Here is a 71,736-nt window from a genome sequence, read left to right as displayed (position 1 = left end):
AGCGTGTGGAAGTCCCAGGTTCAATTCCTGGCCAGGGCACACAGGAGAAGCGCCCATCTGCTTCTCCACCCTTCCCCCTCTCCTTTCTCTCTATTTCTCTCTTCCCCTCCCACAACCAAGGCTCCATTGGAGCAAAGTTGGCCTGGGCGCTGAGGATAGCTCCGTGGCCTCCACCTCAGGTGCTAAAATGACTCGGGTTGCAATGGAGCAATGCCCCAGATGGGCAGAGCATCACCCCCCTGGTGGGCATGCCGGGTGGATCCCGGTTAGGCACATTTGGGAGTCTGTCTCTCTGCTTTCCTGCTTCTCACTTCAGAAAAAAAAAAAAAGTCATCTCATTTCTACAGTCATGCCTAGCTTAAAATGCTGTTTACTATTCTCTTGGACTCTAGTTTCTCCCCATCCCAACTCACTCTATATACTGTTGCCCAGTTAATCTTCTTAGCTGTGTGACCTTGGACAGGCCGCATAAATTCTCAGGGTCTCAGTTTCTGCAACTATGCTAGATTACTGCTTTTTAAGAGCCTTTCAGTCCCCCAGAAAACCTGCTTTGTGGAACGGGGGCCGCTAAGCTGGTTAGGGAAAAGATGGGCTGAGTTGGCAGGCTTCTGTTGAAACACAGCAGCACTTTTAGAAATCATGGCATGTCTAAAACCTGGTTTGGAAAATATACAAAGAACTCATAAAACTCAACAACAAACAAACAAACAATCCAATTAAAAAATGGGAAGAGGATATGAACAGACACTTCTCCCAGGAAGAAATACGAATGGCCAACAGATATATGAAAAGATGCTCATCTTCTTTAGTTATTAGAGAAATGCAAATCAAAACTGCAATGAGATACCACCTCACACCTGTTAGACTAGCTATTATTAACAAGACAGGTAATAGCAAATGTTGGAGAGGTTGTGGAGAAAAAGGAACCCTCATCCACTGTTGGTGGGAATGTAAAGTAGTACAACCATTATGGAAGAAAGTATGGTGGTTCCTCAAAAAACTGAAAATAGAACTACCTTATGACCCAGCAATCCCTCTACTGGGTATATACCCCCAAAACTCGGAAACATTGACTCGTAAAGACACATGCAGCCCCATGTTCATTGCAGCATGGTTCACAGTGGCCAGGACATGGAAACAACCAAAAAGCCCATCAATAGATGACTGGATAAAGAAGATGTGGCACATATACACTATGGAATACTACTCAGCCATAAGAAATGATGACATCGGATCATTTATAGCAAAATGGTGGGATCTTGACAACATTATACGGAGTGAAATAAGTAAATCAGAAAAAACCAGGAACTGCATTATTCCATACGTAGATGGGATATAAAAGTGAGACCAAGAGACATTGATAAGAGTGTGGTGGTTACAGGGGGAGGGGGGAGAGGGAGAGGGAAGGGGGAGGGGGAGGGGCACAAAGAGAACTAGATATAGGGTGACAGGACAATCTGACTTTGGGTGATGGGTATGCAACATAATTGAACGATAAGATAACCTGGACATGTTATCTTTGAATATATGTATCTTGATTTACTGATGTCACCCCATTAAAAATAAATACAATAAAATAAAATAAAATAAAATAAAATAAAATAAAATAAAATAAAATAAAACCTGGTTTGGAAAAAGAGTTTTGCTACTACAAAAAGTTTAAGTACCATTATACTTACATGATTTGTAAGGGCCCTTCTAGTTCGTCTAAACTAAGATTTTATTTAAAAAAATCTTCCATACACGACAGAGATGTAATGTGATACAGGGTTTATACACAGGAACACAATAAATAATTTTGATAACATTTTAACCACTTTTTAACCTTGGTATCATCTCAAAATAAGATGCAATGCAATATTTATGACAACTTGAATATATAAATGCACTTTGAAAGTAATTGGCAACTCCCATAAAGACTGTCATTTTGGAAGCCATTGAAAAAATGGCTTACAAAGTTTAGAACCAGATTAAAATTCTGCATTTTTTCCCTCTTAGACAACAGTAAAGTTATGTCTTTTAAAAATTTATTTTATTTTATTTTTTTGAGAAAGAGAGGGAGAGGGAGAGAGAGAGAGGAGAGCGAAACATCAATTTGTTGTTCCACTTATTTATGCACTCATTGATTTACTCTTGTATGTGCCCTGATGGGGAATCAAGCCCACAGCCTTGACCTATTGGGACAACAGTCTAACCAACTGACCTTCCCAGCCAGGGCAAAGCTACGTCTTAATACAATCAAATGCACAGGAACAAATTTTCTTTAGTCTCCCAATTACTCAGTTTCCAAGTCTCTTGCTCATGTATTATAGGTATTTCTTCCTTGAATTGGTGGCCAAGGTTGACTGTAAAACTTCAGTTGACTAGAGTCATTAGAGATGCCAGACAAATCAAACACTAGGTACTTTGCCAGAGCCTCCATTCCTCCCCAGCTTCTAAAGTGGGGGATTGCAAGGGAAAATTTATTAGAATCATCTAGGCAGCGTTTTCAGCCTACACTTAACGTCTCACTCTCCTCTCTCTCGCGCGGACCATCATTTTAGATAAGGGCTTCATTCTGCCCCGTGTAAAAGGCCCTTTCCATTTTTTATTATTATTATTTTTTTTTGTATTTTTCTGAAGCTGGAAATGGGGAGAGACAGACCGGGATCCACCCGGCACGCCCACCAGGGGCGATGCTCTGCCCACCAGGGGGCGATGCTCTGCCCCTCCGGGGCGTCGCTCTGCCGTGACTAGAGCCACTCTAGCGCCTGGGGCAGAGGCCAAGGAGCCATCCCCAGCGCCTGGGCCATCTTTGCTCCAATGGAGCCTTAGCTGCGGGAGGGAAAGAGAGAGAGAGGAAGGAGGGGGGGGGTGGAGAAGCAAATGGGCGCTTCTCCTATGTGCCCTGGCCTGGAATCAAACCCGGGTCCCCCGCATGCCAGGCCGACGTTCTACCGCTGAGCCAACCGGCCAGGGCCAGGCCCTTTCCATTTTTAAAAATCCAGTTCAACCTGAGATTGATGGTGTAAAAACATTTGAATTTAGAAGACACTGGCTTTGTCACAACTGGTTGGGCAAGTCACTTAACCTTTCTGATGTCGATTTTTTCCCCGTTTTTTGAGGTCCTCTTCCAAATTTGAAATTCTATGACAGCGTAGTATGTCTAAGAAGCTTTCTGAGTTCCTAGCATAGAATGACTTGTCATTTTTTATTTTTTGAATAGCCTGTGCAATGTGACATATCCTCTGGTCATATACTGTACTATATTGCCCTCTAGTTGTTTTTACGTGAAAATATTTTTTCTTCTCAAGTATATTTAGTTTAAAAGCTTATTTTCCAGGGCAAGCAACCCTGCTTAACTTAAATCTCCTAGGACACTCGGGTTGTGGTCTAAGGTAATCACTATACAGTATATTTGTATTGATTTCTTCAAAGCAATGACATTCTTGAATTATATTTCTACATCAGCACTGCCCAAGAGAAACATAATGTATGCTACAAATGTGAGCCCGATATGTTTTAAGTTTTCTAGTAAGCACATTTAAAGTGAAAAGACAGGCTTGACCAGGCGGTGGTGCAGTGGATAGAGCGTGGGACTGGGACACGGAGGACCCAGGTTCAAAACCCCAAGGTCACCGGCTTGAGCGCGGGCTCATCTGGTTTGAGCATAGCTAACCAGCTTGAGCCCAAGGTCACTGGTTTGAGCAAGGGGTCACTCGCTAAGGCACATATGAGAAAGCAATCAATGAACAACTAAGGAGCCACAACGAAGAATTGATGCTTCTCATCTCTCTCCCTTCCTGTCTGTCCCTATCTGTTCCTCTTTCTGTCTTTCTGTATCTGCCATAAAAAGGAAAAAAAAAAAGAAAAAAGATACAAGTGAAATTCAACAAAGTAGTCAGTGTAAAAATTACTGAGATATCTTTTATTCTTGTTTTGTACAAATTTTTCAAAATCTGGTGTCCTTCACATTTACAACATATCTCAACTCAAAACAGCCACCTTCAAGTGCTCAATAGCCCCACGTAACTACTGACTACGTATTGAACAGCGCAAGTTCTGCATAATTGGGCTGCTTTACAAACCTATCACTCATTTTCCTATTGTATAAGGACACTGAGCACTTTATAAGTACCAGACATTCGGCTAGCCAGAGGGGTGCAAAAACTAATCAGACCCATTCTGGTAAGGGAGATAGATTTGTAAATCACTAACGGTAATACAGTGTTGTAGGTGCTGCCACAGAGATGCACGGGACGTGACCTGGCTGGGGGGCGGGGATGGGTCAAGGGAAGTTTCAGAGGAAAACTTTTGAAAGGAAGTGTGGAGGAGGGTGATGTGAAGGGGAAGTGGGCGGGCCAGAGCCGGGTGGGGGGCCCCCCGAGCTCCCGCAGCGGCTGGACCGTAGCCTGAGGGGGGCGCTACTTGCACTTTGCACTCCCGCGCATAGGCGGGCGGCCCAAGGGCGCGGCCCCGCAACCTGGTAAACGGCGGGCGGGTGAGCCGCTCGCCGGCCTCGCTCAGTGCTCAGGCCCGTCCCAGTGGGCGGGGAGGAGCAGGCCGTCAAACAGCGTCCGGGCTTTGGCTGTGTGCTTGTGCTTCACCCAGGCCTCCCCCCTTGTAACCGGCAGCTGCTCCAGTGAGTCGGTGCCAGCGGTTGCCAAGGCCGCCAAGCAGCCGCGTCCCGGGGCTCCCGCCGCTTCCGTAACAATGGGGCCAGAGCACCGCCCCTTCCGGTTTGGAGGCTCAGGCAGTTTTTGACCACGGTTGCCTTTAACCCCAGAAGTGAGGTCTTCCGGGTTCCTCCTTCCTTCAAGATGGCTGCTGCCGCGGAAGACGAGTCTTTGCCGCCGCGGCTGACACATCTGTTCGAGGTCAGCAAGCGGCTTCTGGACGAAGTGGAAGAGACGTCCGAGCCCAGCGGCTCCCGGGCGGTCCAAGAGAAGGTGCTGCAAGGACTCTTCCTCCTTAAGACGGCTTCCGAAATGTTATCGCAGCTCGACCTGTTCAGGTATGGGGGGAGGGTGCTTGCTGCCGGCTAAGAGACTCGTGCTTTCCCAGGGAGGAGCCAGTGCGCCGGGGTGGAGACCTTTAAGACCAGGGACCTGCCATGCCTCCCTCCCACTGTGATCTCCTGCACATTTGTTACATTCTCCACCGCGCCACGCCTCCAAGTAGTTAGACTCCAACAGAGTCCCAGGACTCTGTTACCTTAGATCTGCTGTTTGCAGAGCCATTGGCTGTGGCCGCTCAGCCACCTCATTGAAGAAAACCAGCCTGTTTCCCGTGCCTCCCCCCTTTGCCTCACTCTCACCCCATCCTTCCCCTTTCCCATTCCCTTTCCCTTCCTCCAGAAGCGAGGGCCACAGTTTGAATGGCCAGCCAGGCTTCACAGCCTCCTCTTTGCTTTTTCCAGCCAAAATGAAGATTTAGAAGAGATCGCTTCCGCCGACCTGAAGTACATGATGGTGCCTGCATTTCAAGGAGCGTTCACCATGAAACAAGTCAGCCCCAGCAAGCGTCTAGATCATTTGCAGTGGGCTCGAGAACACTTTTTAAAGTACTTAACTCAGTGCCGACACTATCATGTGGCAGAGTTTGAGTTGCCCAAAACCACGAACAACTCAACTGAAAAAAACACTGCTAGTTCCTCCATGGCCCAGCCTAACCTCGTGGCCATGGCATCTCAAAGACAGGCTAAAATAGAGAGGTGGGTCAATACCTATCCTTTGAAAACTGCCCAGTGGCAGTGCTTTTGGGGAGGGTGCATGTTTTTTAGGGGGTGGATAATGATAATGGTGTATGTCACTCTTTTGGTTTTTATTGAGCATAGGCCCTGATGCAAGCAAACTCTACTGAATTTTTCAAGAACCCTCTACCTTTATTGAGGTGATCACATCTAACCATTAGATTCTTTGTGGTTGCCAACAGCAGCAGTGGAGTTCAGCAGAGTGTCTCCCAATCTCTCCCACATCACAACATAGCAATATTCATGTGGCACAGTGGGGTAGATTTCTCTGAAGGGCACAGTGTAGTCCACTTATGATCCATTGATTGATTGTAAGCTCTGTTCTAACGGTACTGGATCAGGTGTGGAACATCCTGAACTAGTTTTAATCCCATTACGACTTCATGTGACCTTGAAGAAGTTGCTTGCTCTCAGTTTAGTTTTTTTTTTTAATTGATTTTAGAGAGAAGGGGTAGGGAGGAGAGAGAGAAAGAGAGAGATCGGTTTATTATTCCACTTCTTTATGCGTTCATTGGTTGATTCCTGTACGTGCCCTGACCGGGGATCGAACCCACAACCCTGGCATATTGGGATGATACTCTAAACAACTGAGCAACCTGGCCAGGGCCTTAGTTTAGGTTTTTAAAAGTGCTTAAGGAGTACTCATGTCTAGGAACTAGACTTGACACTGGGGGTACAAACTGAGTATGAGTGTTTCTGTGAGTTTGGGTGGTCTCTGCCTTGGAGGAGCATACAGTCTGGTGATGACAAGAGGCATAGGGTAGAAAAAGTAGAAAAGTGGGCAAGGTGCTCTGAGAGCAGGTGGGGGGTACCTAACCAAAGAGGGAGCAGGAGAGAGGAGAACGCTCCCTGGAAGAGTTGACTCCTGTGATGAGTTGCTTAAGGATGAATAGGAATATTACCTAGAGCAGTGAATTTCAACCTTTGTTTCTCACGCACTCATAAACTAATTACTAAAGAAAAAGGGGCCCTGACCTCTTCTTCTTTAGTAACTAATTTATTTGTGCCATAAGATGAAAATGGTTGTATTTAGTCAGGGGCACTGATCTTAGTAATTAGTGTGTGTTTGTGCCATGAAAAAAAAAAGGTTGAAAATCACTGACCTAGAGAACAAGGAAAGGAGAGCATTAGGCAGCAGAGATAGCATTGGGACATTAAAGAGCTGTGCCGGGGTGGGGAATAACTATAAGCAATAGGTGATGTTAGAATACAAACTGGGTAGTGGAGAGGGAGTGGAATGATGCTGAAGAATGTAACGTTCAGTCCTAGGAGAGCTTAGGGTGTGTGGAAAGTGAAGGAGCAACCTCATTGCTAAGAATGAAAGGAAGAGGTTTGAGACGCAGCTCCATTATTCAGTCACTCTAACTTTGGGTAAGTTGCTTGATCTCTCTGTGCCTTAATTTCTCCAGCTGTAAAACTGGATAACAATAGGTCTTTTCTCCTACAAAAAAAGCACTTATCACAGTATTTGATGTGGTAAGCACTCGGACTCAGGTATTGTTATATCTTTGTAGCTGAGTACAAGTTGTGGAGTCAGAGACCTGAGTTTGGAACCCAGCCTTGCTTATAAGCCATTGAACTTTGGGTAACTTATTTAACCTGCCTGAGCCTTGGGTGTCCTCATGTAAAATCTAAGTAAGAATGATACCTACCCCATGGGGTTCAGAAACAGAAATAAGATGAAGCATATAATACTGCTAGCAAAGTATCTGGCGCATAGGAAATATTCTGTAAATGGTACTGGTAGTCCGTGTTAAAGAGCTTAGACCAGTGGTAGTCAACCTGGTCCCTACCGCCCACTAGTGGGCGTTCCAGCTTTCATGGTGGGCAGTAGCGGAGCAACCAAAGTATAAATAAAAAGATAGATTTAACTATAGTAAGTTGTTTTATAAAGATTTATTCTGCCAAACTTAGCAAAAATCCGATATAAAGTACTTGGTAAGTAATTATTATTATATGCTTTAACTTGCTGTAACTCTGCTTTATAAATTTTATAAAGTAAAGTTACTTCCCTACTTTATAAATGACCATTACTGTGGAACCGGTGGGCGGTTAGATAATTTTACTGCTAACAGAGATACAAAAGTGGGCAGTAGGTATAAAAAGGTTGACTACCCCTGGCTTAGACTTTGATTGGTGATTGGGATCCACTGGATTTTTTTTCGGGTTTCTTTTTTTAAGAATAATGTGGCCATGTTTACATTTTAACTAGCATACTCTGGTAACAGGAAGCAGTGTGAGGGAGAAGATTAGATTGTTAGTTCACAGAGGTGATGAGGCCTCATGGCAATGCGATGGCAGAATGGATGGGAGGATGTGTTTGCTTAGGGGGGTTGAATCTGCAGAAAACCCAGTGATCGCTTGGTTGAAGGAGGTGGGCTAGGAGGAAGACGCCCGTGTTCCTGACTTAGGGGGATAGCTTTAGAGCTCACTGAGATGAGGAGTAGAGAAGGAAAAAATAGGGGAGGATGAGGGAAAAGTGAGTTGGCATTGAGACACGTTGCATGTAAGTGCCTAGGAGACATCCAGGGGGAGGCATCTGCTAGCAGGAGAGACCCGATCTAGAGAGGTGAACACTGACTCATTCATTGACAAATGTTTATTGAGCCTTTCCTGTGTGCCAGGAACTGTTCTAGGTAATAGAAAACCAGACCAAGTCTGCACCCTCATGAAGCTTTTATTTTGGTGAGGAGACAATAAGCTACTAAGTAATAATGCGATTTCATGCGGTCATGGCTATAAAGCATAATAAAGTATGGTTAGGGGCTAGTGAGCGAGAGAAGGATATGTGAGGCAATGGGATAGACTTACCGGAAGTGGAGTTCAGTATCATGTCCTTTGTAAGAAGGTGAAGAGAGCCCACTGGCATATAACGGGTACCTTAAACAGTGAGTTTGGTCTCCAAATAATTATAACATTATATCAAAAAGAAAAACATGACTGCATATATGCCATAGAGATAACAGTGTTGTGGAGAAAGACCAGGGAGTGATCACATCTGATTGGAGGGGCAGGGAAGGTTCTAGAAGGTAACAGCATTGGAGATGAGCCTTGAAGAAGGGTTAAAAATAGAGATTACAGGTTTTCCTGAATGTAAAAGTAATACTCGTCATAGAAAGTTGGAAAAATAGAAGAATATTTTTTTAATTAAAATGAGCCTTAATCCTAGCACTCAGAGATGATTTTGGTTAAATTTCTGATGTATTTATTTCCAGATATGTAGTTTAGTTAATAAATTTGGAATAATACTGTAAATACAGTGTATCATTTTCTTGACCCAACATTATATTGTAAACATTTCCCAGTGTGTTTTGAAACCATGGTATTTAATGGTTACATAATATTTCATCCCATAATTATACCATAAGTATTTAATCGTCTGTTGTCAAATACTTAGACTGTTTACTGTTTGTTTTTGCTATTCTAAGTAATGTTATGAACAAACATCTTTAACTGCATCTGACACTGTTTCCTTAGAATGGAGTTCTGAGAGGAACAGTGACTAAATCAAAGGTTTTAACTATTTTAAAACTCTTGATGGTAACAACATTGCTTTCCATAATGACCAATTTCAGAATTTGTCCCACTGCACTGGTCTTGGATATAAATACTTGGAAAATGCATTTGGCCAAACAAAAGTGTCTCATTGTTTTTTATTTCTTTGGCTTGAAAGTTTGATCTTGGAATATTTTCCTTAAATGCTTGAAAAACAAGATATCCACGTTGTCTTTTTGCTAATGGCTCCCAAATTTATATCACCAGCCCAGACCTATCCTGACCTTCTAACTCATACTTCCAGTACCCTTCATCAGTGATTTTCAACCTTTTTCGTCTTATGGCACATATAAACTTCTAAAATCCTGCAGCACACCAAAAATACACTTTTTGCCGATCTAACAAAAAAAAATAGGTTTAATTTTGATTCATTCCCACAGGACAGCTATTGTTGTGTTGGCTATTGTCATTTTTAAAATTTAAAACTAAGGGAAAAGAGGTCAGTGGCCCTGGCTAAATGGTCGGGTGGTGCATGTTGTAAACATTTTTGCGGAACACCGGTTGAAAATCGCTGCCCTTCACGGCTGTTTCACAGACATCTCAAACTTAACATGCCCTAATTTAAAACCTTTGCTTTTAACCCTCAAATACCCCCCCCCCCCACACACACCCAGGTCTTCATCATCTTGGTAAGTTTACCACCATTCACCTGGGTGTTTTAGCCAGAAACCTAGGATTTAGCTTTGATTTCTTCATTCTGAATCTCCATGTCTAGTCCGTCAGCAAGGCCCACCATTTCTAGGTACAAAATGTACCTTCTGTCCTTTTTCTCATCATCTCCATTAGCGTGCCTTATCTAGGCCTCCAGTCTCTCTCACCTGAAAAAACTAAATCATCACCCACAGGCCTGGTGCCTGCCTCTCTCCTCGCCGTGTATCCCACTCCCTGTGCTCGTTAGACTCCAGCCAAAATGGCCTTCTTTCCATTCTCTGAGCAAACCCAGCTCCTTCCTTTTGTGCACGTTCTCTTTGCATGGAAATACTCTTTTATCTGTCTTTTTAGGCCTTGTCGTCTTTCTCCCCTGCTGCAATTTATTCTCTGTGAGGGCAGGAGCTATCTCAGTCACTATGCATGCCTAGCACAGGGCATGGCATATTATAGAAGGTGCTCAAGAAATATTTATTGTTGAGAAGCAGAAGGCAAATATAAGCAGAAACCCAGGGCAATGTGAGGTGTGTACAGGGAATGGGGAACAATTTGGTCTGGTGGAAGCTCAGAGGTCTGCATGAGGAAGGGATGTGTGTAGGATATTGGAAGAGAAGAGAGGCAGAAAGACAAGTTAACATGTAATAGTAGTACTTCAGCTGGGAAGAGGTAATAAAAGTGAAGTTACAGCTATCAGGGGTATTACTTTTGCAAGAAGCATTTATATGAATAGAAAAGTAGTTGTTCCAATCTTTATTTGCTTTTTGTAAAACCTCCCTCCCCCACCAAGACTTGACACACTGAGGCTATCCTGCGTAAAACCCTCTCTCTTTCCAAACCTGCTTCTTCATGTATCTTCTCTGCTCTGATTCTCATCTTTGAGGAGTGCGTGTAAGTCTGATTGATTAACTGCGCCTTCAGGGTTTTTTTGAAAAAAAAATAGAAGAGTAGAAGCTAGGTAAGTAATGAGTCTTATTTTAGATTTACTGAATAACTGGAACTGAATAGCCATCTCCATAGATAGATGGAAATGTGTGATTAAAACTTGTGATAGAGTTTTGTGACTAGTGCTAAAAATGTAGGCAGTTTGGGCTTGTATAGTTTGCCAAGGAATAATGTATATAGAGAAAAAAGCCAAGGATAAAACCTTGGGGGCAAGTTAAGGGAGAAGGAAGAGAAACAAAAGCAATCGTAGGTGAGACCTCAACGAGGTACAGGTAGAAGTACTTGTAGAAGCCTGGGGATGAGAAAGCAAAAGTCATGTCCTCCTTGAAGCTCCTCTCTACCTATGGCCCCTCCTAGATACTGTAGCACTTAGTTTATGATAGTCATAATAACTGTATATTATTCTCTAGACTTGAAAATCCTAAAGGTCAGAGACTGTGACTAATTGCTACTTTAGTATCCCAATTGTATCATTGTATTCTTGGTGCCCAACCCAGTAATTGGATTATGGTAGGTACTTGAGGTGTCTTTGGGAGGTCCAGATAGAGTGGTCATCAGAAAGATGGAAGCTATATGGTATAGCAGAAAAAACCTGGACTTTGGAGTCAGACAGACCTTGGGTAACCAATCTGATCTTACCACTTCATTAGTGGGATATCATCTAGCCCCTCCTAGACTCAATTTTCTTATTAGCTAACAATATTTGTATTGCATTGCTGCTTACAAAGCGCTTTAATGTGTATTGCTCCATTTGATCCTCTTAACAACGCCATGAAGCAAATAATATCCCCATTTTAGAGATAAGGAAACGGGCTCTGAGAATTGACTTGTCCAAGTTACATAACTAGTAAGTGCAGGCTAGGATTTAAACTCAGGTCTTCCAGTTTCCAGTTTAGGTGCCGTTTCCACTATAGCATAGAAAACAACAGAGCTAGAACGTGGTTGGGGGAAGGTGTTTCCAGGACAGTAGGAAGGCACCAACAGAGTGAAGAAAAGTTGTAACTGCTAATGACAGAGAGGATAACTTATAGAGTGAGGCCTGGGGGTATGGGGCTGGGGACAGGAATTGGAGCGGAAGTGGAATGCTAAGACATTGCCTTGGCTCCTAAAGACCCTTCCAGACAAGAGGAAAGGTGAAGCTACAGAGATTTTAAGGTGAAAAGAAATTGAATTCTACATTTGCTAGCCATCTGGTGTGGTGGCATGGGGTCCACAAAAGATGCACAAAAGGAGCACTGAGCAAGAGTAACCACTCAGACGAAGTTTGGTAGAGTCAATTTGTAGTGGACTTGTCTGACACAAGTTAATAATTCATTAGCTCTCTTCAGCAGCTTAGGAACAGGAAATGGAAATGGTGAAAGTTGGAGTCAGAAGGGTGACAGACATTGGGGTTCCTAGGGTGATAAAGTGTGTTCGTTCATATATGGCTCACCATGGGACACACTGAACAGTGATGGAAGTCTAGGGAAGTGGTTTTAAATCTGTGCCTTGGAGCCCTGAGATTTTACCACAGTGCCCAGGTAAGGAGGGTGTTGGGAGCCCTCCTCTGATTTAACCACGGTGGATTTCATCTGTTTATAACTTATTGGAGTTCCAAATAAGCTCTCATGACAAGAAAGGGTTCTTTTGCTAACACAAAAAGGTTTAACAATAGCCTAAAAGAACTGGTGATGAGGACAGAAGTCCCAAGGCCAGGTCGACAGGGAGCAGTCACAGGAGCAAGGCAGTATAGACAGAGGAAAGACCAGAGCGTGCAATGACTGCGCATGCATGTGCGCTCTTACGCAGAGATGGGAGAGGAAGCATAGGAACCCCATTCAGGATCGGGAGACTGACCCAGAATTTACCCTGCGTTATGTACATTCTGAAGCCATTCTAAGGTCCTAGTGTGTATTCCTGACTTAGGTCTGTCCAGGAAAGAGGGCAGGGGTAGGAGTGGGACCGCAGTTAAATGTTAAGTGATAGCTGTCATGACATCCATGAACTAGGAATTGGCCTTTGTAGTGTCTCACGAGGCTACCTGTGGTGATGCTGTGACAGTTATTTGTAACATTACAGAAAGTGCCCACTTGTTGGGTAAGTGGAGCAGAATAGCCTCAAAGTTTTTATAATGAATGTTTCCAGAGCAGTGGTTCTTGACTTGTCACGGTCAAGGACCTCATTGATAATTTGATAAGAACTACAAAATCTCTTGCTGAGGGAAAGAAAAATGTATACCTATAGAATTCTATATAAAATTTCAGGGAGTTCAGGGGCCACTGCCCCCCCCCAAGGAAAACTGTCTGTGGCCGTCAGCTTAAGAACCCCAGGTTTGGGAGGAGCATCTGGTGCTAGAGGTCTAGAGTGGGGGGCTTCAGACATGGCTTTTTCAGGGTGCTTGTCTCGGAAACTGTGGAGCTTTTCCGGGATTCCTGTCTTTCCCTCAAGTCCTTATGGTACATTCAGTAAGTCAGAAAACCCTGTTTTATATTTTAATTATATTTCCATTGCAAGTCACTGTCACCTGGATTGTGTCAATGTCCTCTTAACTGATTTCTCACCTCCACCCATGCCTCCCAGCCGCCATAGCCCAGAGCGTGCGCACACAGCCAGAGTGGCCCCTAGTAAAAGTTGTCATGTCATTCTTTCTTGCCATGTGTTCTATCCAAAAGCCTCCCGTGGCTTTTCCATCTCACTCAAAATACCATGGCATTTAATATATTGGATCTTACTCCCTGCCTACAGGGTTCTATAAACTATGGCCCCGGCTGGCTGGCTGACCTCACTTCCCCTCCTTCTTCCCTTCATGGCGGCCACAGTGGCCGCCTTGCGGTGTCTGAGGCCTGGTGGGCGGGGCCCTCTTCCCAGGACCTCCATGTTTACTTTCCCTTTAGGACAGACACCCTTCCAGAGGAGACCTAAGGTTTGTCACCCTAAACTGCCTTTGGGGGATATTAAGTTTAAGCTGTTTATTAAGAGACAAGACTCAGAACCTTTGATTTCCCCCCCCCCTTCACCCCTCTCCTGCCCGAGAGGTTCAGGCAGAGAAACCAGCTTCCAGAAGGAGATGCAGCCTTAGCCCTGTTTGAGTGAAGGATGATAAGAGGACTTCACGCAGGGGCCTGTTACCTGGACAAGCCCCTGTCCCCATCCCATTGTTTCTGACTTGCCTAGCAAGGATGGGCCTGCCCTGTGTGTTCGCCCTTTCTCACTTCTGAAATCCAATCTATCCCCTCACCCCCTTTTCTCCTTTGGCCAGAATGTCACATAGACCCAATGTTGCCTCACAGTCTTTGGAATGTACACAGTTATATGAATTCCCCATGCCCATGTATTAAAACTTAATTTTCTCCTGTTTGAAAAAAAAAAAGGAAAAAAGCAAGCAAACAAAAAACTCGTTTCAGATACTGGCATGGCTTGCTTCCCTGTTTCTTTGAAGTCTTTGCTCAAATGTCACTTCTTCAGAGAGGTCTCTCCTATCACCTTGTCTATAATAGCACTCCTGTTTTCACACCAGCAGTCTATCCACTTCCCCTTGCTTTTTGCTTTTGTATAGCATTTATCACCACCTGACTCGTTTGTTTCTTTCTGTCTGCTCCTGCTAGAATGAGAGCTTTGGGAGAACAAGGACTCCCTTGTATACACAGCTGTGTCTGCAGCGCTGAGAAGAGTGCCCATCATACAATAGGTACTCAGTAAATATTTGTCGAATGAATGATGGATGAGATACTAGCATGCATCCTGATAAAGGCAGGCAGGGTGGTTAGGAGACTTGAAGTTATATTGAGATGAGTCAGAAGAGATGATCATTTTTAGGCTGTTTCACAAGGACTTCCTGCATCAACAGCAGGTGAATGACCGCTAAGATTCTGTGATTTTTTTTTTTTTTTTGTATTTTTCTGAAGCTGGAAACGGGGAGAGACAGACAGACTCCCGCATGCGCCCGACCGGGATCCACCTGGCACGCCCACCAGGGGCGACGCTCTGCCCACCAGGGGGCGATGCTCTGCCCCTCTGGGGCATCGCTCTATTGCGACCAGAGCCACTCTAGCACCTGGGGCAGAGGCCAAGGAGCCATCCCCAGCGCCCGGGCCATCTTGCTCCAATGGAGCCTTGGCTGCGGGAGGGGAAGAGAGAGACCGAGGAAGAGGAAGGGGGGGTGGAGAAGCAAATGGGCGCTTCTCCTATGTGCCCTGGCCGGGAATCGAACCCGGGTCCCCCGCACGCCAGGCCGATGTTCTACCGCTGAGCCAACCAGCCAGGGCCGATTCTGTGATTCTTTGAAGCTGTAATTCCTAAATGGGCATTGTGTGGTACTAAGCACCTGGAGATAATGGGAGGAGTTGCTCAGATCAGGTTATGTCTGTAGTTTTCTGGCTTCTGATGTATTTCTCAGCCCCTGCTGGTCCCTGCCTTGTCTCGTGACGGTCTTGAGAGAACTGCCTTGGTGGCAAGTTGTGAGGTATCAAATCTTTATTTTTACCAAAGTTGAAATCGGCATGCAGACTTGCCTGGTCACTTGCAAAGGTAACATCTTATGGCCTTCTTGTGGAGGAATACCTCTTTACCTTTAAGTTCACGGGTGATGCTTTTCTGTGGAACAGATACAGGCAGAAGAAGGAGATGGAGCGTAGGTTGTCTGCCCTGAAGTCTGCTGTGGAAAATGGTGAGGCAGACGATGAGCATGTCCGTGAGTATTACCTCCTTCACCTTCGAAGGTGGATTGGGATCAGCTTAGAAGAGCTTGACAGCATTGACCAGGAGATAAAGATCCTGAGAGAAAAAGACTCTTCCAAAGAGGTAAGTCTAGTCACTGCCTGGATCGCTCAAACAGCTGCTGTCAGAGACTTGAGTGTGCTCGAGGACAGTAATCCAATTAAAATTTTTGAAAGTCTCCATAAAATCATCACTCTTATTAAGGTCAGTGGAAGAAGGCTGGAGGCTCACTAGTGCACCATTCTCTCTGTTTGCAGTCGCGGTCCCCAGGGCTTCCTAACCTGTAAGCCACTTCTAGTCATTTGTGACCTGAGGACATGCCACGGGGGAGCGAGACTGCTCTGAAGTCAGACTTGGTTTTGGCGCTGGGGAGTCCTGACTTGCTGCAGAAGGGTGGAGGGAGGTGGGCTTCTCAGACCTCCTTGTCTGGCATAAACGGGGAGGGAAGGAACAGGATGGGGGGTAGACCCGGAGGAGACGGAGGAAAGAGTAGAAAGAAGATGAGAAATAGAAGACACGGAATACGTTTTGGTTGGGGGAGAATCCCAATTTAACCTTGCACGGTGACGCATCCTCACACCTCTAGCTCAGACAAGTGTGAGACATGGCAGGGACATGTCCGTGCACACAGTGCTGGCGGTGCTGAGACAGAAGCCAGCTCTCGCGGTCTTTGAGGATCTGAACCCCATTTGGTAGCTGCTGCTTCACAAGATTAGGCTCTGTTGCCACTTACTTTTTGGGTCTGCTGTAACATGAATTGACTTGAATGTGTCAGGTGGTCACAGGCATTTATGTAAGTCCTCAGAGAAACCTCCTCCTAATTTGATTTGTACTAATTATAATTAGCCCAGGACCTCTTGCCTCAGGCTAACATCAACCTAGTTGGTCATGTGAAAGGATCGAAGAATGAACAATTAGTATTCTGAAGCCGCAAGGTCCGTTGAGCATATCTAGAGTGGTTTCTAAACAGTCTGAGGCCAGCCTCCTCTGTGCTCGCCCTGACCCATCTCCGTGTCCCCTTTGGCTCTCACTGGGCCCTGACACCAGCTCCGGGAGGTGTGCAGTTCAAGCCAAGGGAACACCTTCTCTTTGACCAAACTTCGCTTCATTGTGCACCTGTGCAGCCAGGGACCATCGAACCATTCCTGTACATCTGCGTAGGAAATCTAACCCATTCTACCCCTCTTGCATTTAGGAACACCCTCTTCTAAAGTACCCTAGGGAATTCTGGACAGTTAATTGCATAATTACATTGGAAGGGGTTTTAGAAGAAGGGTCGTAATTGAACTTCAGCACCGAGGGCCAGGCTGAGAAGAGGGGCTTGAAATTCAGCTCAAGGGATTTCGATGGAACATGGAAAAAGGCTTTGGCATCTCCTTTGGAGGGGGGGGGGCATTTACAAGCCAAGTAATGTTTTACTTCTAGCGAGATTCCTAAGAGCTTTTTTCTCTCTTCTCAGCAAAGGTACTTGGGTGTCCTCAGCAACCTCCATCGTTAGTATTCTGCTGATAATCTCAGAGACTGATATGTAGAGAGTTCATGAATTTTCAATCCAGGGCTTTCCGAGCACCTGAAGATCCAAGAGGCTGCACCGTGGGGTGGGCGAAAGGCAAATCTACTTCTGACAGTTCATTTCCTTTTTAGGCATCAACTTCTCGCTCAACTGATCAGGCCAGGCCTCCATTGAGACCCTTTATTCTCACACGGAATGCAGCCCAAGCCAAGTAGGTGGTGCTGAAAAGCGGGTTGCCTTCACAGGCCTCTTGCTTCTGTGGTTCACTTATAGTGTGTGGTGACAGAGAGAACGGGTGTGGGTGAAAGGTCACGACTTCACCTGGGAGCCTGTTCTTTCATCTGAGGCAGGCTCGTCAAACTTTTTATAAAAACCGACCACTTTTGCAGTGCTGGTCAACATGGTCCCTCCGCCCACTAGTGGGCATTGCAGCTTTCATGGTGGGCAGTAGCAGAGCAACCAAACAGCGCCGTGAATGGCCCACCATGAAAGCTGGAACGCCCACTAGTGGGCGGTAGGGCCCAGGTTGACCAGCACTGCAAAAGCGGGCTCTTTTTATAAAAAGTTTGATGACACCTGAGGGGTATTATCTCTGACAGTTTCTGTCTTCAGCAGACATTTCCTTCACAAGTCTGAGCTTAAAAAGAAGCTCAAAAGGAAATCCATAGAAATTATTCGTTTGTTAATTGAAAGGAGAAAGGAATCAAATGGAGAATCGTGCACTTTAAAATTGTTCCCCATTATTGCCTTCAGCCACAGTTCTCAAAAGGGCATGTGCGCCTGTCCGAGTTCTCGAGGTGCTTTTCCGGGGGGGGGGGGGCAGGAGAGTCTCTGTCCTCTGCGTGCCTTTTAGACCCACCGGCTACAAACACCCTTTTCACAGTGCCGTCACTGCTCTGTGGGGCCTCAGCCTCCGTGATTGCTTATTGGGAGACAATCCTGGGCTGGTGATCTTGTGGAAGTTCTTGACTTGGATGCCCCTTTTTAGAAGTCCTCTCAGGAGTTTGCACAACTCCTCAGAAGATGGCTGCTTGGGGAGGGCGGATGAAACAGACACAGGCTTTGTTACTAAGAAGAGGCTTTATGATAGTGCTATTTCTGTGTGTAGTTTCCTAAATACGTTGTGATTCTTGCAGAGTATTTGGAGCTGGTTATCCAAGTCTGGCAACTATGACTGTGAATGAGTGGTATGATCAGCATCGGAACTTGGGAGTTTTGCCAGATCAGGGAATAGCCAAGACAACTTCAGGTACGAAGGGCTGGGAGGAAAGTAGTTACATCGCTGGTCCCTAGTCCCCAGCAGTCAAAGTCCAACCAAGTATTACTGTGCTTTAGGAGCAGGAGTAATCTAGACAAAGATCCTGAGTGACGGAAAGCCTCTAACAGGCGTCCCCAAACTACGGCCCACGGGCCGCAATGCGGCCCCCTGAGGCCATTTATCCAGCCCCCACTGCACTTCTGGAAGGGGCACCTCTTTCATTGGTGGTCAGTGAGAGGAGCACTATATCTGGCAGCCCTCCAATGGTCTGAGGGACAGTGAACTGGCCCCCTGTGTAAAAAGTTTGGAGACCCCTGCGAGGAACTCAACTTCATTTATTACTAAAATAAATAGCAGGTGATTCTGGGAGGGTGGGGGCAGTGCAGAAGTGTAGTGTTTGAATCTCTCCAAATATCATGGCATAAAAACAGACTAAGCAGCTCGACAGTAAAACCAAAAACCCACAGGTGGCAGTGCCGCTTCTGGAACTGGCAGAGCAGACTGTACTGGGCCAGCCTTCCTGCAGTTAACCAGTACGGACTGGACAGATGGGAACAAAACAACTACCTGGAGGGACTGCAGAGCGAGCAGAAGCAGACGTAGACTGGAGGGCAGTGAACACCTACAAGGAAGGGGTGGTGCTTGGACTTTCTTGCGGGCAGAGATTCTGACTTCTGTATTCTTGTTACCCAACTTGGTCAGTAGATCATAGTAGATACTTGGAGGTGTCTTTCGGAGGGAAAGGTGGAGAAGGGTGGTCATTAGAAAGATGGAAGCAATATGGTATTAGTAGGAAAAGCACAGAGCTGGGTAACCAGGGACTCCAACCACTTGATAGGACACCACAAGTCCCTCTTCACCTCAGTTTCCTCGTCTCCTTTATTATTTCATTGATCCTCCTAATAACCCCACAAAGGAGACATTTTTAACCCCATTTTAGGATGAGGAAATGTCTGAGAACCGACTTATGCAAAGTCAACATAGCTAAAAAGTGACTAGGCAGGGAGTTTAATTCAGGCCTTAGTATTCCAGGTTCCAGCACTGCCTCAGATACAGCACAGGGGAAAGAACAGTGGTCATTTGAAAGCCTTTTTTGTTTTTTTTTATGGCTTTCCACCCATGGACAGGCTGTAGGTGCTGTGATGTGAGAATAGGTACTACTTGGCTAGAAACTTGCAGTCTTATTGGCTGTGGAGTGAGAGAACTACATTCAGGGTGATGATAGCAACTGAAAAGTTAGACACATAGCCCAGAAAGAAGGGAACCACAGAGGAGTCCTAATTCTCTATGTAAACTTGCCCACATCTCTGGCGGACTCTTAGGCTCCACATATGCAGGATAGATTCCACACACCCTCAGGAAGGCTAAAATAACTGAATAGAAAATGCAGCTGCCGCCTAATGCAGAAGTAGAATTTGGAGTTTTGATTTTAGATAAATTAACTGCTTGCTAGAATGAAAAAACAATACTATTTAGTGGAATGAAACAGAATTCAGAGTTCGTACAACATACCATTTAAAAAGTCTGCGATTCAATCACAAACTACTATACGGTCTAAAAAAACCAGAACAATGTGACTTTACTGAAGAAGAAGAGCAATTGATGGAAACCAACCCCAAGATGACTCAGGTGTTGAAATTAGCAGACAAGGAGTTTAAAGCAGATTATTTCCGTGCTCAAGGGCAATAGGGAAAATATGGTTGTAATGAATGAAAAGATAAGATGTCTCAGCAGAGAAGTAGAAACTATACACAAAAAGTTCTAGAACTAAAAAATACAGTATCTGAAATTTAAAAATCATTGGATGAGCAATCTGAAAAACAACGATGATTGGAAAATACATAGCCTCAGTGACCTGTGGACCAGTGTGTAAAGGTCTACCGTACATACAATCGGAATACCAATAGGAGAGGAGAAAGAAGAGGCTAGGAAAAAATATTTGAAGAAATGATGACTGAAATTTCCTCAGATCTGTGAAACACAAATAGACAGATTCAGAAATTGCAGCAAGCCCCACATATATTAAATACAAGGAACCCGCACATAGGCACATCACAAAGTACTAAAAGCCAAAGAAAAAGACTTGAAAGCAGCCATAGAGAGAGTATACGTTACATCTAGCAGAATAATGGTAGGCGTTGTTGCTGACTTCCCATTAGAAACAATGGGAGCCACAAATGGTGGAGTAACATGTTTCAAGTCTGGGGAGGGGTAACCCTGTCTTCCCAAAACTTTATATCCAGTGAAAGTGTCTATAAAAAGGAAGGCATAATTAAGATATTTTCAGATAAAAGCTAGCTAAAGGAATCCTTCACCAGGAAACTGATATGATGAGAAATGCCAGTTCTTCAGGCCAAAGGGAGTGACACCAGACGAAAACTTGGATATTCAAGAAAGGATGAGGAGTGGCCGAAATGGTAACTATGCAGGTAAATACAGAACCTGTCTCCCCCACTCCCAGCTTTTAAAAATTACATATGGCTTCTTAAAGCAAAAATTATAATATTGTCCTGTGGGGCTTATCACGTATATAGATGCGTAGTACATATGACAGCTATAGCAAAAAGGACAAGGTAAATGGAACTAATTTTTGTGAGATTTTCCTATTTTATGTGAAGTTGTACATATTCCCTATTGTTTTGTAACAAATTACTGTAAAGCTTAGCAACTTAAAATAAGGAACATTTATTGTAAGGTATAGTTTGCCTGGGTGAGGAATCCAGCAGCAACTTCACTGGTGGTGCCGGATTAAGATCTCTTGAGGTTGCTTTTGACTGGGGCCGCAGTCTTCTGAAAGCTTGGCTCAGGCCAGAGAGTTTGCTTCCTGCTCACTTCCTCATCCATGTGGCTATTGGCAAGAGGCCTTCCACATGGGTCTCTCCATGGGGGTGATCACAGCTAAACAGCTGCCTTTCCATGGTGAACAAGCCAAGAGAGAACAACTGAGATAGAAGCCTCGGTGTCTTTTTTAACCCAGCATTGGAAGTTGCAAACCATGACTTCTGCCACATTTCATTGGTCACCAACCCTCATACAGTGTGGGAGAGGCCACATCCGATCATGGATACCTGGAGACTGGGATCATTGGGGTCCACCTTTGAGGCCGCCTCCTAGGATGGTATTAATGCTGAGTAGACTTGGAGGTTAGGGATGGTGGTTATATTCAGCAGAGCAGTGATTTTCTCCTGCTGTCCGTGGACATTGCTGTGCCACAAGAATTACACAAAGAAAAAATTGACAGAATTAAATGAAGAAATAGACAAATCTATAATCATAGTTGTAGATTTGAATGCTTCTCGTTTAGTAATTGATAGAATTACTGGACAGTAAATCCATAAGCACAAAATATCTAGACAACACAAGCAGCCAACTTACGTATTTGACATTTATAGAACAATATATCCAACAACTGTAAAATACAGCTTTTTTTCCAAGTGCACATGTTATGTTCACCAAGACAGACCATATTCAGGGCCATTGATAAGTCTCTGAATTTTCAAAGATTGAAGTCACACTGACCACAGTGGAACTCAATTAGAGGTCAATAACAACATACCTAGAAAATCGCCAAATTTAAATGAAAACAATGAGAATACAATATCAAAACTTATGGGGTACAACTAAAGCAGTATTGAGGGAAATGTGTAACTGTCAGGACTTGTATTCGAAAAAATGATGAATCAATTACCTTAGGTCCTATCTTGAGAAATTGAAGGTACAAATACAGAATAGGCCCAAAGTACATACATAGAAGAAAGGAAACAATGAAAGTGAAGAACCTATGGATATGGGGGTGATGTTTACAACCCCAAGGCCTGGTAGTTTCACTCTTAGGTATATACTTGAAAGGATGAGACTGCACGTCCACAAAAGGCTTGCACAATAATGTTTATAGGAGCATTACTTGTAATACCCCAAACTGGACACTGCTCAAATGCACATACATAGTGGAATGGATAAGTACATTTTGGTGTATTCACGCAATGAAATCCTACTTGGCAAAAAGGTTGAACTAATGATAGTTCTTCAGCAAGTGACAGGTAGAGCTGAATTCTGTAAATGGAATTATGGTAGAAAACTAGACACAGAAGAGTATATACTGTATAACTCGGTTCATACAAAGTTTGAACAGGTGAAACTTGTATTTGCTGGTTAAAAGCCTGTATAGTGTTCATCCTTAGCGGAGCTCTTGAGTGGAATTGGACCTGAAGAGGACTTCTGAGGAGTTAGTAAAATTTTGTATCTTGATCTGGGTGCTGATTACATGGATATGTGCAGATGTGAAAATTCACTGAGCTATATACTACGTGTGTATGTTTTACTACATGTGTGTTATGCTTTAATAAAAACACAAAAGAAAACTCACAGACAATATTCTCAATACAAGTAGGTGACAGTGTATTCCATGAACCTCAGTTTAAAAACATAGTAGGGGACCACCCGGAGCCACATGTTCAACAGGGATTGGCATCTGTGCAGAAGAAAGCAGACAGATGACAAACCCAGTGAAAGGTCTGACAAACAAAATTCCCGACAGCAAACAGGTGTTCACTGAAAAGCGTGGTGGTCCAATTCAAGGACAGCAGTTGAAATGGGAGGGGTTTTTCCCACCAATAAAAACTGGGTGAGCACAAGGGACTCGTGTTCAGAAGGTTTCAAACAGGTGGAATAGTCTGGTCCTTAATGAACTCTTAAAAATGACCCACGAGACCTGCCTTCCAGGACAGAGTCCCACCGTGAAGAGCTATTCCTGAGAGTAGAATTGCAATTGAGCAGGATAAGTGCAATAAAGAGAGAAAGTCCAGATAAAAGTAGAAGAAAGGGCCAAAACTGAGAACTCAAATCAAGTTCTGTTTCTTTAACAAACAGAAAAACAACAGAAAGGGAGCTTCTGTGGAGTTTACGCCACCCTGAACCATACTTCTTTCTAAAAGTTCAGGAAACTTATTACACATCAGAATGAACAACAGGTTGTGGTGTTGATTGTGAGGTTCTGAACACACAAAAAGCCACTGAAGTATATACACTTTAAGTGGGTGAGTTTTGTTTTATGGTATGCAAAACATATAAATAAAACTTAAAAAACGAACAAAGTTATCAAGGTCAGAGTCTACACAAAATTACTGTAAGGGGGAGAGAGAATGAAAAATGTTCCAAAAAAACAATAAATCTAAAATATACTGTTTAAAAATAAGTTGGAAGACGTTAAGAAAATTATATAAGACATCGAAGAACAGCATAAAACAGGGTTAGAAAAACTCAAGAAATGTCGTGACAACTTGGGGAAAATAAGAAAGAGTCATATCAGAAATGAAGGCTAACCCAGAGGAAAACAGTAGAAAATGCCTTGCTGAGGTAGAAAGGAGACGTTCTAAATAAATTATATAAAGATTTGAGAAACAGTGACAAGTATTAAAGAAAGCAAGGAAGACCCAGCATATGCATAATAGGGTTACCTGAAGAAGAGAACCAAAGCAAGAAAAGAATAAATGCTAAAAACTAGTATTAAGGAAACTCCTGAAACAAACAAACAAAAAAAAGTATTTGAAAAAGCATATTGTGTACCTGAGAATTTTGACCCAAAATGACTTAAGAAATGCTAATAAAAGTAGTATGAGACTTGAAAGAAAAGGGGAAAAGTGGCATGGACATTTTAGCAAAAGAAAATTAGATCACCCTCAAACTTTTTGACACAAGCACTTTATGCCAGAAAACATAGTAACAGATATTCAAGGGGAGGAAATGTGAGCTAAGGACAAATATCAGACATTTATCAACATGCAGGAACTCAGAAATATTGTTCCCATGATCCCTTCCTGAGGAATTTGCTAGAGAGTGAGCTTGAGACAACCAGAACAGTGAGGGACACATTAACATAAAAAGACTGGTAGCAGGTATTAAATGTAAAATTACTTGTAGAGCTAAGACTAAATGATAGTTAAAAGGGAGAAAATAGAATATATAATGCCTATGCGTTCAGTGCTCAGACAATGTAGATTTTTTTAAATGGAAAAATAGGAAAGCATATTCCAAAAAAAACCTGAACTGTTCCGTTATGTTAGTGACAGACAATATAAGTGTTATTCCAAGAATGTGTAATGTGATATAATATAAATGAGTACTTGTAAGATACTGTAATTTTGTTATTCTCTGTCTTTGACATCTAAGACTTAAGGTGGAAGAATACAAATGTAATTCAAAAGAGTTTAAGTTAGAAATAAAACAACCATGTAGTCCTAAATATGAAATCATGAGAAATTTTATTTAAAAGTAAACACACCCCTTTGCTTTATCTACTGAAAAGGCTCAGAAACAATGACCATCGCAGTAGTGATTACCATACGTAGTAATTCAAATTGTGGTTTTTAAATACTATTTCTGGTCCTGGCCACTGGCTCAGTGGATAGTGTGTCAGCCTGGCATATGGATGTGCTGGGTTCGATTCCCAGTCAAGGCATACAAGAGAAGCAACCATCTGCTTCTCACCCCTCCCACTTCCCCTTCCCACAGCTAGTGGCTTGATTGGTTCAAGTGTGGCTCTAGGCACTGAGAATAGCTCAATTGGTCCAGGCGTCAGCCTCAGGTGCTAAAAATAGCTCTGTACTTGAGCATGGGCCTAAGATGAGGCTGCCAGATGGATCCTGGTCAGGGTGCATGTGGGAGTCTGCATCACTATCTCTCCTCTCACCTAAAAAAAGAAAAGAAATACCATTCCCATTAAAAAGAAACCAAAATGACTAATTCCAAGTCTAGAGCAGGAAACATACAAGATAAGCTTGGAACATCTTGTTATAAAAGAATAAAAAATGGGGAAGAAGCTTCCAAAGACTACTAGGGTGGTAGCAAAGGGTCTCAGAAGCCAACCTGAAGATGTTTCCACTGGCCAGAGACAGTTTGGCTTTGAAAAGGGGAATTGCAAGTGGCAAAGAGCACACCCAGCACCCAGATATTGGCTTCTAGTCCCATTCTTCAGTTCAAGCGACTGGGGCTCCTTAGAGAAATGGCTGATTCTTTGATAAGGAAAATAAAAGAATTGGATTATAACACAAGAAACAAAAGAATATGAATTAGTCTATAGTGGTAGAAATAAATGATTAAATAAATAGGAGTGAAGAGAAAAATCTCCACTATGGAAAAATTCCACATAATTTGTGTGAATACCCCTGTGTCAGGGAGATAGAGCATAGCTCTTCAACCCTGAGTGTGGGCTGTGTTCCCCACTGTAGGAGTGGGGAGGACCAACCTTACAGTTGGGAACCCGGCAAACACTAGTTGGGTGGTCCAGGTTCAAATCGGCAGTGATGAGTAATGATAATGTGCAGCCTTGATCCAATGTGATCACACGAGCACTTCCCCTCCGTGGTCTTCTCCAAACCCACAACCCCAGCCCAATGATAAGGAAAACACCAGGCAGCCCAAATGGTGGCACATTCTGCAAAATCCCTGATGACTCCTCAACACAGGAAAGTCTGAGAGACTGTCCCAGCCAAGAGGACAGAAGGAGGCGTGACGACTAAATGTACTTGGTATCTGGATGGGGCCCTGGAACTGACAAAGGAGATCTGAATAAAGTATGGGCTTTAATTATTAATAATATATCAGTATTGGTTCATTAGTTGTGGCACATAAGCCATAGTAATGTAAGAGGTTAATAGGAGAGATTAGGAGAGGTTGGACACAAGTATATAGGAAAAAATTTAAATATTTTTTAGAACTTATTTCGATTGGTTGAAATGTACCAAATATGTTTAAATCCATGAGTTAATAAGAATACTTTTTTAAAAACAAAAGCTTTTCCATTTCCGAGGATAATAAGGAACCAATTTATTATCTTGAAAAGTGCTAAATAAAGTGAAAGAGTCAAACAATTTTGTTTTTCTCCTGGATAACCAAATAGTAAGAGATGAGGGGAATCCTCTCTTTAGAAATGCATTCTAGTTAATAAAAAGGAAATGTTCAAATAAAGAGTATCACCTTTTTGAAACCCCTGGAAAATTAATGAATATAGGCAATGAGCATCAACAGCTGCTAGCATTGCAGCACATAAAGACAGCTACTGTGTGCCACCTGGTTAGGGAAGACAGTCAGACAGAGGGATCAATCCCAAATCAGATCAAGCCTCTGTGCACTTGCCAATCTGTAAAAATACAGAACATTTTGGGCTGCACCGTGGCTCTGCAGGCAGCAAAATCCAGATTTGAGGAAACTCTACCAGTCAGGTGCCTCAGGGACAGAATGGAAGAGATTAAAAAGATCCCAAGATATTTTTTTCTGAAGCTGGAAACGGGGAGAAACAGTCAGACAGACTCACGCATGCGCCCAACCGGACCCGGCACGCCCACCAGGGGTGACGCTCTGCCCACCAGGGGGCGATGTTCTGCCCCTCCAGGGAGTCGCTCTGCCGCGACCAGAGCCACTCTAGCACCTGGGGCAGAGGCCAAGGAGCCATCCCCAGCGCCCAGGCCATCTTTGCTCCAATGGAGCCCCAGCTGCAGGAGGGGAAGAGAGAGACAGAGAGGAAGGAGGGGGGGGGGGTAGAGAAGCAAATGGGCGCTTCTCCTGTGTGCCCTGGCCGGGAATCGAACCCGAGTCCCCCGCACGCCAGGCCGACGCTCTACCGCTGAGCCAACCGGCCAGGGCCAATCCCAAGATATTTTAAATGGGCAAGGCTAACCTCAAAAACATGTAAGTGAAAGAAGTCAAACACAAAAGACTGCATGTTGCTTGATTCTGTTTCTTTGAAATGTCCAGAATAGGCAAATGTATAAAGAAAGAAGGCAGATTAGTGGTTGCCAGGAGCTGGGGGGAGAGAGGGAATGGGAACTACCTGTAATTTGGTACAACAGATCCTTTTGGGGTGATAGAAAAAAATTTAATTGGATTGTGGCAATGGAGCCACAACTCCATACTAAAAATCATAAAGTCCCTATCTGTCCTTCTCTCTGTCTCTGTCAATAAATAAATAAATAAATAAATAAATAAATAATAAAAATCATTGAGTAAAACATGAATATACAAGTAGACAACTCTGGTGTCTTGGGATGCACACTTGGGTCATAAAGCTGTAATAAAGCTCAGGAAGTTATTAGTACAAAAGGTGGTCCAACGGTTACCTTTGGGGCAGGGGGCATTGTAATGTGGAAGCTGCTCATGAAGAAACTTTTGAGATAGGTACAGGGATCTATTTGTGTGATTTCCAGTATTTATAATAAAAAGAGGGGTTTTGTTTTAATGTAAAGAACACAAGGCCCCTAAGCTGTTCAAAGACATAAGATCCAAACACATTTCATTGTTTATCATAGTAATGAAACTGTTTCTCATGAGCAAACTCAGTCACCAGGAACTACTCCTTTACTCAGAAAAGAAAAAGAAATTAATTCAAAAGGGAGATGTAGCAGTTGGCTCAATTTCTTCTGAGTGTACACCATGTGATAAGTGCCATTTGGACCTCAGACCCTGTTCCAAATGTGCAAAATGACACACTAGCGGCCCTGACCAGTTGAGTGTCAGCCTGGTGTGCCGACATCCTGGGTTCAATCCCCCGTCAGGGCACACAGGAGAAACGACCATCTCCTCTTTTCTTCCCTCTCCCCCTTCTCTCTCTCTTCCCTTCCCACAGCCAGTGGCTTGATTGGTCCGAGTGTCAGGCGCTTGAGGATAGCTCGGTTGATTTGAGCACCGGCCCTAGACGGGAGTTGCCGAGTTGAATCCAGTCGGGGCACATGCCAGAGTCTGTCTCGGTGTGTCCCCTCCTCTCACTTAAAAAAAAAAATAACAGTAGGTTCAACTGCCCTGTGATTACCAGTTTTACACACAAACAAAATTATATAACTAATTGGAATTTGCATGGAGGAGGGGAAGTCACCTGCGGTCCCCACCCCTTAGCATATCACAAATGATAAAATCATTTTTACTTTAGTGTTTTTGGTTTGCTGGGATTTTATTGGTTGGTTGGTATTTTGTTTGTGTTTGTGTGTGTCTGTGTGTTTGGGAGCGGGGAGGGGCATTTAGCAATTTTAGCAACAATTCTTTCCTAAAATAGAATTCATTCTGAGAGACAACTTACATGCTTTTGCCTCCTTGTGAAAACCACTCAGAGCAATCTTTCTTACTATTATTTTTTTTTTGTATTTTTCTGAAGCTGGAAACGGGGAGAGACAGTCAGACAGACTCCCGCATGCGCCCGACCGGGATCCACCCGGCATGCCCACCAGGGGCGAAGCTCTGCCCACCAGGGGCGAAGCTCTGCCCACCAGGGGGCGATGCTCTGCCCCTCGGGGCGTCGCTCTGCCGTGACCAGAGCCACTCCAGCGCCTGGGGCAGAGGCCAAGGAGCCATCCCCAGCGCCCAGGCCATCTTTGCTCCAGTGGAGCCTTGGCTGCGGGAGGGGAAGAGAGAGACAGAGAGGAAGGAGGGGGTGGGGGTGGAGAAGCAAATGGGCGCTTCTCCTGTGTGCCCTGGCCGGGAATCGAGCCCGGGTCCCCCGCACGCCAGGCCGACGCTCTACCGCTGAGCCAACCGGCCAGGGCCTTTCTTACTATTATTTAACATATCTTCTGTTCCATGGGCAAATACTCAAGCACTTCTATTGGCCCCAGGTCAGGCAGCTAGCTGTATTCCTTGTTCTCATGTTTGCGATTGTGTCCAGCAGGGCCCCTGACGTGCCCCCTACCTCTGTTTCTCCTCCCCGCCTCATTTTCCTGCTTCCGCAGAGGCCGAAAGAGAGCAGCAACAGCAGGAAGATAAGGAAGAGGAGGAGGACGAGCAATCACTCCGCCAAGCTCGCCAGTGGGATGACTGGAAGGACACCCACCCCCGGGGCTATGGCAACCGGCAGAACATGGGTTAGTCTTCCCACAACAAGGTGGGACTCGGGGACGCACCTCCTCCCCGCGAAAGAAAAGGGTGCGGTCTTCCTCTCCCTGTTTCCCTGCTGCAGCTCTTCATGAAGGCAAAGATGATTAACCTTGCTTGGCATTCAATAAAGTGTCAAGGAATGAAATGTGTATTTGTACCCAATGATGAACCGTTGATTCTTGTTTTGGCATTATCATTATCATGTATTTCAATTTAAGTGGAAAGAAAAGAGTACTGAGAAATGACTCTGTATAATCAATGGCTGTATGGATTCTTAAAAAATAAAGTCCTTTCTATTACATGAGCCTGTGCAGAAATATGAGTATCAGCTGTTTGGGAAGGGGAGGAGGGTCAGCTGTAGGTCCCTGGGCTTATGAGGAGGTCCTGGTTGTCTCCCTTTGTTCTGGGCAAGGAATTTTCCAGCTCCGGCTGCACACAAGCTGCGACTTGCGCTTTTTTGTCCCTGCACTGTGACATGACCCAGCTCCACTCTGCGAGGGGCTAGCATAAAAGCCAGGGCTTGCCCTGCCACACAAGACTATTTTCAGGAATTAACCGCTGTCAAGGAATGGATCACAACAGTCCTATCTACCTGGCTTCCTTGCCTTGGCCAGGAGACAGAGAAACAGATCAGGTGCTGTGAGCCATGCTCATCAGTGTGTATGGCGGGGGGCAGGGTTTTGTTCTCGTAGAACCATTTGCCATAACCCTTAACTGTGGAGAAGAGTAGCTCAGGCTGTAGCATAGATTTTTTTTTTTTTGTATTTTTTTTTTTTTTTTGTATTTTTCTAAAGCTGGAAACGGGAGGCAGTCAGACAGACTCCCGCATGCGCCCAGCCGGAATCCACCCGGCACGCCCACCAGGGGGCGATGCTCCGCCCATCGGGGCGTCGCTCCGCCCCGACCCCACCAGAGCCACTCTAGCACCGGAGGCAGAGGCCATGGAGCCATCCCCAGCGCCCAGGCCATCTTTGCTCCAATGGAGCCTTGGCTGCGGGAGGGGAAGAGAGACACAGAGAGGAAGGATAGGGGGAGGGGTGGAGAAGCAGATGGGCGCTTCTCCTGTGTGCCCTGGCCGGGAATCGTACCCGGGACTTCCGCACGCCAGGCCGATGCTCCACCACTGAGCCAACCAGCCAGGGCCTGTAGCATAGCTTTTAAATGCGCTGCCAGAGGTTGGGCTCTCCAATACCTGTCCCAGTCTAACATGGTGAATGTGCCATGGTGGTCGTTTTGCTGGCAAGGCGCCAGTGACCAGGTATGGAGGAGGTGGTGACACAGATGACACTGGAGGGTACCTACTTTCTGCAGTAGAGAGAAGACGGTTCCTCAGCTGTTGGGTTGATATCTTGAAAAAGCAGCCATGTGTTGAAACAAAGATCTGCATAAGAAAACATACTTTTGTTCTATGTGCCTTTGGTACACTTAGATTTTCTACGAGGAACATGACTCAGCCTTCCTATTCTAGCTTCTGCAGTTTAGCTTAGAAGGGTTTGAAAAGGAGATGCAGTTCCCTCTTGTTTTTAGGGTGGGAAGGAGAGGGCTGTCAGGTGATGAGGGGGTGGTTGTGTTTAGTGGGAGATGACAAGACTACCAATAATATATTTGTATACTGCTTAATAAAGGACTCCTCTCACCCTCACAACATGAGCTCCTGAAACTACTAGAGCACAGATGAAATTCCCCAAGGCTTGGGAAGCAAACATTTTTTTTAACTCTTCACTTATTGCCAGGTTGCCTCTGACAGTGGTCTGTTTCCGGTCCTTGAAGTTACACCCTGAGTTCATTCTGGAAGTGGGCCAGGCTTGGATTACTGCCTTGGTCTGAGTCTCTTTAAAATGGGCCTTCCAGAAAGATGCAGCTTGATTCAGCCCCCTCATACATTTTATCTAAAAAGCAAACTAGTCAAGGTGGGTGTGAATCCTAGCTTTAAAAATTGCAAGCTGTGTGACCTTGGCCAATACTTGTCTGGCCCACTGCCCTGTTGCCTTGATGTCTGCCGATGAGCTGTCTCATGGGGTTGTGAGGACTCAGTGAATAATGGCAGCCATTAGAATAGAATCACACTGAAGAGTAAGTGCTTCCTGTGCGTCTGAGCTCAATGACCGCAGCATGTCCACTAGGCAGGGAAGGCCACTGGATGGGTATTGGGCCCCGGTTGTGTACTAGGCACTGGACCCAGCACTCATGCTGTTAATATTCACAATCACCCTGAAAATAGGTAGCGTTTTCTCCATTTTACAGATGAGAAAACAGGCCCAGATAAGCTGAGTGATTTCCTCAACTTCACACGAGTAAGAAGCTGTGCTTCTATCATTTTCCATGTGCTTCCTAATTACTTGTGCTCTCAGTTCTGGTTTAAAGCCACTTTAAAAGAGGTGGCAGCTTTAAAAATTCAAACCCAAACCACCACCTGTACATCACTGGAGCTCTAGAAATGAGCTAACTCAGCAAAGAAAAGATGGCAGCTCTGCCACCATTTCCCCCTCCGCTGGGGGATGAGGAGGCAGAGGCCGGAGGCAAGCTGCTTGTCTTCCTCCATTTTCCTCCATCTTCTGTCTGCCTGCCTGAGAAGCCAAGAAAGAATCACCTTCTCTGCTGCCACCACAACCAGGCCTTTCAGGGTCCTGGAGCGAGCTGGGTTTGTGGCATTCGGGAAGTGAGGCTTCAAAGCCTTCAACAGGCAATAACATGGCTTCACAGTTTACAGAATACTTACACTTATGCTATTTATTTCAATTCCACTGTCTGTCAGACAGGAAATGATGTCTTCATCTTCAGGAGAAGGAAACCGGCTCTGGGGAATGAAGTGAGTGACTTCCTCCGGGCACACAGCTGGGGAGTAGAGCGTGCGAGCGTGGCTGCAGCAGTGCTCTCTGCTCTCACCCGGAGGCCCAGTGGATGGAGATTTCTTTTAATGCTAGCATGCTAGCGTGAAGCCATGTCTCCTTTCCACCCCTGCTCCTCTCCGCGCTGATGTCAAGCCCCAAAAGTAGAGTTAAGATCCCTGAGTTCCAATCTGAATCCTCAGGGCTCTGCCACTCCCCAGCTGGGTGACACTGGAACATTCAAGTCACCTGCATCACTTTTGTCATTTAAAACCACTTGAAAAGGGGGAAACATTTGAAATAAGTCTACCTCGGTGTCTTCGAACTCCAAAATTGTCCCCTGCTTCCTCTGGGCCTCCAGTTTGCTGTCAATATAGCAACATGCTATTGTTGTCACGGTCTCTGGGCAAAACAGCCCTTGGCAACACCTGCACAGCATTTCCCCACAGATTGCTTTGAACCCATTCATCCAAGGTACAGCTTAACTTGTCACAGTTCACTCATGTTCCGTAACAACACACCTGGCTTCAAATCCCATCTCTGTCATTACTTTAGCTCCTCCCTGCTGCAGGTGACAAATGCCCTACTTACCTCACAGGCCAGAGTAAAAAGGAAATGAAATCTATGTGTGGAAGCACTTTGGCCAGTTCGGAAACGGGGCATGGGAACGGGGAGTGAGAGGAGCAGCAGGCTGTCGGTGAGCTAAGGAGACAGAGGAGAGGTGCATTTTTCTTCAGTGTTTCCCAACTTTATTTCAATCCCTGCCCATCTAGTGCTTTCTCACTGTCTTCTCAATACCATCACCAGCGAACAGTTTGGGAAGTGCTTCCCTTTGTGTGCTGAGATGACCAGCGCAGACAATCTCTATGAGCAGTGGGAACCGAGAACTGGTTTCTACATGTCTGCCCACCAGGTCACCTTTGACAAATGAATGTAAAAGGATGGTGAACAGAGTCTTAGGTTTCAGTTTCCTGTCCCAGCTGCCAATGGATCTCTCAAAGAGGGTGCAACTCAGCAATGACGTGAACCAGCCTATTCCTGTGTAGTGGCACAAACAAAAATAGTCCTTCAGTAGGGGTCATGTATTGAGCTCCTATTATATATTAGAAGTTTTACATTATCCCTAATTCTCACAACAGCCCAAGGTACATGGTATTATAGCCTCAATTTGTAAATGAGGAAACTGAGGCTCAAAAGAGTGATTTCCTGGATTCCAGTCGGCCTGACTCCAAAGTACAGGGCTGCCTCTCTAGGAAGCACGAAGTACAAGGGACACAGGAATGTGGGTTACATTGCCTGGTGGTGCATTGCTCTAGGGACAACCCCTCCCCTTTCAGTAAGTTTTGAGCAACAATTTCATCAGCTTTGCCTGCCAGGCCCTTCTGGAGCACATCTGACACCTGTTCACCGGGGGGAAAAGCCCCACTCAAAATCCGCCCCTTCCTGGAGCATCACATACCTCAGCCTACAGGGGAACAATCCCGCTCCCAGTGCCAGACCCACCTCTGCCCTCTAAGCCCTGGTTGATCTTTGTACAACTAAAACTTTTAAACCCTCTACTACAGCCTCACTTAAGGGTGCCTACAATTTCTAAGCCAGACGAAGCCGCCCTCGGTCAGCCAGGCCTTTCCAGACAACTAAGACCAGACATAGGCCATGAGTGTATGAGGTTTGGGGCCAGGGCTGGGAAGAAGATTGTCTGCCTTAACTCAGATCCTTCAACACGCAGTGACAGATACCACCTCTGCTACTCTACTTCCCTTGGCCCTGACTCAGAGACATTGAGACATTTATTGGCAGAAAGACTTCTTATCAGCTTTATGTAACCCAATTTCTCCCTTCTTTGTCTACCTTCTCCCTGGGTGAGCACCAGCCCACCCCCGGCCTCCTGACCACCTGTGTACTGTGGGCTGGGGCTAGCCTTGACCTTTCTGCTGAGCTCCCACGCCTGTGCCCTACCATCTATGACACAGCTGCTCATGGTGGACAAACCTAATTCAGAATCAAGTCTTGAAATGAGCTCATCACATTCCCCATCCCTCTCTCCTTCAGAGCTTCTTAGGTCCCCATTGCCTATTTAGTGCTCATCCTGAAAAGCTTAACATTGTCTCTGCCTTTTTCCTTTTGACAAAGTAAGCATTCAGTGTTTGTAGATTGAATTACTGAATGAATGAATCCCATCATGACTCACACTTCTTCATCAGGCAGATTCACAATAATCCAGCCTCCTTCGTTTTATCTTCAGACATTGTTACATAAAACAAACCCAGGATCCCTTCACCTTAAAGCAGCAATTGTTTCTCTCCCAGACCTTTCATGCTAACACTGAAGAGAATACATTTGACAAAGTGTGTTCAGCAGAGGGGTCTGCTTCATATTCTGCTTCTAACACATCACATACTACAGAGTCTGCTTTACAATAATTATAATGACTTTTAAGGATTACAGATTAGTTTATAATGTTGTTACGGAATGCTCACTTAACCAGCCCCAGATTTTGGACATTTGGATTTATTTCCAGGTTTTTACTGTTTGTTCCTTTATTCATTTAACAAAGTCAATTACATTATTTGTTTGTGTGTGCATTAAATACCCCTGGAGGAGGAGGGGCGTTGGGTTGTTAGAGGCCAAGAGTGGGAAGGAGACTTTTCACTGAATTCCCTAACATCCCTTTGAATTTTGAATTGTAAGTTTCTGACTGTTCAAAATATAGACACCAAAACTTGCTAAGTGTTGCCTTGGAAGCTGGATGTGGAGGTGGGGTCTATACTCCCAAACTAATTTTGATATCAGCTCTTGCAAAAGTATGTCTAATGTGTCTTGGAAACCGAGAGGAGCAGACGGAGTTGAGAGTCTCGGGGAATGGCACTTCACTGAACCTTGCAGCCTGGGCAGGAGTTGGTCCGACTGGTAAGAGCACTGAGGGCAGAGGCCCAGAGTAGGAAAGAGCATTTCCTGTTTGCGCAAGGAGACTGCGTCTGGTGTGGAGTGACAGTGATAGGAAATGAGACCTTCAACAAAGGCAGAAACCAGTGCAGACACAACTATAGGTGCCAGGCTCTGAGTTCCAAACTCAATCCCAGAGGAGAGTTTGGAGGGTTTGAAACAAAGAAGGTGCTAAGAGCTGTGTGTGTCAGTGAATCTCTATCAGCAGCATGGGGATCAAAGAAAGGGGAACAAGTGGGGAACAGCCTGCTCACATCCAGGAGAGAGTAGCAAGGGCCTGAACTAGGGGCCAGCTGTCCTGGTATGCTCAAGACCATCCTGGTTTTAGCATCGAAAGTACCGTGTTCTGGGCAAATGCAGATGGTTTGTCACCCTAACCTGCTGCTGTGTCCCAGGGGCTACCTGCCATGAGAAGTAATCCAGTGACTTCCAGGAGACTTTGAAATACCCACCCAGTTGTGGTCCCCTCTTTACTTCCAGAGCCCCCCAGACTTGAACCACCACTCCTGGTCAACTTTCACTGATTCTAGACCCGCTGACCTCTAGACTTAAAGAGATTTGTGAGAAAAACAACCCCATTTACCAATTTCCAGCCTTCTTTCCTACTTCCTTTCATGAAACTGAGGCTACAGTCAAACTAAACTAGTCCCTGGGCGAAAGCAAATCTTTAGACTTTTGTGTTCAATGGGCCACAGCAGGAAAGGTCATATTCCCTATTTCTCTGCCTGTTGGAGTCCATAGCAAACAGCACCTTCCCCAGCTCAGTACCAGCACTACAGAGCACCTCCTGGGAGTCAGATACCTACCTCCCAAGGAGGTTTCAAACAATACCATGAATCCTCACAGCAAATAGATGTGAATAGTTCCTTTTTCCAGATGAGGAAACTGAGGCTCAAAGAGGGAGAGTGTCTTGTCCAAAGTCGCACAGCTATCAGGCTTCTCCTCTGTCTTCTGGGTAATTATATGATGGTCCCAATCCTTGTACTGATGTTGCATGCACGTCTTTCACTCTCTGCCTCCTCCCCAACACTGACCTACCACACATACAATTGTCAGCCTAGAACAATACCAGGCTTATACCGTATATAGTAGGACCTCCATAAAAAATTGATGAGTGAAGGGACTATGTATGGTCCTTCTATAGTACCTTAGCCTGGTCCCTGGCATTAAATAGAGTCTTCACAAATACTTTTAACCGAGCTGTAGTTGGAACTACTGACCAAATAGGGTATGTCAGAAGAGGGGCGAACAGAAGAAAACACAAAACCTCAGCTATCCTAAACTTTCTGGAAATGAATCATTCTGAAGGCTGAGGGTGAACCTTTGAATCCAGGAAGAGGAATCCTGAGTCTGCTTCTTTCTCAGACCAAACCTCACTTCCACCACTCCTTCTGAACTCCTGGTCCCCTTGATCTTCTTTTCCTTCCATTTTTCTCCTTTCTTTGCTTTTCTGTTGCTCCTTAGAAGCTTCTTAGCTTCCCAGCTTATCCCAGACCCAACCCCAATTCCTTCTCGTTTAGCAAACCAATTTCAGGCTGACATGATTTTGACCTTCAAGTAACTCACAGTCCAGCATGTGAGGTAGACGTAAGCCAAAACACCTGTGTGGGGAACCGTAGGGTGTGCAGGCAAGAAGCCTTCATTAGCCTGAGGCGATCAGGAAAGGATGACGGAGGAAGGGCTGCTGTACAGGGTTTGTCTGCTGGCCTACTTCCCTTCTTCGTGCTTTTTGTATACTCCTTGCCATTTTATACTTGTCCATTCGGCTCAAGAGAGTTACAGCTCAGAAAGAGTGCTCTCTGTTTGGGGGAGAAAGGGATTGTCAATCAGGGTCTGGACCCTGCCAGTCACTCTTGCTCAAGGAACCAGGAGACCAGACCTCCTTCATTTGTTCCACAGCATTTACTTGAGTGCCTACTCTGTACTAGTCCCTGAGCCACACATTAGGAGGGCAGAAATGAAAATTGGTCTGTCCTTGCCCTACCTCTGGTGCCCTATGTGACCTTGAATCCCTTCTATTTACCATCCTGAAAGTGAAGGGGGTAAGACCTGATCTGTAAGGGGGCTTGGCACTCCCAACACTGTGGATCATTTTTGTCCTGGATACTCTAGCTCTCTTCACATCTGTGCCTTCTGTTAGAAGAGCCAGGCCTGCCTCTCCTACTCCTCTTCTTCCTCCCCTGCAAATTCTGAGCAGACGTGCTCCAATATATCTCACCCTGTATACGGTCAAGTAGCCCCAAGAAGCAACTTAAGAGCTGCAGTAGCTAGGGAAAGTAAAGAAGGAAGTGGAGTGTCAGGTAGCCATCTGGGGTACATTGGAGAATGAAAGCACACCCCCACAATGTACCAAAAAAGTTCTCTAAGCTCAACTCTGATGAGTCATATTAGTCAGTCTAATCAAGAGGTCAGAGCCAGAGTTGGTGGGTCAAGTAGGGAGACAGAGTTCTGCTGAGCTCCCTGGAGAAGGCTAAGGAATAAATATTTTCCTGTACTTATAGGACACTTGATACCATTTTTGTATTTGATTTTCCTAGCAACCCTTTTGACTACATTTAAAAGTTATTTTCACCACCTTGTATATTTAAGGCCTCATGCTAAAAATATTAGCTTTCTTCCTTTAGGGCACTTACAAAGTCAAGTGTATAGACATTTTTTTTGTGATTTGTTTGTTTGTTTAATGTCTATCTCATCCACTAGACTGTAAGTTCAGTGAAGGCATGAATTATGTCCTTCTTTCTCACTGAATCCTCAGCACCTACAACAGTGTTGGCAAACAATAGTCACTCAATAGATAATAATAGAAAAAAAATTATTCCAAAGGTCTGGGACTATCTTTAATTTTGCAAAGGCTGGTACCAGTAAATATTCAATAGGCATTAATTGAACTAAAGAAATAATAATAACAGTAAACGCTTACATAATATCTACTTGTGTGCCAGGCCCTGTGCCAACCACTTTATATTCATTCACTCATTTAATCCTCAGAACAACCCTATGAAGTAAGAATTATTATTCTTGCCATTTAACAGATGGGAAAAACCAAAGCACAGAGGTTCATGAATTTGTAACTGGTAGAGCTGAGATTTGAACCCCTAAAGTCCATGCTCCTGACCACTATCCTACTTCCCAACAATGAATGGTCAAACTGAGCTCTAGAGAGATGAGCAATTTCCAAAGGTGTCATGGTAAAAATATAATACAGCTCAGACTGGAACCCAGGTCTTCTCTCTGTGCAATGCTTTCCCACTCTATCATATGGTGTCTGGCTGCTAATACAGAGTCCCTGGGAATAGAGGCACAAAGAGGGATTTGAGAAGTATAGACATCCATGCAAGAAAAGGCCATAGTCGACTAGGTGGCTCTCAGCAGAAGACAGGAGGAGACAAATAGCAGGCACTAGGGCAAAAACAAATGTAGTCACCAGGTTCCATTTCTTAAGCAATGGAAGGTAGCAGATGCTTTCAGAGGTCCTATTTGAGGCCTATGCCATTCTTTTTTCTGCAATAATTTAATGGGGACCACCCCACACACATAGCTAGATCCACTCCAAGGTAATTTCTGCCTCATTGCAATTGAGTATGCACGGAGAAAAGATATATGTATATCAGAGAGATTACATAGTAGGATCTGAAACCTGATGTGTGTAGGAAGTTGGGGCGGGTCAGAAAAACAGGGAACACTGGAGGAAAGTTTAGATCAACCCTAAAACCTCCAGTGGCTAAAGGGACTCAGTGATCAGAGATTAAAAAAGCAAAGCGCCTATAAGCACCTCAGCTTTAGAGGAGCTGGCCTTCTGTTCGGGCTTCTTGCCACAAAAGAACAGTGTGGCCATGTCCATCTTTTCCCGACAGAATCTTCAGGAGATCCTCCAAACCCTCGCTGTTCTGCAATGGCTCCCAGTCTACGTGATGCTAGGTGAGTGAAGCGCAGGAACTGGAGAACACATGGAAACAGGACAAGAAAGAAGCCAAATATCCTCAGGTGAAGAGGGCTCCAAAGAGATCGTTTAGTTGGTTCCCTCCTTCTGAGGACTGTGCCTCCTAACTCAAAAGATGGCTATTATTGAGTTCACAGGATTTCTCTTCTCCCAACTTAGAGGCACAAAGGCCAGGAGCGAGGCTATGGATGTTCTAGTTAAAAGATCACCCCAGCCTTCTCAGGAAAGCCCCTTCTAGCTCAGAGTTGTATTCAGGGACTGTGGCAAAGATGGTGGTGGCTTGCAGAAGTGTTACTAAGTAAGGATAAGTAACTTCTCAGTATAAGGTGATGGTGAGGGAATTCTGGAATTTGGGGGGGGGGGGTTGCATGAGTAACTCATTACACTGAATTTTAAGAAAAGGCCAGTTGTTCAGTGGCCTCCCAGCCAGAAACCAGGGCTTCGTGGACAGCAAATTAAGGGGCAAAGTTGGGAACTGGACAGGGACAAATGTCCTCCTAATGGGTAAGACAAGTAGGAGGCAGCCTATTTCAATCCATGGACACTTAGAGCAGAGGTTCTTAACCAGGACCTTGAATTCAGGGGGAGTGGGGTAGACAACGTTAAATTTAGATGGAAAAAAATTGCCTCTTTATTCTCACCAATTTCAAATAGAAATGATGAGTGTAGGCAACAAAGCACAAAAGTGCTAGCAGTAGCTGTGAATTTGTCAGTAATAGGCATCATGGAGTGTGTATATCACATGCCAGTTGCTGCAGGCATCTTGATATTTCATTTATGGTTGTGACTATTTCAAAATTCTTACAGTTATTAGAACTACCAGTAGGTCTGGTTACTTAATGCATAAATCAAGAAGCCCATGTTACTATATTACATTTTTTATAATGTTTTCATAACTATGTTTGAAAATGTTGAGGATCCTTTGTAAGTCTGTATTTTATTTTGTGCATTTAAAAATATTATTCAGCCTGAATGGTGGTTGCACAGTGGAGAGCATCGACCTGCAATGTTGAGGTCCCAGGTTCAAAGCCCCAAGGTCATCAGCTTGAGCACAGGCTCATCTGGCTTGAGTGTGGGATCATAGACATGATCTCATGGTCACTGGCTTGAGCTCCAAGATTTCTGGCTTGAAACCCAAGGTAACTGGCTTGAGCCCAAGGTCAATGGCTTGAGTTAGGGGTCACTGGCTTGGCTGGAGCTGCCCGGTCAAGGCACATATGAAAAGCAATCAATGAACAACTAAAGTGAAACAAATACAAGTTGTTGTTTCTCATCTCTCTCCCTTCCTGTCTCTCTCTCTCTTGCTAAAATAAATAAATAAGAAGAAAAGAATTTTATTTAGAGAAGAGCCCATAGGCTTTACCAGACTGCTGAAGGGGCCCATCATCCCCCAAAAGATGAGGACTTTAGTCCATCAATTGCTAACTCTAGTAGTAAGAGAAGGAAGCAATTTTTCTGTACGGTTGTTTCTAGTCTTTCATATTTTCTTCTTGTTTTCTTTTATACTTGTCTTAACTTCCTCAAAAAGACCCCTTTGACAAGTTCTAGCCCTTAGCTAGGAAAACAAGGGTACAGGAATGTCCTAAGAAATTTGGCATCATGATGGAAGCCACCATTTCAAGTCTGGATCCCAGAAACAGTGGAAAAAGGTGAGACAGAGAGAGCAGGGAAGAGAGGTAAGAGAGAAAGATCAGTGTGAGCAGACCCTTTTGGGCATGGGGTTGGCCCACCCAGAAAGCTTTTGGGCAGGATGTGAACACAAGTGACCTCATTGTTTGGGCTCTTCCAGGGAGCCCTCCTAAATGAAATGTATTTATTTTTCTCCCAGAAAATGATTCCTCCTTAAGTATTTTCTCTTTGTCTTTTCTCCTCTCAAAGGACACTATCTCTGGACAGGGATAGGGTAGAACAGTGGTCCCCAACCCCCGGGCCACGGACCGGTACTGGTCTGTGGGCCATTTGGTACTGGTCCACAGAGAAAGAATAAATAACTTACATTATTCCCGTTTTATTTATATTTAAGTCTGAACGATGTTTTATTTTTTAAAAATGACCAGATTGCCTCTGTTACATCCATCTAAGACTCACTCTTGACGCTTGTCTTGGTCACGTGATACATTTATCCGTCCCACCCTAAGGGCTGGTCCGTGAAAATATTTTCTGACATTAAACCGGTCCGTGGCCCAAAAAAGGTTGGGGACCACTGGGATAGAAGATATATCCAACACTGAATATGTAAGAGTCCAAGAACATGAGAGTTAGCCTCCTAGTAATGCCCACCCCCAAGCTCACCAGCTTTCAGTCTTCCTCAGAAAGCTGGATTAATGAAGTGAGGATGTCAGAGACAAACGATTACACTGATGTGGCTTAAGTAAAAACACTAATAATAAATGTGAATGTTTCCTTTCACCTGCATTTTTTAGTGGCTTTTAGAAATCATGGTAAAATACACATAACATAAAATCTACCATCTTAACCATTAAGTGCACACACAGTTCAGTGGCATTAAGTGCATTCACAGTGTGGTGCAACCATCATCACCATCCATTACCATAAATTTTCATCTTGTGAAACAGGAACTCTGTCCCCATTAAACAATAACTTCCCATTCTCCGCTCCCTCAGCCCCTGGCGACTGCCCTTCTACTTTCTGTCTCTGTGATTTTGACTATACTGGGTACTTCATATAAGTGGAATCGTACACTACATGTTCTTTTGTGACTGGTTTATTTTCCTTAATGTAATGTCTTCAAGGTTTATCAATGTTGTAGCAGGTGACAAGATTTCTTTCCTTTTTAAGGTTCAGTATTATTCTAATATCTGGATATATCACATTTTGTTTATCTATTCTTCCACAGATGGATACTTGGGTTGCTTCCATCTCTTGGCTATTGTGAATAGTGCTGCTGTGAACATGGGTGTTCAAATATCTCTATGAGACCCAACTTTCAATTATTTTGGCTATATCTCTATAAGTGGAAATTGCTGTGTCATATGGTAATTCCATTTTAATTTTTTTTGAAGAACTGTCACATTGTTTTTCATAGCAGCTGCACCATTTACATTTCTACTAACAGTGCACAAGAGTTCCAATTTCTCCACATCCTTGCCAACACTTTTATTTTCTGGAGTTTTTTTTTTATAGTAGCCATCTTAATGGATTTGGGGAGATATCTCCTTATTGTTTTAATATGCATTTCTTAATGATCAGTGGTTTTTATCATATTTTCATATGCTTATTGGTAATTTGTCTTGACTTCTTTTCAACTGATTATATTTATCATTTCTTTTGTATTCTTCTACTAGTTTAGGTGTTATACACTCTGTTTCTATTCTTTTAGTGATTATACTAAATATTACAATGCAAACCCTGGGTCTTGGAGGTTACCAAGGTAAGCTATAGCATCTAATAGTTGTGATGCCCACAGGGTACCTAAGATATTCAAATCTGTTCAGCATTTATAGAACAAATACTAATTATAAGACTTTGGCTGTCCATGCTGAGACTATAACAAGTCAAGTACAGGCTCCCTACTACCTAGTAACAAAAATTAGCCAATCATTCATTCCACCATTGTACACATTTTATGTGTTAGTGCTGGACATGTACACAAGTCATTACAATGCAGGGAAGATTGTAGTAACTGAAAGAAAGAGCCATGACAAAATGATATTAGAGTGTCAGAAAAGAAATTATTATGCTAAGTTGAGGGGATTAGGCAAGGAAAGCAGTATGACATGGTGAACAGGATGTGGGTTCTGGAGTTTGTCAGATTTGGATAAAACAATTAGCTATGTGACTTCAGACAGGTACCATAACCCCTTTAAACCTCAGTAACCCCATCCTCTAGCTGGGTCCACAGTAAATGCTCCATATTAAAAAAAGTATTCTTCCCTCCTTCCTTTCCTCCCTTACTTCATTCCTAGTTTCCTTCTTCCTTCTCTTTCTTACTCCTTTTCCTTTGCTCTTTCTGTGTCGCTCAGACTCTCTGTCAGTGCTTCTCCTTCCTGAGTGATGTTCAGAATCATGGGTGATTACTGAGCATGACTGGAAATGCCAGGCAGGAAAATAAGGAAAGGGGGGAGGCAAAGGGACAAGAAGGAGGGGAGAAGTGAGAAGAAAAGAATAAGAAACACTGAGAGAGATGTGAAATACAAATACTCGTGATCCTTAGAATTAGACAATGACCCTGGGAGTCTCTCTGAGGGCCAGCTACCATTTAGGGCAGTGGTCCCCAACTCCCGGGCTGCGGATCGGTACCGGTCCATGGGCCATTTGGTACCGGTCTGCAGAGAAAGAATAAATAACTTACATTATTTCCGTTTTATTTATATTTAAGTCTGAACGATGTTTTATTTTTTAAAAATGACCAGATTCCCTCTGTTAAATCCATCTAAGACTCACTCTTGATGCTTGTCTCGGTCACATGATACATTTATCCGTCCCACCCTAAAGGCCGGTCCGTGAAAATATTTTCTGACATTAAACCAGTCCGTGGCCCAAAAAAGGTTGGGGACTACTGATTTAGGGGATGGCTCTCCATCTGTCTCCTTTTCTGGGCTTGTATCATTATCTCCCTAAACTGTTATAATATCCTCTTTCCTATCCCTCTACCCTCTATACTCTCCACCCTCTCAAATCTACTGCACTGCCTGTTCCCAGAAGAGCCTTTCAAAAGCATCTTTGATTATAGCTCTCTCCTGCTCAAAAATAGTCAGTGGTTTCCCATCGCCTACTCAATAAAGCACAAATGTGTTAGCCAGTGTATTCAAGGCCCTCCTCCACTCTCTGGCTCTAACTCTTTACCAACTCATCCCACTACTCTTCCCTTATATGAACCTTGTCTTCTAGGCAGTCTAGTCACAAAACAAACACAAACAGTACTCTCCCTCGGCTTCACCTCTGTTCTATTTCCTCCACTGGAAATGCCCTGATCACTCTTCCTGGAATATCCACCACCAACCCCTCATTTGAGATATTGTTCAAGTCATAACTTCTCTGCAACATTTCCCAAACAACCCGAGACTACATCACCTCTGAAAGTCCAGAGCACTTTGTACAAACAGGTTAAGTAACAGTCCTTATATCCTTTGTCCCTTTTACCCAATAAGTTCCATGAAAACAGGAGCCATGCCTTGTCATCACTGTATTTCTCATGAGACCAGGCTTGACACTAAATTGACCATTCTTTCAGATTTCTTCTTCCTTAGTAGAGACCTTTAAGTCTACCTCTTGTTCTTTTTTATTTCTCCTGGACATCTTTGTGTGTATGTGTATGTGCCTACCTTCTTTCTCTAGTTTCTTTTATGAATTACTTTACATAATAATACATTATTTATGTGTCTAGTTGCTGATAACTACAAAAATAAAACATAGTCTTGGAAGTCAGACAGACCAGGTCTGCCACTTACTTGCTATGTGACCCTGTGCAAGTAAGTCACTATTATTTTCTTTTTTAAAAATTTTTTTTTAATTTTATTTATTCATTTTAGAGAGGAGAGAGAAAGGGGGAGAGAGAGACAGAGAGAGAAGGTGGGGAGGAGCTGGAAGCATCAACTCCCATATGTGCCTTGACCAGGCAAGCCCAGGGTTTCGAACCGGCAACCTCAGCATTTCCAGGTCGACGCTTTATCCACTGGGCCACCACAGGTCAGGCTATTATTTTCTATTGAGCAAGTCATTCACCCTCCACAACTGTAGAAACAAAGTATAGTATAGTACCTGCTTTTTGAGACCATTCCAAAGATCAAAGAAGCAAGAAAATCCTCAATAGATGTTCCTTTCCTTTCTTTGTATTATTAACTAGGTCCTAGTGTAGTAGGCAAGTAGAGACTTTGATACATTCCCAGCATTCCCACAGGCCCATTCAAGGCATCGTTCATTAATCTCACTCCTTCACCCCTACTAATCAATTGCCAAACCCTGAAAACTCTACCTCCATATTATCTTTACAAATGGTTTTGTAAATAACAGCCCTTTTCAGGTTCCCATTGCCTCTCATCTAAATCACTGCTACTCTTCGCTGATCTCCCTGCCTACAGTTTCTCCTGCTCCCACAGTGATTCCAAATTATCTTCCTGATACACAGAAATGATCATGCTACTCTTCTGCTTAATAACCATTACTGGTGTCTCCTTCCCTTCAGCACCAGGTCGAATCTACCCAGCTTCATCTCCTATTGCATGGCTTCCCAGGTTCTCTGTACTTTTGTCGGTTATGGTGTTACTCATGCACTATGGACTCCTTCAGATCCAGGCCTTTGTTCAAGTTCTTCCATGTGCATGGAAGGCTATTTCTTCACTAATCTATCTGTCAAAATCTTATTCTTCTTCCAAAATTCAGCTTAAATCTTGCTCTGTATGAGCCTTTTATGGTTCACCACTAGTAAGGAATGGTCTTCTTTTGGGGTTCCCATACAAATGACATTTGAGCCCTGACTGTATAGTTTTCACTCTCTGGGATGTAGTCATTATTTATGGTATTAGTCTTCTCCACTAGACTATGAATTTGTAGAAAACAAGAACTTTATTTTCTATATGTATTAATACAAGTTAGCACATACAAAGTGCTTAAAATAGCTATTGGTACATAATAAAGACTAAAAAATGCTACTTTTTTTCACAAATCTGGAGTTAAGGTACATGATCTCTTTGAGCCTCAGTTTCTTCATATTAAAACAAGGATGATAATATTATCTCTCTCTCGAGGACAAGAAAGGATTAAATGAGATAATGTACATTAATAGCTGAACAGAGTGCTTTTTAATAAAAACTGCTAGATATATGGTATCAATTACCATACAGAAATTATTTCATCATTTCCATATTTATTCTCTTCATCCTCTTCCTTCCAGTTCCCAACCTTACCTCCATGGCCTCTAGCACAGAGATTTCACATGAGGTATTTTAATGTTTATTGAATTATTAAATTACCTTTTACTCCCACTGGTTCTTAGATCTATAGTTAATTTAGATCCAGTAAGTAACCACAAAGCCACAGAAAATCATCTTTGACAAACCAGTCGTGTTCTTGGATTTCTGAAGGCTTTAATTAGAATGTTGGGTCTTCACTTTATACCAAATAACTGGTTGCCTTACAAACACACACACACCCCAGAACCTCAGAAGGTCTTCCTTGTTTGGAAAAAGGGTATTGCTAGTTTCTCATACTGTTAGCCTTAAATTTCCACTGGAGAATTTTGAAATCAAACTTCTACTTGTGCTATAATTTAATGTAACAGATTTGATCATGAGTCATTTCCCTGTGCCTGGCACTATGCTGAGACTGTTTACAAGAAGCTATTGTCTAGTAGGGAAAGGACCAGACATGTGCGGTACTAACTACAGAAGCAGCAAAATCAAACAAAGCAAATAGAAGCATAAGTAATGTGAATGTGTGGAGGAGGAAGACCTTAATTCTGACCAGAGAAGCAGCAAATATATCATCAAAGAGATATCATGTGAGCTAGTCCATGAAGGGCCTTAAGTGCCAGGCTAACATGTTCATTACATATTCTGGCAGCAGTGGGAAATTTTTGAATGTTTCAGAGGAGACAAACAACATTATGACTGTGCTTTAAAAAATTATCTGGCAGTAATATGTAAAATGAACTGGAGAAGTAGAGACCAGTAGGTAAAAAGCAGACACATGGCTGCAGTCCAGTCCAGAGGAGATCAAGTTCTGGGCCAAAGAAGTAGCAATGGAAACAGAGGCAGGAGAATGGGATTGGAGAGAATGTTTTGGAAAGGGAAAGAAGTCAACAATAACTCTAAAACATTGAAACTATGACATTTCTCCTGAGGCCTGAAGATAAACAGGAACTAGTCAGGAAAAAAGGTGAGGACAGAATCTTCTATGTGAAAGGGACAACATGCACAGAAGCCCAGAGGCTAGAGAACAGAGTGAGTTAAAGGAATGGACAGAAGAACAGTATGGTGGAATGCAAAGAGTGAGGGGCTGACCCAATCTCCATCACGTAGGGTCTTTGAAACCAAGGTTACAAAACAGGAGTTGATCCTAAGAGTCATGGGAAACCATGTTAGTTGTTGAATTATTAAATTAGCGTTTATTCCCACAGGTTCTTATATCTATGGTTAATTTATATCTGTTAAATAACCACAAAGCCACAGAAATGGCTCTGTGATAAAGCAGCCACATTTTTGGTTGTATGCTGCAGAAGGACAGAGGCAGATTTGCACGCAGCATATGGGCTGCATCATGACTCAAATGGAAGAAGAAAGCCTATTGAGAAGACAGTGGCAGTCATCCAGGAGAGAAGCAGTAGTAGTCTGGACCAGGTGGTATCATGAAGGCAAGGAACAAGATAATTTGAAATATGATTGGAAGACCAAACTGACAGGAAGCAATAATTAGAGCTTAGTGGTTAAAGGCACACTCTCTGGAGTAAGACAGTCTGAGTTCCCAACTCTGGCTTCCTAACCAGCTGTGTGATTTCAGGTGGTTATTTAACATCTCTTAACCTGAGTTGCTCATTCACTAAATGAGAATGATTACTATCCCTAAGCGGGTATTTACAAAGAGTAAGTAAAATATGTATATAAAACAGTTTCACATAAGTATACAATAAATATTGCCTAAACAGTGGTTCTCAAGCTTTTTGAAGTCGAGGCGCATTTAAAATTCTACAAATAATTGTAGGCGCACAATATACAAATTTCTGAGAAATATGTTATTAATAATTAAGTCAAATATTAAAGAAAAAATATAAAGTCCAAGCGTGCTTTTATGATAATTAAATGAAATAAATACAACAAAATTAAATTTATTCTGACATTAAAAAACATTTTTATGTTACATTTTTTGAGTTATGCTTTTTAGAATTTGTAAAAAAGATGGATTAAAAAATTAAAAAATGACAAAAAAGTTATCTTTTTATATATATAGATACATTCTTTACATTCTTAGTAATATTTAGTAAATTCGGCAGGTCCCTGCATGAATGTGTTGTTTTTGCATTCTCCCTTTGCAATGGAACAACACCCCAAATGGGCAGAGCATCGCCCCCTGGTGGGCATGCCGAGTGGATCCCGTTCCGGCACATGCAGGAGTCAGTCTGACTGCCTCCCCACTCCTAAATTTGGAAAAATACAAACAAACAAAAAAATATCTAAGTAGTTAGAGATATTCTGTGTTCATGGAATGGAAAACTCATAATAAAGATGTCAATTCTCCACAAATTGATCTATAAATGTAACACAATTCAAATAAAAATCCCAGCAGAGTGTATTAGATAAGAGTTTTGCATACATCACCCAAATTTGATAATAGTACTATAGGTGCTACAAGGAAAGAGAATGTCTTTGTTTTTAAAAAATACACACTTAGGTTTTTAGGGACAAAGGGTTGTAATCTCTGCAATGTACTCTCAAATACAAACACACGTTTATATTTAGAGATAATTCAAATGTAAATTGTTAACAATAGTTAGAGTTAGGTGAAGTTTATATGGAATTTTATTAAAATACTTTTGCAAATTTTCTGTTGATCTGAAGTTTTTTCAAAAGAAAAAATTTAATTTAAAATTTTTCATCAGGAATTGTTATAGACATAGACAAGCTGATTCTAAAATTTATATAGAAAAACAAGAACTACAACAGCTCAAACAAGTTGGAGGAATCATATTATCTGATTTTAAGACTTAGTATAGCCTGACCAGACAGTGCACAGTGGATAAAGCATAGGACTGGGATGCAGAGGACCCAGGTTCAAAACCTCGAGGTCACCAGCTTGAGTGTGAGTTCATCTGGTTTGAGCAACACTCACCAGCTTGAGCCCAAGGTCGCTGGCTTGAGCAAGGGGTTTCTCCATCTGCTGTAACCCCCCGGTCAAGGCACATATGAGAAAGCAATGAACAACTGAGGTGCCACAAGGAAGAATTGATGTTTCTCATCTCTCTCCCTTCCTGTCTGTGTGTCCCTATCTGTCCCTCTGTCTGTCTCTCTCTGTCTCTGTCACACACACACACACAAAGACTTGGTATAAAACTATAGTAATCAAGACAATGATGTACTGGTGAAGGAATAAACATAGTAATCAATAAAACAGAATAGAGTTCAGAAATGGATCCACATAAATATGGCCAATTGATTTTTTTAAGCTTAAGATGATTGGCTTTAACAAGCATAATCTAATTTTATGTTTTAATTTAATTTTTTTTTACAGAGTCAGAGGGAGGGACAGATAGGGACAGACAGACAGGAACGGAGAGAGATGAGAAGCATCAATCATCAGTCTTTGGTTGCGACACCTTAGTTATTCATTGATTGCCCTCTCATATGTGCCTTGACCGTGGAGCTACAGCAGACCAAGTAACCCCTTGCTCGAGCCAGAGACCCTGGGTCCAACCTGGTGAGCTTTGCTCAAACCAGATAAACCCGCACTCAAGCTGGCAACCTCGGGGTCTCGAACCTGGGTCCTCCACATCCCAGTCTGATGTTCTATCCATTGCGCCACCGCCTGGTCAGGCTTATTTTTTATTTTTAATATAGTTGACATACAATATTATATTAGCTTCAGGTGTACACCTCAGGGATTAGCCATTGTCTAACTTACTAAGTAATCATCCCAATAAATCTTATACCCATCTGACACCATACATAGTTATTAGAATATTCTTAACTATATTTCCTTTGCTGTACTTTACATCCCCATGACTATTCTATAACTACCAATTTGTACTTCTTAATCCCTTCATCTTTTTCACCCAGTCCTCAAAACCCCCTCCCATTTGGCAACCGTCAAAATGTTCTCTGTATCTATGAGTCTGTTTTGTTCTGCTTCTTTATTTATTTTGGTATTTTTTAGATTCAATTGTTGATAGAAATGTATTTGTTGCCATTTTATTGTTCATATTTTTAAATTTTTTTCTCCTTCTTCTTAAAGACCCTTTAGCATTTTATATAATGCTGATTTCATGATGATAAATTCTTTTAGCTTTTTCTTGTCTGGGAAACTATATGTCCTTAAATTCTAATGATAGTTTTGCTGGGTAGAGTAATATTAGTTGTAGGTCGTTGCTTTTCTTTTTCTTTTTTTTTTTTTTTTTTAGATTTTATTTATTGACTTTTGGAGAGAGGGGAGAGAGAGAAAGAGGGAGAGTGAGAAAGAGGGGGGAGAAGCAGGAAGCATCTATTTGTAATAGTTGCTTCCTGTATGTGCCTTGATCTGGCAACTGCAGGGATTTGAACCAGCGACCTAAGTGTTCCCAGTTGATGCTTTATCCCAGGGGTCCCCAAATTAGGGCCCACGGGCCGCATGCGGCCCCCTGAGGCCATTCATCTGGCCCCGGCTGCACTTCCGGAAGGGGCATCTCTTTCATTGGTGGTCAGTGAGAGGATCATATTGATCATCTCATTAGCCAAAAGCAGGCCCATAGTTCCCATTGAAATACTGGTCAGTTTGTTGATTTAAACTTACTTGTTCTTTATTTTAAATATTGTATTTGTTACCGTTTTGTTTTTTTACTTTAAAATAAGATGTGTGCAGTGTGCATAGGGATTTTTTTATAGTTTTTTTTATAGTCCGGCCCTCCAACGGTCTGAGGGATTGTGAACTGGCCCCCTGTGTAAAAAGTTTGGGGACCCCTGCTTTATCCACTGCATCACCACAGGTCAGGCAGTCCTTGTTTTTCATTACTTTGAATGTTTCCATTCCCTTCTGGCCTGCAAAATTTCTGTTGAGAAATCAGCTGATGGTCTTATGTGAGCACCCTTGTAATAAAATGTCTATTTCCTTCACCAAGTTAGGAAAGTTTTCTGTCTCTATATTTTCAAATAGGTTTTCAATTTCTTGCTCTTTCTCTTCTCTTTCTGGCAACCCCATGATGCAAATGTTGGTACACTTGACATTGTCCAATACTACCTTTATTTTCTTTGATTATTTTTTTCTTTTTCCTGTTCTGATTGGGTGTTTTTTGCTTTTTTATATTCCAAATCACTGATTTGGTTCTCAGCTTTATCTTCTCTATTGTTGGTACCCTCTAAGTTATTTTTCACTTCAGTTAGTGTATCTTTAATTTCTGACTGGTTCTTTTTTATAGTTCCATGTCTTTCTTTTTTTTTTTTCTGTTGAAGTTCTCCTTAAGTTCAACTACTCTTTCTCTAACTCCATTGAGAATCCTCAAAATGAGTGTTTTAAACTCTGCATCTAGTAGATTGCTTGTCTTCCTTTTTTTGTTGTTGTTCTTCTGGAGTTCTGTTCTGTTTTTTCATTTGGGATGTGTTTCTTTGTCTCCTCATTTTGATGACATCTTTTTGTTTGTTTCTTTTTTCTGAGATAATTCCTTAACTACAACTCAGAGAAGACATATTTATAATTTTTCCTTTTTTGAGAGAGGAGAGGAGGCAGAGAGATGGACTCCCACATGCATGCCAGCTGAGATTCACCTGGCAAACCCACTAGGGATAATACGCTGCCCATCTGGGGACCTTGCTTCATTGCCCAGGAAGGGAGCCATTTTTTAGTTCCAGAGGCAGAGGCCATGGAGCCATCCTTAGCACCTGAGGCCAAGTTTGTTTGAACCAATCAAGCATGGCTACAGGAAGGGAAGAGGGGTGGGGGCGAGAAGCAGATAGTCACTTCTATTGTGTGCCCTGCCCAAGAATCGAACCTGGGACATCCATATGCTGGGCTGATGCTCTACCACTGAGCCAACCAACCAAGGCATATGTTTCTATGTATTATGTAGAGCTATTATGTCTCTCAGGCTTGGTAGAATGGCCTAAGGCAATAAATGTCCTGTAGTGTTCAGGCACAGCCTCCCTGATCACCCAAAGTGGGTACTCCAATTGTGCCCCCCACCCCGTGTGAACTGTGTACACCCTCCTGTTATAGTTGAGCCTTGATTGCTGTTGGCACATCAATGGGAGGGATTTATCTACAGGCCAAATGACTGTAAGAACTTGCTGTGACCACCATGGATTACCAGCTGTGCAGGAGCCCATCTCACAGAGCGGGACTTATTTTAGTTGGGCTCTGGTGCTTGCTAAGTTCACCACTTGAATGTGTTACTTGTGGAGGTGATTGGGTGGTGCTTTGACATGGTCTGAAGCTGTGCACCTGGTATGCTAGCTCTGAGACCTCCCAGGAGGTGCAGGCCAAGGTCAGCCGTCACCTGTGTTCCTCCCAAGGCCATGTGGCTTGAGATACAAAGTGATCAGCAGATGGCTGCTACTTGTGCTGGACTTGGAGATGCCCAGAAGAGGCCAAGCTGTGAAACCTGGCCAGCTCCTGCTTGTTCCAGGCCAGGGGCCTCTTAGTGAGAAGTATAAGGCATGCTAAGGCCAGATGCTGCTTGTTAGAGAGATTTTAGGAAAGTCTGAAGAGTGAGTCAAAACAGGCAATTTACATGGTAAATGTACTGGAAACAGCTTGGGTGAACCTGCAAGTTGGGTGGAGCAGAGTCTCAGGAAATCACCAGGGCAAGGGTAAACAGTGTGAGCCAGGTTGATGGAGACTCAGGCATAGTGCCCAGCTAAAGTCTCTTTTGGGGCAGGGCTTATTGAAAAAACAATGGCTTCTGTCAGGATTTTTGTCTGACAGAAAACTGTTCTCCCAGCTCTTATCCTGATGCCAGAAAATTCAGTTTCTCCCCATATGTCCCTGGTGCCTTTTAAGCTGCTTCCCCAGTGCTAGAACTTAGAGGGAATGAGTCTGAGTAAGCCTGTGTATGTGCGCTTCAAGAGGAGCTGCCTAGGACTCCAGCAGTTCTGTCTTGCTCAGCCACAATCTCTGCTGGTTTTTAAAACCACAAGTTATGGGAACTTCTCTTCTTGGCTCTGGAACCCTGGGCTGGATGACCTGGTGTAGGTTTGGAACCCCTCACTCCTCAGGGGTACCTCCACAGCCAAGATATCTGCCACCTGTGGATGTGGGAGTGGCCCACTCTACGTCCCCGACTCTTTGTAGTTCTTTAAATCTCTAGTTGTAGGACTTCTATTCAAACAGATTTAGGCAGTTCTAAATGGTGGTTGTTCTGTAGTTTAGTTGTAATTTTGATGTATTTGAGGGAGAATTTGAGTACTCCATTTATGCTGCCATCCTAACTGGAAGTCAAGACTATTTATTTTGACAAAGATGCAAAACAATTCAATGGAGGAAAGATAGTCTTTTCAAAAAATGATGTTAGGCCTGACCAGGTGGTGGTGCAGTGGAAAGAACATCGACCTGGGACACTGAGGACCCAGGTTCGAAACCCCAAAGTCACCAGCTTGAGCAGTAGCTCATCTGGATGGAGCACAGGCTCACCAACTTGAGTGTGGGATCACAGGCATGACCTCATGGTACTGGCTTGAACCCAAAGGTCACTGGCTTGAAGCTTAAGGTCACTAGCTTGATCCTGAGGTTGCTGGCTTGAACAGGGGATCACTGACTCAGCTTGAACCCCCCAGTCAAGGGACATATAAGAAAGCAATCAATGAACAACTAAGTACCACAACTATGAGTTGATGCTTCTCATTTCTCTCCCTTCTGTCTGTCTGTCTGTCTCTGTCTCTTGCTCTCTCTTGCTAAAAAAAACATTGATGTTGGAACAATTGGATATTCATATGTAGTAAATAAACCTTGGCTAAAACTTCACATTTTATAAAGAAATTAGCTCAAAATGACTCATAGATCTAAATGTAAAACACAAAACTGTGAAATTTTTAGTGAAAAACAAAGAGGAACCCTTCATGATCTGAGGTTAGGTAAAGAGTTCTTGGATTTGACATCAAAAGCACAGTTTTAAAAAAAGGTAAGTTGTACTTCATCAAAATTGAAAGCTTTTGCTCTAAGAAACGCACTGTTAAAAAGAATGAAAAGGTATATACAGATTGAGATAAAATGTTTGCAATGTATATCCAACAAAAAGGACTTGTATCCAGAATATATAAATAACTGTCAAAACCCAACAGTGAGAAAACAAGCAAGCCAATTGAAAAATGGGCCAAATATCTGAACAAACACTTTACCAAGAAGGATATACAAAACGCAGATAAACACATGAAAAGCTGTTAAGCATCATTAGGTATTAGGGAAATGAAAATTACAATTATGATGAGATGCTAGGCTATACATCTAGTAAAATGACATGACCATCTTCAGTACAATCTAAATTAGGAGCTTATGTGAACTTCCTCCTTTATAATTCAGTCTAGGAATCCTCACTTGAACATGGACAAGATGTTGAAAGATCTCCTGGTATCAAGGCCATAATAGCTAAGGAAGAGTCACACATACACACACATCATTATTGCCTCAAATCTCCTTGCTTTTTGTCAAGGAATTCCCTATTGCATGAGATTTAGCTCCCCATGTTTGGTTTATGTTTTTCCTGGTTTTTTAAATCCCACTTTTGTCACCACAAGTGACAATGATTACACACACAGGCTGAGTCTGGCAGACTTGCCCTTGTAGGATACTTAAGACCTCCTGAGGTGCTGCATTTACAGTTTAAATAGATTCCACAAGGGGAATGGTGTTTATAGAGGCATAGCTCTTTCAGATTGCCCTTAGGACTTGTGGATAGCTGAAAGAGATCAGATAAAAGGCACATGATTAATCCATCTATACTTTTAAAATAACATCTTACTCAATAACAAATATTGACTAAGTGCTAATCATTTTTGTTCACCTATTCTTCAAGATAAAACATTTATCTTTCAGTCTACAAATATTTATTAAACACTTACTATGTATAAGGCTTTGTTCTAAATATTGGTGATACAAACTAAAATTATTTAAAGCAAGATATAAAAGAAATGATACACTTAGACTACCTTTAATTAGTAATCATTCTTTTTTTCTTTTTTTTTCTTTTTTTTTTTTTTTGTATTTTTCTGAAGCTGGAAACGGGGATAGACAGTCAGACAGACTCCCGCATGCACCCGACCGGGATCCACCCAGCACGCCCACCAGGGGGCGACGCTCTGCCCACCAGGGGTGATGCTCTGCCCCTCGGGGGTGTCGCTCCGTCGCGACCAGAGCCACTCTAGCGCCCGGGGCAGAGGCCAAGGAGCCATCCCCAGCACCCGGGCCATCTTTGCTCCAATGGAGCCTCGCTGTGGGAGGGGAAGAGAGAGACAGAGAGGAAGGAGGGGGGGTGGAGAAGCAGATAGGTGCTTCTCCTGTGTGCCCTGGCCAGGAATCGAACCCGGGACTGCTGCACGCCAGGCCGACGCTCTACCACTGAGCCAACCAGCCAGGGCCAATTAGTAATCATTCTTATTTAACTATATTTGAGTTTTCTTCTAAATCTTACCAGGCAAACTGACTCTCATTTTGTATGAGGGTCAGAGGTAGCAGGACTTTCATCCACAGCATGCTTCCCATGAAATTCCTCCCACCACTACCTCCTGTTTACCCAGCATGCTTACAGCAACCATCTCAGCCAGCTCTTATAAGGGGAATTTGCCCATCACTAAGGTTTCTTCTACTCCATAATATGGCTGTTTATGCCCATTCTGTGTCTTTCCTATTATTTTCATTTCAAAATGCAAGAGTCAAACCTTCTGGTAAATAACTCTTGATTTTTTCCCCCTTCTCTATAATTTTTTCTACCATAATGTGGTGACCTGGTCAAGGAAGTTATTCCCTTAGCTATGGTTTTTTGGTTTGTTTTTTTTTTTTTTTTGTATTCACAATATGTGTTCTTAGTCCCTTAATCATGGATGCAGTCTTTAAAATGGAATTCAACTCCTACTGCTATAAGATGTATCACATTTGTATTGACAGTCTGCTGTGGCCCTTTGCTAATAGAGGTAATTTCCCCTCTTATGAACCGATGAGACATTTTGAATGGGACAAAATTAAACATAGTAAAGCAGTTTCTAAAATGTTTTTCTCTCAGTAACAAAGAGTTTGTGCACTCTAAGCAGCCCCTCTCCACAGTCACATGCTGACTTAGCAGTTCCATAAAGGAAGGAGGACCAAGCTTTTAGGAAGGACTTCTGAAGTCCCAGAACGGGGATGCCAGCCACTGGCCCAGGGTGCTCTGCTTTTCCACTTGCCAAGTAGTGTGGTTTTTTGACCTTGGCTGAAAGCCTACTCTGAGAGCATCATTGTTCCGCTGTTTCCTCAGTTAACATCTCAGCAATCAAGAGGACTCAGGTTCAGGGACTCAGTGGTCAGCCTGGACCACAGCAGAGCTGGGTGGGGATTGGAGGAGAGGGAGAGATGGGGCTGGGAGATCACACTAGTTTTGATTTGCTACTTCACTATAGAGCAAAGATTGAAGTTATGAAAGGTATATTAAACTTGAAAAGAACTGAAGGGCATGAAACCTTTGTGTCCCCTCAGGAGTTATTCCCATTTTACTTATGCCCTACCTTCTGGTGTTCACTAAGTTCTGGATCTTGTCCGTGCTCACCTTAGCCTGGCTCATCTATGATTGGAACACCCATAGTCAAGGTAAGAGACATGGGAAGAGTGGTGGTCCCTGTCTATGCCGAGGATGTAACCACAGGGAGAGGGAGGTGGGGTGGGGGAAGAATGGGAGAGAGACAGAGGGAGAAGGGTTGGGGATAAGAATGGAAAAGGGAAAAGAAAGGAGGGGTGATAGAGAGAGGGAAGTGCAAAAGGGGATTAGAGGAAAAGGGAGAGAGAGTGGGGAGCAAGTTTGGCAGGGAGTACACGTCTCAGCCAGGCTACCCAGGAAGAATTAAAAAGGTCAAGTTTCTGGGCAGGTGCCCAGCTTCACAGTCATTGCCTATCACCTTTCTGGCTGGCTCCAGAAGAGCAGGAGCTTCCTATGTCTTCTTGGAGGTTGGATTCAGAGACAGTACATACAGCTCTGTGTCCTAGAAATATGGGAGTGTAAGAAAGAGACCCCTTCTGTGACCTGAAGACTGTAGGAGAACCCTCAACCTCTGGGACAGGTAGTAGAATTGGCAATATCTCACCTGCTCTTCCCTTTCCTTCTGTACTCGCAGGTGGTAGGCGTTCAGCATGGGTACGAAAATGGACCCTCTGGAAGTATTTCCAAAATTACTTCCCAATAAAGGTGAATTATGCCTTCTGGGTGCACTCTGTCCCTGTTGCTCAAATTATCTATTTCCACTCAGCTTCATGTTTTCAAAGTCTTTGGTGGCCAGTAGTGAAAGTCAAGGCTCAGAGGCATAATGCAGAGTGCAGGCCTAAGATGGATGGGCAGGTGAGGAGATGGACAGATCACATCCTTTCCTCACAGTGACAAACCCTAGTCAATCTCTCTGAGCATTATAGCCCCTGGTGAGACCCAATGAAAAGGAATTTGGGTTCCCCCAAGGAAACAGGTTACCTACTGGGATCTGAGCCCACATGTCCTCTCTCCTTTCTTCTTATCCACTGTCCTGACTCAATCTCCCTCTAACAGCTGGTGAAGACTCATGAACTCTCTCCTAAACAAAACTATATCATTGCCAACCACCCCCATGGCATTGTCTCTTACGGTGTCTTCATCAACTTTGCCACTGAGGCCACTGGCTTTGCTCGGATTTTCCCAGGCATCACTCCTTCTGTAGGGACCTTGGAAGGAATCTTCTGGATCCCAATTGTGCGAGAATATGTGATGTCATTGGGTGAGTATAAGAAATCATTTCATCCTCTGACCTACCTCAGGGCCCAACCTCAGTAAACCTTGAAAATCTGTCCAATTCTCACTCCTTGCTAGAATAGGACTTAGTAGAAAATGAGTCCAGAACACACTGGACCAGTAGAAAAAGTACGTAGCAAGTATCAGGTTCTGTCCAAGGTCTGGGAGGCAGGGTTTGGTTAAACAGCAGAGTAAGTTATGGACATTTATAAGAGTTGCCAAAAGTACATTCAGAGGATGAAAGAGGAGGCTAGAGTTCAGGCTCAAAGCCAAAGTGCAAAGCAGAAGGCAAAATCCAAATATCGAACGCAAATGTCAGGCAAATGAGTCATGAAAGGGGCTGCTCAGATGAACTTTGCTAGACTTTTACTGGGCTATCAGTTGACTTCTTTTGGTCAGTCATTTATAAAGCAGCTCTCATCCCAGTGTGTCTTTTTTTTTTTTTTTTTTTTTTTTTTTTTTTTTTTTTTTTTTTTTTTTTTTTTCATTTTTCTGAAGCTGGAAACAGGGAGAGACAGTCAGACAGACTCCCGCATGCGCCCGACCGGGATCCACCCGGCACGCCCACCATGGGGCGGCGCTCTGCCCACCAGGGGGCGATGCTCTGCCCATCCTGGGCGTCGCCATATTGCGACCAGAGCCACTCTAGCGCCTGGGGCAGAGGCCGAGGAGCCATCCCCAGCGCCCGGGCCATCTTTGCTCCAATGGAGCCTTGGCTGCGGGAGGGGAAGAGAGAGACAGAGAGGAAAGCGCGGCGGAGGGGTGGAGAAGCAAATGGGCGCTTCTCCTGTGTGCCCTGGCCGGGAATCGAACCCGGGTCCTCCGCACGCTAGGCCGACGCTCTACCGCTGAGCCAACCGGCCAGGGCCCCAGTGTGTCTTAAAGACATTTTAAAGTCTTCCATACTAGCTGGTTCCCTCCTGGCCCATGACCTTCAACACTTGGGAATCCCTTCAAACTTGCATGAGATGTCAAGGGATAAAGGATAAACATTCATCAGAATCCAGGACAACCTCCCCATGCCAGGCTTCAAGCCAGGGTATTGTGACAAATGTCCTTCTCTCTGGATGAACATCTATCCTTCTGGACAGCAGAAAACGACTGAAGCCAAATATTAAAAGGTAAGATACATTTATCTGGAGGGACAAGGTGGGAACACTAGAGTCCCAGAGGATGGTTCTGCTCCCCTCTGAGGTTAGTATGACTTGGAGCAGTGTTTTCTCTCAATGACTGAGGCCTAGAGGCAATTTCCCCCATCTTGGGAGACACTAGAAGGTGAAGATAAGAAGCAGAAGGGAGGAAAGACTATGTGACTATTGTTGAGTAACAGGATGTCATCCTTATTCCACGGTCCATCTATATTTCAATTTGCTTGGGCAGGCTCCTGGGTCTGCCTACTCTCCAGAAACCCCAGCCAATGGCTCCTCTTCAGCAAATGCTCTAGGGCTTTGCTCAGATTTTCCCAGGCATCACTCCTGGGATGGAAGCAAGTTAGTGGAGGCTAGTCCTGATCACCCCTGGGGAAAGAACTCTGATGTGTCTCCAATACTGTCCGTCTGGGGAGAGTGGATGAATGCTGTGGTTCCTGGGTAGGGAGAGAAGGAATGAGTTTAAATACTATTTAACTAAGAAGACGTAGGCAGAGGAATTCAATGTTACTCCAACTGTAGTAGCATAATCTCCCAATGCAAGCAGCTGACCCAAGGACCAACCTGAGACTAAGGGTAATGTAGGTAGGATGTGGAGATCAAAGAAAGAAGCGTGGAAACAATAGTTAGGAAACAAAAGGAACTGTCTCCATCATTAAGAGCCCAGAGGAACCCTGACCCTATCCTCAGGCACCAAGTTTGTTGACTCTTTGGTTTCACAGGTGTGTGCCCCGTGAGTAAGGTGGCCTTGAAGTATTTGCTGACCCAGAAAGGCTCAGGCAATGCCGTGGTTATTGTGGTGGGCGGAGCTGCTGAAGCCCTCTTGTGCCAGCCAGGAGTTTCTACCATCTTCCTTAAAGAGCGTAAAGGTTTTGTGAAGTTGGCATTGAAGACAGGGTGGGTCCCTAGGATCTGTTGACCCATTGTCTGGGTGACATAGGTCCTCTGTAGCACCTATCTAGAATGATGTCCTTCCTGGTAAACCTGTGAGAAGGGGTTTCACTCTGATTAATTCTCTCTATTTCTTCACACTGTACCTTAAAGGTGTTTGGGCTTCCAGACATATTTTGGTGGGCACGTTTTTACTTCAAGTTGGAAAAAGAACAATAGAAGACCTTTACTTTCTACCAATTAGCCTGGCAGGCTAGGGATGTGAAGAAGTGCAGATTTACTCTATCAACTTATTACCTGAGAAGCCAAGAGAACCAACCCAGGGCAATGAAGGCATTAGGCTTGATGCTGTGGGAGCTGCAAAGATGAATCAAACATTATTACTGCCCCAAAGAGCATATAATCTGATTTAAGAAATCGAATGCATTCATTCAGCAGTTATTGAACAACTACTGTGTGTCAGACATAGTACTAGGCATCAAGGATATAAAAATACATAAGACCTGGTCCTCACCTTTAAGGAACTCGGTCCAATGGGGAAGACATATGCACATATGATTATAAAATATATCCAGAAGCCAACCACTTAATACATCTCAACTACTACCCTGGTTTAAACTACCATCATCTCTTCCTTGGATTATTACAATAGTCTCCCAAGGGATCTCCTTGTTTCTATCCTGCTTCTACCACAACCAAAAATCTATTCTCAGCTATAGTCAAGATGGTGCTATTTTTATTTATTAAATTTATTAAAGTGACAATGGTTCACAAAACCATACAGGTTTCAAGTATACAACTCAACAAAGCATCATCTTCCCACTGCATCATTCACCCATTTCCCCAAGCAAAGTCTTTTTCTGTCTCCCTTCTGCCCACTTCCATCTCCCCTTATCCTCTTTCCCTCTGGCTGTCATCACACTGTTGCCTTTGTGTTGTGTATATATGTTTTTGCTTAATCCCTTCACCTTCTTTCATACAACCCTTTGAGGCCCCTCCCATCTGATAGCTGTCAGTCTGTTCCATGTGTCCATGCCTCTGTTCCTATTTTGTTCATCAGTTTATTTTATTAGATTCTGCATATAACTGAAATCATATGGTATATGCCTTTCTCTGACTGGCTTACTTCACTTAGCATAATACTCTCCAGATCCATCCACACTGTCACAGAAGGTAAGATTTTCTTCTTTCTTACAAATGAGTAGTATTCTATTATGTAAATGTACTACAGCTTTTTTATCCACTCATTTACTAATGGGCATGTGGGCTATTTCCAAATCTCAGCTATTGTAAATAATGCTGCAATGAACATAAGGGTGCATATACATATTCTTTTGAATTAGTTTACCAAGTTTCTTAGGATATATTCCCAGAAGTGAGATGGCTGGTCCATAAGGCAGTTCCACTTTTAATTTTTTTGAGAAACTCCATACTGTTTTTCACAGTGGCTGCACCAGTCTGCATTCCCACTAACAGTGCATGAGGGCTACCTTTTCTACACATCCTCACCAGTAGTTGATGTTTATTGATTTATTGATAGAAACCATTCTAGCAGGTGTGAGGTGATGTCTCGTTGTGGTTTTAATTTGCATCTCTCTGATTAATGACATTGAACATTCTTTCTTATGTCTATTGGCCATCTGCATGTCCCCTTTAGAGAAGTGTCTATTCAGGTCTTTCGCTCGTTTTTAAAGTGGATTGTTTGTCTTCTTGCTGTTGAGTTATATAAGTATTTTTAATTTTGAAAATTAACCCCTTATCAGATGTATCATTGGCAAATGTATTTTCGCATTCAGTGAGCTCCCTTTTCATTTTGTTGATGGTTTCTTTTGCGGTGCAAAAACTTTTTAGTTTGATGCAGTCACATTTTTTTTTTTCCATTTGTTTCCCTTGCCTGAGGAGATATAGCAACAAAAATAGTGCTATGAAAAATGTTTGAAATTTTACTACCTAAGTTTTCTTCTAGGATTTTTATGGTTTCACACTTTACATTTAAGTATTTAATCCATTTTGACTTCATTCTTGTGTGTGGTGTAAGTTGGTGGTCTTGGTTAAATTTTTTGCGTATATCTGTCCAATTTTCCCAATACTATTTATTGAAAAGAGTATCTTTACTCCATTGTATGACCTTGCCTCCTTTGTCAAATATTAATTGACTATAAGGTGTGGGTTTATTCCTGTGTTCTTTATTCTCTTCTGTTGATTTATATGCCTGTTCTTGTGCCAATACCATGCTGTTTTTATTGCTATGGTCTTATAGTATAGTTTGAGATAAGGTAGTGTGATACTTCTAACTTTATTCTTCTTTCTTAAAATTGCTGAAGCTAACTGGGGTCTTTTTTGGTTCCATATGCATTTTTAGAATATTTGTCCTAGATCTATGATATATGCCATTGGTATTTTAACAGGAATTGTGTTGAATCTGTAGATTGCTTTGTGTGGTGTGGACATTTTAATGATGTTACTTCTTCCTATGCATGAACATACTATATGCTTTCACTTATTTGTGTCTTCCTCAATTTCTTTCTTCAATGTCTTATAATTTTCTGAGCACAGGTCTTTTACCCCTCCGTTAAATTTATTATGTTACTTTATTTTTTTTTGTTACAATAGTAAATGAGATTGTTTTCGTAATTTCTCTTTCTGATATTTTATTTTTGGTGAATAAAAATGTCAACAATTTCTGAATATCAATTTAATATCCTGCTACTTTGCCAAATTCATTTATTAGATCTAGTAGTTTTTTTGGTAGAGCCTTTAGGTTTTTCTATATACAGTATTATGTCATCTGCAAATAATGTCAGTTTTACTTCTTCCTTTCCAATTTGGGTGCCTTTTATTTCTACTTCTTGTTTGATTGTTATGGCTAGTACTTCCAGTACTATATTGAATAAGAGTGGTGAAAGCAGACATCCCTGTCTTATTCCTGATCTTAAGGGAAACACTTAGTATTTTACCATTAACTGTAAGATTGGCTGTGGGTTTGTCATATATGGCCTTTATTATGTTGAGGTATGTTCCCTGTCTCAGGATGATCCTATTACATGTGAGTCAAATCATGTCACTATAAATACTCCAACAACTCCCATTTCACTCCAAGCAAAATCCAAAGTCTTTACAAGGGTCTGCAAGACCCTAAATAATCTGGCTATCAACCACCTCCCTGACCTCATCACGCACTGCTATGTCCCTTACTCATTCCATTAGAGCTACACTGACCTTCTTGTTGTTGGTCTTTCTAACAAGCTGCACACACTCCTGCCTTAAGGCTGTCCTTTTTCTCAATAAGGTCTATCCTAACCATCCTGCTCTTTTTCTCATTGAACTTATCATTTGCTTATAAATCATTGATTTTATTTATATATCTGTTTTTGTTTATTTATTATTATTGTTTATTGTCTGTCTTCCCTCAATAGAAGATGAACTCCATGATGACAGAGATATTTTTTAATCCATTATTTTCTTTCTTTTTTTTTTATAATAATTTTATTTTTTTAATGGGGTGACATCAATAAATCAGGATACATATATTCAAAGATAACAAGTCCAGGTTATCTTGTCGTTCAATTATGTTGCATACCCACCACCCAAAGTCAGATTGTCCTCTGTCACCTTCTATCTTGTTTTCTTTGTGCCCCTCCCCACCCCCTTTCCCTCTCCCATTCCCCCCTCCCCCCTGTAACCACCACACTCTTATCAATGTCTCTTAGTTTCACTATTATGTCCCACCTACGTATGGAATAATACAGTTCCTGGTTTTTTCTGATTTACTTATTTCGCTTTGTATCATGTTATCAAGATCCCACCATTTTGCTGTAAATGTTCCGATGTCATCATTTCTTATGGCTGAGTAGTATTCCATAGTGTATATGTGCCACATCTTCTTTATCCAGTCATCTATTGATGGGCCCCATGTTTATTGCAGCATTGTTCACAGTGGCTAGGACATGGAAACAATCCATTATTTTCATTGATGTATCCCCAGGGCTTAAAACAGTGCTGGAATATAGAAAGAACTTAATAATATCTGTTGAATGAATGACATGCTATAATGGAGATATGAACAAAGTGCTATGATAGCACCAGTTGATGGAAAGACTTTCACCCAAAGTAGAAGTTTTACTAGTGGGTGACAACCAAATTATGAATTGAAATATTAGTAGGATTTGCTAATCAGACTAAAGGGAAAAATAACTCAGGGGACCTACAATGTATCAGGCACTATGCCAGGTCCTAGGGATTCATAGACAAATGATACAGTTCCCAACTTTGATCAGCTTGACAGATAACTGGGGAGTCAGATAGGTAAAGAGATGATTGTATTAGAGTTAAGATAGTGTTAGTGTAGGAGAAAGATAAGCATTAGATGACGGATACCTAATGCACATTGTGGAAGAGGGAATTGGGGGTAGTCAAAGTCTCTTCAGGGGGATGAAATCGGAGCTGAGTGAGGAAAGGCAAAATAGAATTAGCCATGTGAAGACAGAAGGAAGGCATTTCCAGCAAAGGGAGCAGAACGCACAAAGATGTACAGACAAGAGAGAAGCTGGCACACTTTGCATGGCTTAGCCGATGGCAAAGAAGGGGTGGGGAGAGGGGAAGCTAGCCAGGTAGGTAGCCCTAGAGTACAAAGGTCATATTAAATAGCATGGTACCAGCTGAGGAGCTCTGAAAGAGTTTTAAAGAGAGGAGTGATATGTCCAGATACACAGTTTAGGAAGATTATTCTGAATGCTGCGTGGAATAAAAGCAGTTAGGTTGTCTGGGATGGGTTTCTTCCAATCATGAGACAGTGTGTAGCAGTTCCCCACAAAGGATTCAATTGGGAGGGTAGGGCATGGCAAGAATAAGACATAGGCTGGAGATGTTTGGGTGCTTGGATCCTTGCCCTATATAGGAAAGATTTAGAGGTTTCCTACCAAGGGTTTCACTGAGGGAAGTTTCCTGGGAGAACTCACACTTCTGCCCCTCTCTTTGCAGAGCATACCTTGTCCCTTCCTATTCCTTTGGAGAGAATGAAGTTTACAATCAAGAGACCTTCCCTGAGGGCACATGGTTAAGGCTCCTCCAAAAAACCTTTCAGGACACATTCAAAAAAATCCTGGGACTAAGTTTCTGTACCTTCCATGGTCGAGGTTTCACTCAAGGATCCTGGGGCTTCCTGCCTTTCAATCGGCCCATTACCACTGTTGGTGAGCTTTCCAGTATCTCTGAACCACCCTGATTCTTGATTCTCCCCTCCAAGTCACACATTAAGTCCCAGGAGACCTGGCACACATCTGGGATGGGCAATGTGAATTCCATTGGGTGTGGTTGAGGACAGGGTGGGGAGGACAACTGAACAGATAATAGTTGTGGACATTCACCAGTGGGACAGAGTTCAACAGCTGCCATAAGAACATCTTTATTCACATACATTCTTATAGCACTGTCCTGAGCTTGTTTTCATTCTCTCGCACATGTGTGAGATTAGGTGTTTCGAGAATGGGGGACAGGATGAGGTTGGAGCAAAAGGAAAAAACAAAGGGGAAGGAAGCCAGATTCTGAGTTTCAGTATGTGGCTCCCTCTGAGGGATGGGTAAGTTAAGTTGAGAGGGAGCTCTTACGCTTCTTTCTTCTTCACCATAGTTGGGGAGCCCCTGCCAATCCCCAAGATTGAGAGGCCAAGCAAGAAGACAGTGGACAAGTACCATGCACTCTACATCAGTGCCCTGCGCAAGTTGTTTGACCAGCACAAAGTTCAGTATGGCTTTTCTGAGACTCAGGATCTGACAATCATATAACAGAAGCTGGATTCCCTTATTGTTATAACCCCAAAGCATTGAAGGATCCAAGTAAGGCTACATGGAAGGAGGAATTTGGGGAAGGGGGAAGGATCTCAGGTGTAAGTTAAGAGTCCAACCAAGTCAGAAAGTACATAATGAGTCAAGTTTGGGGAAAAGAACTAGAGGAACAGGGGAAGACTGGGCAACAACCTGGTTGAGCAAACGATCTTGTGAGTCCACAGATATTTTTTGCCCCCTGACTCCAGCCAACTCTCTGGTCAGAGGAATGAGAGACCAAAGAAGACCGTGGCTCTTCTCCCCAAGCCTTAGTGACTCCATTGCTACTTAGGTTTACACTTAGAAGCCTTGTTGAGAACAGAATGGCTTACTTCCTCCTAGACCAGGGGTCGGGAACCTTTTTGGCTGAGAGAGCCATGAATGCCACATATTTTAAAATGTAATTCCATGAGAGCCATACAATATGTTTAACACTAAATACAAGTAAATGTGTGCATTTTATGTAAGACCAATACTTTTAAAGTACAATAAGTCTCTGAATTCTTTTTAATAACATTGTTATGTTGTTGCTAATCAGTGATGAATAAAGTACTTCTTACCATTAATGCAACTTCTGGTGCTGCATGGTTTTGCTGATAGCTTTGTAGTCTGGTTGATATGTGGTGAGGTTAAGCTTCATGCAGGCGTTGAGACTTCCATCCATTAAATGTGATCGTAGGTTGGTCTTAACATTCTTCATATGTGAGAAAGACTGCTCACATGCATACATAGAGCCAAACATTATCAGTAAAGCAATACTCACACGCTGCAGTGTGTGGTATGTGATGGGAAGTGCGTAACAAGTTTTGACAATCAGCCGGTCCGCGGGTTGAAGTTTTTTCGTTTCTCCCCACTTGTGTTTGCTCGCCAATTCTGCTTGCTGTCATGCAAGTCTTTCCAAATCTTCATTCAGTGACTGGAATTTATTCACCTACATGTCTGAGGCCTTCAAGTCAGCAGCTTGTAGCTCAAAATCTCTGACGAAGACACCGGGGATGTAACTCAGGTCGGCGCTGTCCACTGCACACTCGTGTGGATGGGTGATGAACTTAAAAAGACAAGTGCGCTCATGAAATTCTCCAAAGCACACTTTGAATGACTGTAGGAGATTAGATGTGAAGCCCGCTAGCTGCTGGAGATCAAGATGTTGAGCAGGGTCACTTGCTGTGCATGAATCTTTAAACTGTCCCAGTTTTTCAAAGTGTAGTAAATGACCTGTTTCAATGTCAATGATGAAGAGTTCCAGCTTGTTTTCAAATGCAAACACTGCTTGTTGAAGGGATAAGACTGCATTTCCAACGCCTTGCATCTTCACATTGAGCTGGTTCAGATATTCAGTCATGTCCACGAGATAGTAGAACTTCAGGAGCCACTCAGTGTAAGCTAACTCAGGATGCTCAACATTGTTCATTTCAAGAAAAGTCCGGCCCTGGCCGGTTGGCTCAGTGGTAGAGCGTTGGCCTGGCGTGTGGGGGACCCGGGTTAGATTCCCGGCCAGGGCACATAGGAGAAGCACTCATTTGCTTCTCCACCCCCCCCTCCTTCCTCTCTGTCTCTCTCTTCCCCTCCTGCAGCCAAGGCTCCATTGGAGCAAAGATGGCCCGGGCGCTGGGGATGGCTCCTTGGCCTCTGCCCCAGGCACTAGAGTGGCTCTGGTTGCGGCAGAGCGATGCCCCGGAGGGGCAGAGCATCGCCCCCTGGTGGGCAGAGCGTCGCCCCTGGTGGGCGTGCCGGGTGGATCCCGGTTGGGCGCATGCGGGAGTCTGTCTGACTGTCTCTCCCCGTTTCCAGATTCAGAAAAATACAAAAAAAAAAAAGGAAAAAAAAAAAAGAAAAGAAAAGTCCGGATTTCACTTAGACAAGCTGTGAAATGGCTGAGCACCTTTCTTCTTGACAGCCAACGCACATTGCTGTGCAGAAGAAGACCAGGATAATTATTCCCAACTTCATCCAGCAGTGTTTTAAACTGGCGATCATTTAAAGCTTGGGAAACAATAAGGTTGACCACCTGAATGACCAGCAACATCACCTCACCAAGCTGCTTGCCACACATATGAGCACAAAGCGCCTCCTGCTGTAGGATGCAGTGAAAACTTAGGATGGGTCTCTTTTCATGTTCATGAAGAAGCGCTACGAATCCTCTGTTTTTCCCCACCATGCACAGAGTACCATCAGTAAACACTGAAATAAGTTTATCCATCGGTAGATTTTTTTCTTTAGCGAACTCAGTGAAAGACTTGAATAAATCCTCCCCTCTGTTGTCTCTTTCATAGGCAAAACAGCAAGACTTTCCTCACATAGTGTGTCACCAACAGCATACCTTGCAATCACACTGAACTGGGATAAATGGCTTACATCTGTTGACTCATCCAAAGCAAGAGAAAAGAATGGTGCTGCATTTATGTTCTTCACTTGTGTTGCCTCAATTTGATTAGCCATCATGATGGTACAATCATGAACAGTTCTTGCCGACAGAAGCATGTCTTTTATTCATTTGAGTATCTTGTCTTTTCTGAAAAGTCGTCAAAAAGTTCATTGGCAACATCAAGCATGAATTTTTTGGCATAGTCCCCATCTGTGAATGGCTTTCCGTTTCTCACAATTCCTAAAACACCAGCAAAACTAGTTGAATTCCAGTCACTTTGTTGGGTCCAAACACGGAAATGCTGCTGACTAGCTTGCACTCTGCACAGTAGCTCTTGACATGCTTTCTTCCTGCTGTCCTCCGCTGGATATTTCGATGCAAATGTAGTATGGCATGTGTCAAAGTGCCGCTTTATATTGACTGTTTCATTGATGCAATTTTATCATTGCATATTAGACACACTGCAGAACCTGCTCTCTCCACAAAGGCGAATTCCTCTGTCCATTCCGCTGAAAAGTACAATACTCTTCATCTTTTTCTCTTTTAGCCATATTCTTCATCAAAAGGGTTTCTGCAATTAGGTCTCTGACTACTTGATTAAAAGGAGGAAAGTTTACTTTCTGACCTCACAACAACACATGTACGTTACACATATCCAATAAAAATTTGGTGTTGTAAAGAACTAGAAAAAGAACAGCAAGTAAAGCCCAAATGTAGTAGAAGGAAGGAAATAATAAAGATCAGAGCAGAAATAAATGACATTGAATCTAAAGAAACAATACAGAGGATCCATGAAACTAGGAGCTGGTTCTTTGAAAAGGTAAACAAGATCAATGAACCTTTAACTAGACTCGCCAAGAAAAAAAGAGAGAGAACTCAAATAAATAAAATTAGAAATGAGAGTGGAGAAATAACAACTGACACAACAAAAATACAAAATATTGTAAAAACACTATAAAGAACTGTATGCCAAAAAACTAGACAATATAGATGAAATGGACAAATTACTTGAAACATATACAATCTTCCAAAAATCAATCTGGAAGAATCAGAAAACCTAAACAGACCAATTACACCAAAATAAATCAAAACAGTTATCAAAAAACTTCCAACAAAGAAAAGTCCTGGGCCTGATGGCTTCACAAGTGAATTCTACCAAATATTCAAAGAAGAAGTGACTCCTATCCTTCTCAAGCTATTTCAAAAAATTCAAGAGGAAGGAAGACTTCCAAGCTCCTTTTATGAGACGAGCATAATTCTGATTCCAAAACCAGGCAAAGACAACACAAAGAAAGAAAATTATGGGCCAAATCCCTGATAAATATAGATGCTAAAATCCTCAACAAAATATTAGCAAACCGGGTCCAACAATATATGGAAAAAATCATACACCATAATCAAGTGGGATTTATTCTAGGGAAGCAAGGCTGGTACAATATTTGGAAATCAATCAATGTGATTCATCACATAATCAAAAGGAAGGAGAAAAAACACATGATAATTTTAATAGATGCAGAAAAAGCATTTGATAAAATCCAGCACCCATTCATGATCAAAACTCTCAGCAAAGTGGGAATACAGGGAACATACCTCAACATGATAAAAACCATCTATGACAAACCCACAGACAACATCATACTCAATGGGCAAAAATTAAAAGCAATACCCTTAAGATCAGGAACAAGGCAGGGGTGCCCCCTTTCACCACTCTTATTCAACATAGTCCTGGAAGTCCTAGCCACAGCAATCAAACAAAAAGAAGAAATAAAAGGCATTCAAGTTGGAAAAGAAGAAGTAAACTATCATTATTTGCAGATGATATGATATTGTATATAGAAAACCCTAAAGTCTCAGTCAAAAAACTACTGGACCTGATAAATGAATTCAGCAAAGTGGCAGGATATAAAATTAATACTCAGAAATCAGAAGCATTTTTATACACCAACAATGAACAGTCAGAAAGAGAAATTAAGGAAACAATCCCCTTCATTATTACAACCAAAAAAATAAAGTACCTAGGAGTACATTTAACCAAGGAGACTAAAGATTTGTACTAGGAAAATTATAAAACATTAATAAAAGAAATCAAGAAAGATACAAACAAGTGGAAGCATATACCGGGCTCATGGTTAGGAAGAATAAACATCATTAAAATGTCTATATTACCCAAAGCAATTTATAAATTCAATGTAATACCAATTAAAATACCAATGACATACTTTAAAGATATAGATCACATATTCCAAAAATTTATATGGAACCAAAAAAGAACAGGAATAGCCTCAGCAATCTAAAAAAGAAAAATAAAGTGGGAGGTATCACACTTCCTGATATCAAGTTATACTACAAGGCCATTGTACTCAAAACAGTATAGTACTGGCATAAGAACAGGCATACAGATCAATGGAACAGAACAGAGAACCCAGAAATAAACCCACAGCTCTATGGACAGCTGATATTTGACAAAGGAGGTAAAAGCATACAATGGAGTAAAGACAGCCTCTTTAATAAATGGTGTTGGGAAAATTGGACAGCTATCTGCAAAAAAATGAAACTAAACCACCAACTTACACCACTCACAAAAATAAACTCAAAATGGATAAAACACTTAAATGTAAACCATAAAACCATAAGCATCTTAGAAGAAAACATAGGCAGTAAGCTCTCCAACATCTCTCACAGCAATATATTTGCTGATTTATCTCCACAGGCAAGTGAAATAAAAGACAGGATAAACAAATGGGACTATATCAAACTAAAAAGCTTCTGCACAGCTAAAGACAATAAGAACAGAATAAAAAGACAAACTACACAATGGGAGAACATATTTGACAATACATCTGATAAGGGGTTAATAACCAAAATTTATAAAGAACTTGTATATCTCAACACCAGGAAGACAAACAATCCAATCAAAAAATGGGAAAAAGATATGAGTAGACACTTCTCCAAAGAGGACATACAGATGGCCAATAGGCATATGAAAAAAATGCTCAACATCACTAATCACTAGAGAAATGCAAATTAAAACCACAATGAGATATCACCTCACACCAGTCAGAATGGCGCTCATCAACAAAACAATACAGCATAAGTGCTGGCAAGGATGTGGAGAAAAGGGAATCCTCCTGCACTGCTGGTGGGAATGCAGACTGGTGCAACTTCTGTGGAAAACAGTATGGAGATTCCTCAAGAAATTAAAAATGGAACTGCCTTTTGACCCAGCTATCCCACTTTTAGAAATATACCCTAAGAACACCATAGAACTCTTCCAAAAGGAGAAATGCACCCCCATGTTTATGGCAGCATTGTTCACAATAGTGAAGATCTGGAAACAGTCCAAGTGTCCGTCAGTAGACGAGTGGATTAAAAGCTTTGGTATATATATACTATGGAATATTACTCAGCCATAGGAAATGATGACATCAGATCATTTACAATAACATGGATGGAACTTGATAACATTATACGAAGTGAAATAAGTAAATCAGAAAAAACTAAGAACTATATGAATCTATACATAGATGGGACATAAAAATGAGACTCAGAGACATGGACAAGAATGTGATGGTAACGTGGGTGGGGGGAGGGGGGAAGGAGAAAGAGGGGGTGGGGGAGGGGAGGGGCACAAAGAAACCCAGATAGAAGGTGACGGAAGACAACTTGACTTCAGATGAGGGGTATGCAGCATAATCAAATGTCAAAATAATCTGGAGATGTTTTCTCTGAACATATGTAGCCTGATTTATCAATGTCACTGCATTAAAATTAATCCTTAAAAAGGGTGGATATTTAAAAAAAATTCGGTGTTGTCCCGGAGGACAGCTGTGATTGACTCCAGCCACCCGCAACCATGAACATGAGTGGTAGGAAATGAATGGATTGTAATACATGAGAATGTTTTATATTTTTAATGTTATTTTTTTTTTTTATTAAAGATTTGTCTGTGAGCCGGATGCAGCCATCAAAAAAGCCACATCTGGCTCGCGAGCCATAGGTTCCCATCCCCTGTCCTAGACCCTCTCCCTA

At 42.9% G+C, this 71,736-nt stretch overlaps 2 protein-coding genes across 4 annotated transcripts; both read left to right on the top strand.

The window, feature by feature from the left end:
• Window positions 1-4,746: 4,746 nt before the first annotated feature.
• Window positions 4,747-29,503, top strand: IGBP1 (immunoglobulin binding protein 1). Of its 3 annotated transcripts, XR_010747906.1 has the most exons (7): window positions 4,748-4,993; window positions 5,399-5,692; window positions 15,460-15,655; window positions 17,216-17,295; window positions 18,221-18,333; window positions 18,810-19,417; window positions 20,267-20,719. XR_010747906.1 is itself a non-coding variant. In XM_066357672.1 (6 exons), the coding sequence occupies exons 1-6, from the start codon at window positions 4,800-4,802 to the stop codon at window positions 19,052-19,054; spliced, it is 1,122 nt and encodes a 373-aa protein (XP_066213769.1). In that variant the 5' UTR covers window positions 4,747-4,799; the 3' UTR covers window positions 19,055-20,727. The 3 variants fall into 3 exon arrangements, 2 of the variants coding, with proteins under 2 accessions (XP_066213769.1, XP_066213768.1); XM_066357672.1 differs by having other exon boundaries at window positions 4,747-4,993; window positions 18,810-20,727; XM_066357671.1 differs by lacking the exons at window positions 18,810-19,417; window positions 20,267-20,719 and adding an exon at window positions 29,055-29,503 and having other exon boundaries at window positions 4,757-4,993.
• A 9,303-nt stretch (window positions 29,504-38,806) lies between these two features.
• Window positions 38,807-65,303, top strand: DGAT2L6 (diacylglycerol O-acyltransferase 2 like 6). Its single transcript, XM_066357312.1, has 7 exons — window positions 38,807-38,891; window positions 56,209-56,319; window positions 56,841-56,911; window positions 57,263-57,467; window positions 59,352-59,526; window positions 64,501-64,712; window positions 65,149-65,303. Exons 1-7 carry the CDS (start codon window positions 38,807-38,809, stop codon window positions 65,301-65,303), a joined length of 1,014 nt encoding a protein of 337 aa, XP_066213409.1.
• The last annotated feature ends 6,433 nt before the right edge of the window (window positions 65,304-71,736 follow it).

This window comes from Saccopteryx leptura, chromosome X (genome assembly GCF_036850995.1).
Source record: "Saccopteryx leptura isolate mSacLep1 chromosome X, mSacLep1_pri_phased_curated, whole genome shotgun sequence".
In the NCBI taxonomy this organism is placed as follows: Eukaryota; Metazoa; Chordata; class Mammalia; order Chiroptera; family Emballonuridae; genus Saccopteryx; species Saccopteryx leptura.
Note: the sequence above shows the minus strand (reverse complement) of the source record. Positions and strands in the feature narration are given on the sequence as shown.

Excerpts from the sequence above, each read along its gene's own strand:
- DGAT2L6 (XM_066357312.1), top strand. The coding sequence starts at position 38,807 with ATGTCCATCTTTTCCCGACAGAATCTTCAGGAGATCCTCCAAACCCTC. Across the intron at positions 56,320-56,840 it reads TTGGAACACCCATAGTCAAG|GTGGTAGGCGTTCAGCATGG; the intron begins GTAAGAGACATG and ends CTGTACTCGCAG. Across the intron at positions 64,713-65,148 it reads TCGGCCCATTACCACTGTTG|TTGGGGAGCCCCTGCCAATC; the intron begins GTGAGCTTTCCA and ends TCTTCACCATAG.
- IGBP1 (XM_066357672.1), top strand. The coding sequence starts at position 4,800 with ATGGCTGCTGCCGCGGAAGACGAGTCTTTGCCGCCGCGGCTGACACAT. Across the intron at positions 5,693-15,459 it reads AGACAGGCTAAAATAGAGAG|ATACAGGCAGAAGAAGGAGA; the intron begins GTGGGTCAATAC and ends TCTGTGGAACAG. Across the intron at positions 17,296-18,220 it reads CGGAATGCAGCCCAAGCCAA|AGTATTTGGAGCTGGTTATC; the intron begins GTAGGTGGTGCT and ends TGATTCTTGCAG.